The sequence below is a fragment of the Hydra vulgaris genome, chromosome 02 (assembly GCF_038396675.1).
Source record: "Hydra vulgaris chromosome 02, alternate assembly HydraT2T_AEP".
NCBI classification, from domain to species: domain Eukaryota; kingdom Metazoa; phylum Cnidaria; class Hydrozoa; order Anthoathecata; family Hydridae; genus Hydra; species Hydra vulgaris.
In genome coordinates, this window is record NC_088921.1 from 16,684,916 (window position 1) to 16,750,000 (window position 65,085).

Below are 65,085 nucleotides of genomic sequence, written 5' to 3' on the forward strand. Positions count from 1 at the left end.
CCTATTGGCAATCAAACACATCATGGTTATACTCACATAATCGTAATCGAGTGTACACATTATCATAATTGCAGCAAAGAGGTAAAAAAAATTCTTTGCTGCAGTTATGATGATGATAATACATTCCAATCAACAGGATCACAACAAACACGTGCCTATAATCTTTAATTGTCATTATTCAAGATTAGTCAAATTATAATGGATTAAAGTCAATTCACGCAGAATGTATACATTTATAAGATGAGTGTCCAAATCCACTTCTGCAGTTTTTTCTTCAGTTTTCTTTTTCCTTTTTTTTTAAAAAAATTAACAGTTGTTCACAAATATTACCTAACCAAAAAATAAATTTTGCAAGATTTTTCCAACTTTATAATTAAAACTAAAATGCCAATAATAACGAATTAAACAAAAATTTTACCTGCTTTTTATGTTTTTTAATGTTTCAACAAAATATTTAGAGATTATTTAAATCAAATGTTTTGAAAAGATAAACTGTCATGATAATTATAATAAAAGTCACCAAAACAAAAAAAATCATAAACTAAGATACACCAATCATAAATTAAGATACATCAATAAACAACATCAGATAAAATAAAAATATTCTTTGCAATCAGACTAAAAAAAAGTACAAATATAAAAATAAAAAAGAAATAAAAATATTACAAATACTACAAATATTAAAATAAGAAAGTTAATAGTTAAACTAAGTTAACATTTATTTCATAAATTGAGTTTATCAAAAAGAAACACAAAAACAATGAATATATAATGAAATAATTAAAAACTTGAAAATACATACAGCTGTATTAAAGATTATTATTTTAAATTATAGCAGAACTATGAGTTAATAAAAGTACATTACATACATTTATTAATGTTTGAACACTTTTTTCACTTGAACTCTAAAAGTGTAGAAACTTTTTGCATTTGTTCAAAAATAACAAATGTCATTGGAAAAACTAAAAATTACCTTATGTGCAACAGGAAATTTTGGAGTTTTAAGCTTCCTTGACAGTTTATTGCTTTTTAACTATAAGCTTTAAATCTTTATTTTTTGTAAACATGCTATAGATGGATGGTATATTCCTGATAATACAGATTTGACAACTTTTAATGCATAAACATTTTTTCTCTTATGTAAGGTGTTGAGTTTTATTTTTAAAAGGGAAGCAAAAAGGGTGATCCTAGGTTTGTGACAAATAATTTGTACACATTGCAACTGTATTAAATAAAACCTCTTTAGTTGTGACTTGGATTGACCAATACATTTCATTGAAATACAATGCTTTGATTGAAATATATTTATTGAAGATCTTCACATCAGTTACAATGATATTAAACCGAAAAAACCTATCTTTACTGAATAAACTGGAAGATTAAGGTCCTTATTGCTTCTGGACTTCTATTATTATTTAAATCCAGAAGCAACATGAGTACCACTAATAAAAGTGGAGCTATGCTATACCTTAAATATGTTAATACAAAAACTATTACACTATAATATAGTTTATATTACAATAAAAATTATTGTGGGATTTATTGGAGAAAACCATTTTTTTTGGTAGATAACTACAAAAAAAAAATGAAAAATCTAGATTGATTATATTATATTTCAATCTAGATTTTTCAATTGCTTGTGTAGATATCTACCAAAAAAAAAGGTTTTCTCCAATAAATACCCCAATAATTTTATATATTATTTAATAAATTTATTTAATATAAACTTCTAATAGTTAAATTGAGTTAATGGATTGACTATGAGTCAGTTTAAAATAGAGTTAAAAGTATTAAATTCAATATAAAATAAAAATGGAGAAAGTGATGGTACTCGATTTATTTAAAAAAATGTTATTAGTACTTGTAACTTAAATTAAATAAATAAAAATTCTAACATCCCTAGGACTTAGGGACGTAGAGTCCGGTAAAGTTTTGCGACAATATATAAAATAAAAAATTATCCGGTAACCGAAAAATGCGACCTAATTCTGAGAGATGTTAAAGTCTGCTAACCTTTATTTTGTTTGTAGTAATATTATTTTTGATGCGCGCGCAGAATTTATTGTGCTTTCAGATGGGACGAAAAAATGCACCGCAGGGCCTCATTGAACTGGCCCGAAAAGAAAAGAACCATAAAAAACATCACGAATTTTAAAAACTTCATACACCATTTTTAATTCTCGATTTTAAGAGTGAAGAATTTAGTTTAGAAGTTTTGTTGACTCAATAAAGTATAGTAATATTAGGAAACTTTATAACATTAAATGTAAACATTTATTTGTAACAATAATGTAAACACTATACATTTGTTAATATTGGAATTTTACTGTGAATATTAACAGTGTTTATATTGCAATATTATCAGTGTTAGTATTAATTTCTTAAACTGGATATGTGAATAAAAAATTTACCAAGTAGTTATTAGGAGTATAAATTAACAGGAATAAGAACATGGCAAAAATATGATATTTAAAACAATGTAACAGAAATTACTGGTATAAATGTTGGTCTGGCATAAACATTTAAAGATATACAGTTAGGTAAAAGAAATTAGTTTTTAATATTTTTCAGAAACTTGATTTTCTAGGACAAGTCATTTTATTCTATAATTATAAACAGGAGTAATAAAAATTATAAGTTTGGAAGTTTTATAGTTTAGAAAATTGATTTTAAAATATCATAGAAAAGTTCTGCATTTCTTTTATAGTCAACAATCTTGTACATTTTATAATATTTGTTAGTGAACTACATTTTTAAGGCGTATATTGTTTTATTTATTTTTAAAAATTTTAAAGCTTTTTTTTTTTTTCTTACAGAGAAAAAAATTGTGGCTCAGTCATAATAATGATGATCTTGATTTGTGTATTTTTTGGCAAGTTGTGACACGAGAAAGCTTAGTCATTTCTACAAATATAATAAGAGCTACTGCACTTTTGAAATTCTTGTTCTTTTCTCAATGAGGGATTGCTAAAGTTTATTTTTTCCAAATAGCTTATGCATCATATTCTGTGGCATAATGAATCAGCCATTGAAAATTGTTTACATTGTTTGGTGGTAGTTTAGTCATTCTATCTTTTAAGTTGTCAATTAGATTGACGCTGAAACAGAGCCAATATCAACCATGATAATAAGCATTAAACACAAGTTTTAAAGACTGGATTTTCAAATAAAGATTATAATTAGTCAATATTATTATTAGTTAGATACAACAAAGGTACAAACAACAGAAGATATAAAGAACATTTTTTTTCAATCACCAAAACTCTACCACTGGTGGTACTGTTACATTTCATAATACAGCTTCAATAATTGCTACTTCCAAAAAGGCATTAATTAAAAAAATATACAAAGTTTAGATTATTTTAAAATGTTGGATATATATACTGTTGCTATCGAAATAAAAAAATTAGAGTATTTTATTGAAATGTTTTTTTTTTTTTTTTGGGGGGGGGGGGTTAAAGGTAAAGTCAAAGAACTAAAACTATGTAAATATTTATGTATGCTTACAAACAGGTATTAAGTTTTTATCTTCAATTACATAAAATTGTTAAAGAATGTAAAGACAATGTAAATAATCTTAAGAAGTTTACTATTATTTATGACTGACATTCTAAATGTTGTATTTAAGAATTATGGATTTAATTATCTAAAATATGTGATGTATTATGAAAAGATTCTTTAAAAAATTTTTTATGTTGTAAAAGTATCTTTATTGTTTTTGTTGACCCTTTTGTCATCAGAGAGTTAAATGTATATGTAATGTTACATTCTTTATTATTTTATCGATTATTAATTAAGATTAAGTCCTTCTTGACTGAACTACTGTTGATAAAATTTTGAATCATGCCAAAGTCATATTCTAGTTGCAATATAGTTTAAAGTTATCTTATTACAATAATTTAGGTTCATTAATAAGATAATTTAACATGAACAAAATTGATAGTTGATTGGCAAAACGTTTCTCGTCATTGGGCCTTTAAGAAAAACTAGAAATCAAAAATCTTGGGGCATAACAACCAAAAGGTGTTCGTATAACTCAAGTTGATGGTAAAAAAACACGAACATTTTGTCTAACATGGTTTGAAAAAAAATCATGGTTAAGTGTAAGTGATGAAAAAAATTCGTTGTTTTGTTTTTATTGTGTTTTGTTTGGTGGCGAGAGCTAGTGAGCAGAAAATAGCTGTAAAGATATGAAACATCTTTCTGAGCGAATACAAAAACACGAATCCAGTAAAACACATAAGCAATTCGTTGCAGTTTCAAATGCTCGGAAAGACAAACATTTTATCGTCAATTGATGCTGGATACAGTCTTAGCATAAAAAAATATAATGAATTTGTTGACAAAAACAGACATACATTATCGAGGGTTATAGATTATATAAAATTTTGTGGTGTACACGAATTGCCCTTAAGAGGACATGACGAAACTATTGACTCAAATAATCGAGGGGTATTTTTAGGTATGGTTTCATACTTAGCTACATTGGATAGTGTGTTTAGCGATCATCTTAAAGATTCAAAAATAACAAAAAATCTTCGAAAACAAACCAAAATGACATTCTAGAATGTATGTATAAAGTATACATAGAAGAAATTTAACGTGAGATTGATAAAGCAAAATTTGTTTCCTTGCAAGCAGATGAAACAACTGATGTATCATGTCGTTCTCAGTTTGTCATTATTTTGCGTTATTTAAAAGGTCATAAACCAGTTGAAAGATTTATAGCATTTATTGATGTTTAGGATAGAACTGCTATGGGTCTTCAAAATGTGTTTAAAGAAGAATTAAATTGTTTTTGTCAGAAGGAAAAATTAATTGCACAGGCTTATGATGGTGCAGCAATTATGAGACGATCAAGGAATGGAGTACAAAGTCTAATGAAAGAAGTTTACCCAAATGCCCATTATGTTCACTGCTATGCACACCAATTGAATTTAGTTTTGAAAAAAGTTTGTTCGTCGAATAAGCAAGTAAGAACATTTTTTTTCTACTTTAAGTGAATTTGGCGTGTTCTTTACATCCTCGCCAAAACGAAATGATTTACTTCGCGAAATTACTTTTAAACAGATACCAAAAGTTTGCGAAACACGATGGAATTTTCGTTCAAAAATAGTTACTTGCATAAAAGAAAACAAAACAAAGATTGGGGAATGTTTTAATAAAATTATAAACGATGAAGGATGGGATGATACAAGCGTGTGGCAATCTGTGGGGTTCAAAAAATGTTTGGAAGATTTAGAGTTAAAATTTTTTTTATCTTTTTTTTATTCAATTTTAAAACATGTTGATGTACTTTACAATATATTGCAATCAAGTAAAAGCAACACTATTACAATCAAGGAGGCTTTTGAAAAATTTGAGTTATCTATAAATTTTGTACGAAATAGCATCACTGATAATGTTTCTGGATCGATTCTTAACAATTGCGAAGAAATGCATGAAAACCGAATGAATCGAAAAACATCAATCGAACTACTAATAGAAGATGCTAAAGATGCTTGTGATAAAGTTATTTACGAAATTAGCGACAGGTTTAGAAGCATTGAAATATTTAATTCATTTTCATATTTGGATCCGAAAAATTTCAAATTTAATAGACAACATTTTCCTCGGAATCATATAAAAAATATTCTAACCAACTATCCAATGCTGAGTGAAGTTAAGTTGATGTCCGAACTAACCGTTTTATATGAAAATGCTGTTTTTAGTGATATCGGCACTCTATCCCAATTTATGCATGAAAATAACTTGATTGAAACATTTTCTGCAATATCAAAGTTGATAGAGATTGTTTTAGTCACACCTGTGTCTACAGCCGATGCTGAACGGTGTATTAGTACTTTAAAAAGAGTTAAGACACTTTTGAGAAATTCCACAGGTCAAGATCGCTTGAATGCATTAGCTGTACTATCAATGAATAAAGATCATTTACAGGATATTGATCAGTTTAATCAAAAAGTAATCGAAATGTTTTCTCTTAAGAAACAGAGAAGAGCAGTATATTTGTATAAATAATATGCTTAAATCATTGTTTTTAACATCATTCTTTATTTCAAAATATATTACACCTTTATGAAAATTGTAGTGTAAATTGTAATTTTTTATATTTATGACTTACTTCAAACTAACTAAAAGTTTTTACTATAAAATTAAAATAAAAAAAAAAACTAAAGAAGAAATATCAAAATCTGTTCAAATCATAATGCACCAGGGCAGTTTTCAGTCAGTTTTTGCTGCTTTTTACGTAGGTTTAAAAGATTCAATGCCATTACTTATGCTTATTTTGAAAGCATGCTAGCGCTTAACTCTCTCAACCAATCAAAAAATTCCTAACAAACACGTAAGTATCAGTTACGCTGACAGCGAGTCGTTGCGATATTTTTTGGTTAATATTTGCTGGCCCCACCAAAGTTTATTGTCACCGGCCGCCACTGTATACACATATATTTATAAATGTGTACATATTTGTGTGTGTATGTATATATGTATATATATATATATATATATATATATATATATATATATATATATATATATATACATATATATACATATATATGTATATATATATATATATGTATATATGTATATACATACATATATATATGTATATACATATATATATATACATATATATGTATATATGTATATACATATATATATATATATATATATATATATATATATATATATATATATATATATATATATATATATATATATATATATATGTATATATATATATATATATATATATATATATGTATATATATATATATATATATATATATATATGTATATATATATATATATATATATATATATATATATATATATATATATATATATGTATATATATATATATATATATATATATATATGTATATATATATATATATATATATATATATATATATATATATATATATATATATATATGTATATATATATACATATATTTATAAAGCTTACATATTTGTGTGTGTGTGTATATATATATATATATATATATATATATATATATATATATATATATATATATATATATATATATATATATAGTATATATATATATATATATATATATATATATATATATATATATATGTATATATATATATATATATATATATATATATATATATATATATATATATATGTATATATATATACATATATTTATAAAGCTTACATATTTGTGTGTGTGTGTATATATATCTATATATATATATATATATATATATATATATATATATATATATATATATATATATATATATATATAAACACACACAACTCATTATAATTTATTTTTAAATTAGTAGCAGCAAATTTATATATTTGCTAAAACTGTTTAAAAGTTTTAGCAAATATATATAAAAGTTATAATGATTTTTTTAAATATTATTAGCATAATTGTATATAATGATACAACTGTTTATAAGTTTTCTAGAAATTATTGTAATAGTTTATTGATATTTTTGCAATATTTTAATACAAATTTATTAATACAACCAGTTATTTTATACTTTACTTATAAATGGGACTATGTCTAAATTGTTATAAAAACTAATTGTTAGGAAAAGAACAAGATTATTTAATAGTTTTATAATTATGAAGTTCTTATTAGCACATGTTATGTTTTGATCATTTTTGATTTTTGTAAGAAAATAGTTTAATAATTAAGTTACACATTGATTGAATTTAAGATTTATCTGTACTAAAATGTTTAATTGCGTCATATTGCTCAAAGGCATTATGACATGATTTCCATCATGTAAAGTGATGTTTTTTGAAAAAGTTTATTTTTTTCAATTTTTGAATTTTTTTAAATGTTGGGCTTTTTTTTATAAGCCTCACTGATTTTTCTCCGATTTTACATCATCTGAATTGCTAACTGCAGCCAATAAAATGACATCATTAACCACTTGAATTTGATCATCAATATTAAGAATGTCTATTTGAAGATTCCACAACTGCTTTTGTTTATTTATAAAAACGTCATACTCTTCTTAGCATTTTATGCTGCTTTTTAGAGGTTCAGCAGCCATCATTATGTCCAATTGATGAACTTCTTCTTCAAACATGTTAAAAAAATTTAAATAAATACCAAGAGCCATGTGTAGACTAGATAAAAACACCTAAAAAATTTTTTTTTTTCGTACTTAGGGCCAGACTGACAAAATCTTACATTATGCGCAGGGGCGCAGCAAGTGATATAAGCGCCCTAACTATAAAGAAAATGTGTTCCGAGCATGCAAAACGGGGAGATTTCCCCTAATTATCTTGTAGACTACACCACTAAACCCAATGCATTTTTTGAATAGACCAATAAATATAAGTTAAGTAAAATATATAAACTACTTAGAAAAGTTTGTAAATTGTAAAGTTAGTCGGTAATTTTCGCCGTATTATATATATTCGACACCGAAGCCGGTGCGCTATGTCTCTCGACTAAGCAAAGTGAGATACCTATCCACGGCGCATCAAATTTATCACACAGGGTTCCCACCAGATAAAAAAATAACTCAGTTGTTAATTTTGAGTTACAAGCAATGGCGTAGAAACAGGGGGATGGAAAAACGATTGCCCCCAATTAATTCCGAATTTCTATTTTTTTAATTTAATTAATTCTGACTGCCTTAGTTAATGCCTCTGATTTAATTAATTCTGACTGCCTTAGCTCCCCCCCATCCCCCACTCAATTTCTGAGAAGGGTTGCATTATTGTTTGCTCTTAACTTTTACGTGGAAAAATGGTTGCAAAAGCAAACAGGTACTGAATATTGAATATAGTTAACTTAAAAAGACAGTCATCGTTGCTACTGAAGCTAAAAAGACTGCTTTTAAAAAGCTAATTTTATTCATAATATTGAGTTTAAATGGTATAGATATATAATTTTTGAATCGAGAATAAATTTCAAGTAAAATAAAATAAAATAAAAAGTTTTGATTTTTTAAAGTTAAACAATGTGCCAGCTTAAATTTAAATAAATTTAAAAAAAACATGAGCATCTTTTTTGTTTATTTATACACGGTCGCATGTTCTCAGGAGTAGTCTGATAATATTGTAATTTTTTTAAAACTTTTAATTATTTAAAAAATAAACCAACCGCTCTACACTAAAAACGAACGCCGTGGCCCATAAATGCGTAAAAAAAAAAAAATACAATTAGGGTGATATTTATTTACACCCCAGAGCCTAAAACTTATTTTATACTTAGTAATGCTTTTAATATGTTTGTGGCTATGAAAATAGCCGTTTTTAATTGCTCTTCTTTGGAGACTTTCTCAGCGGAGTCAAATGTTAGGTATTTAAGAATTTTTTAAAATAAATTTTCTTTTTTTTACACATGGTTTAGGCTGGATGTTCTCCGGGTTTGTCTTTTGGTAATGGGATTTAAGAATACTTTTTAATTGGATCGTTGGACAAGGAATTGATTGATATATATATTTCAGTTTATTGAACTCCATGTGTATTGACTCACCGCCTTGTTCGCCATAAAATCCAAATCCCGCTCTCCATTTTTCTAAAAACGGAATAGCATGATGTTCCAGCATATGCAACTTTGGCGAAACTGAGGCCTCGGGCCAATTTTCCCGATAAAATTGCATTAATTCGTTTATCTTCTTTTCTGAACAATTTAAATATTATTGTAATATAAGTTATAAAAAAAATCAGGAATAGCACTAAAGCATATTTTACATTATAAAAATAATAAAACTTACTTAAAATACTTAATTTTTCTGTTGAAATAGTATTTTTGGATGAAAATATGTAATAACATTGAGCAAATTTATCAAAGAGCTGCTTGTATTGATTGCTAACTTCAATTGATTTTGTTAGTATTTTTGTCCCTGAATACCCTTTGTCATAAACAAACTTAAAAATAAAGTTGCATAACCGAAGTATCGAAGGTTTCTAAATAGAAATATATTTTAATAGTTAATACTTATTTATTATTAACAAAAAATTATAGTTAATAAAAAGTTTTACCCTGTTTATAATAAAATTTATTAAATAAAAGTTAAAAAGTAACAAAAACTTAAAAAGTAACATATTACTTTTAACATTTTATGCACATGATTTCCAATAAAACTTTTTCCATGATATGCTTGACGTTGAACATTAAGCTGCTGTAATATTGTCTCGATCATTTGTGTGCAAGGTCCCTGACCCTTCTTTAAAAAATATTCTTCAAGAGTATTACATAGATTTGTCTAAAAAGAAACTCGTAAAACACTATGCATATCAGAAATAGAATGACTTTAGGTTTTAGCGCATTGTTAAAAATGATGAAAAGGTTTTAGCGCATGGGTTAAAAATGACTAAAAGGCTTTTTAAAATTTTTATAGAATTTATACCTTTTTAAATTAAAATATATTTTTTGCTGCTTATTTTTTGTGATCGCTCAAAACCCCTCACGTCTGGGGCTATAGCCACTTTTGCTCCCCTCACCACGTCACTATTATTAACAATTGAGGTTCACAAATAACAGCAAACTAAGTATTCCCATAGCTAACATTAGCATTTCAAGTTTGAACTTACTTGAGTGCTTAATAAAATAGGGCATGAGAATTTGAATTTTACGACTTTTAAAGCCCTGATTACACTGAATGTTTTTATTTTATCCATTGGATATATTTTCTGTTAAAATTTAACAAGTGAAATTTATAATACATGGTTTCTTATTTTGAAAAATGTACAGTTTTAAGAATACAAACTTCACTATTAAGAAATTATAACTAATAAACTCTCAATCCAAAAATTACCTTTTTTTCTTTTTCATTGTTAAGTCAATTTCTTTTAAGTAAAGAGATTGAACATCGTCTACATCATCTGAATTGCTAACTGCAGCCAATAAAATGACATCATTAACCACTTGAATTTGACCCTCAATATTAAGAATGTCTATTTGAAGATTCCACAACTGCTTTTGTTTATAAAAACGTCATACTCTTCTGAGCATTTTATGCTGCTTTTTAGAGGTTCAGCAGCCATCATTATGTCCAATTGATGAACTTCTTCTTCAAACATGTTAAAAAAATTTAAATAAATACCAAGAGCCATGTGTAGACTAGGTAAAGACACCTAAAAAATAAAAAATAATTTATATAAAGTATAGTACTTTGATATTATTTTTGAATATCATGCTCATAGTGACTTTTAACTGTCAAAGTAAAAAAATAACCAAAAATCACTTGGTCTAGTGGTATTTTTAAAATTGGTTCGCTTATCACATTATTGAAATTTTTTGCAATACTCTTTAGTCTTTTTTCCTCCGTTTTTCATAAACCTTTTATGATCTAAACATAAATCTTCCAATGTGCGATATTTCATTTCAGGGTCAATACATTTCATATCGTTTGCTGTCGCATAACAGAAAAGACAACAATGCCTCCCTCAAGAATAAAATAAACAATATATTGATAAGTAAAAATTAAATTACATTAATTTATATTATTAAACAGGGCCGTCATTTTGAATTTTAGGTAAGATTATTGATAATTGGTTTTGTGATTCAGTTATCTCTCTGATTTTCTTGATAAAGAAAAACCTATTAATTAAAAACTTTAAATAAAAATACCTGAAGCTCCTGAAATACCATAAAGTGCACAAAGAAACTTATAATCACCAAAAATGAATACTCTAATATTTCTATCCCTATAAATAAAACTAAACATGTTATTCGCAAATGATTGTAATAAATCTATACTCTATAGAAGTGTATAAAGATTATCAAATGAACAATATAAACATTATCAATATATTTTAACTACTATTCATCTTATAAAGATAATCTAAATAAAAATAATCAACAAAATAAATAAAGATCTAAAAAAAAAGGTCTAAATAAAGATAATCAGCTTGTTAAAGTCTTTTTTTTTAAATCTCTGAGTTGCTTTGTAAAAATGCCTTCACTAGTTTTACTAAACATAGCCCAAAAGATACCTAGTTATGTAGCCGATGCAAAACAAAGGGGAAAAAAAAAGATTTTATTATACTTTATCGCAAATCGCATTTTAAGAAAACTTACTTACACTTCATTTTTTGTAGATCTTCTATTTCTTTTTCAAATCTTGAAATGGCAACTTTAATATTGATTTGATAATCCTTTGCCTCAAAAATACTAAAAACAATGGTGTTATCTTTGCTGTTTGGGTTTATGGTATTTGCTACTTGGTAAGTCATTTTGAAACTTCCTCCACCATAATCTCCTCCTATTTTAATCTGTATCTCTTTCTCAGGGAAAAACTCGTGATAATGAAGACTTTTACAACTATAGAAAAGTTATAAAAAAAATATATATATATTAACAATATATAATACATTAATATTAACAAAAATTGGCTAGTGATGATGAATATACACATTTTAACAACCTTAATACAAAACCCTCACGTATTTTACATCACATTTCGCATTAACTTATCATTATGTTGGGGGTCAAATATGTATTAGTGTTAATATGCTATATTGTCGTACTTCTATTTGTATTTGATTAAAAATAATTTTAATATTATTATTTATATTTGATCAAAAATTATTTTCAGTTCATAAAAAATAATTAAAAAAAAAATTGAGATTTATTGAACACAATCAATTTGTATCAGATATAACACACTACAACTGAATTATGGATCTGATATATCAACAATTGTTGATGACTGCTGGTTTAGAGACCAACTGGCAGTTGCTGCATGTTAAAAACATGAAATTATTTTTTTAAATCATTATTTCAATCCAAATCACCTTTCTAATTGATCAAGATGTTTGAAAATATGTGTTTGCAAATTTTCAATATAACCATAAGATGCATCTTTAATTTCAAAGGTTCCTTTAATTTCCTTTTCAAATGTAAACGGGGCATTTTCTATAATAAAGTCACACCCAGACAGTTTTTCACTAACTATTCATTGTGAAGCATTCGTTGTGATGCTGTTTGTATATCAAAACTCTTCAGCCATCTGTAAAAAATTATTTACAATATTCTATAAAAATAAATAACATTTTTAACTAACTTAAAAACATGCAAAAAATAAGAACCTAGATATATTTTTAAGCTTTTCCCAAGGTATGCAGAGATCTGCTTTCATAGCTACCATTTTAGTTGCACTAATTGTGACTTTAATATTAGAATTAGAATATTTTTTCTTAAATTTTACTCTTGGTCCTCCACTTTTAAATGAAATTGATTTCCCACCACTTTGTTTCATATATGCTTAAGAATGTGGAGTGTAGCATCTTTAACTATTCTTGGGATATGACTACTAGCTGTTAGATTAAAAATCTCTGAAATGCTATTGTTAAAAGTATACGATGATGGTGACAAACTTGATGAAGATAATGGTGATGACAACAATATTGTGTTAAAGATTTTTTATTGCAGGCGAGCTTATGATGTAAATACACATCGTATTCTTTTACAACATTGAATTTTGTTTTACATATAATACATTGACTACTATCACTACTATCTATTTCCATATTGTGTATTGTGAAAATATTTTCTTTTAAAATGCTAAACATTGAAAAGGTCCAAACTCTTTCACCTATTCTAGGATGTTTTTTATATACAATTTAACAGGGTACATTAAATACATGTCTACTGACTTCTTTTATAAAAGAAGTCAGTAGACGTGTATTTAATGTACTAATTAAATTCATTTTTACTGACTATAAGGTGGGTTTTAAATACAAAAATATTAGAATGCTAATCAAAAAATAAAATTTAAAGAAAATATAGTAGCTCAATAAAGAAAAAAAATTATATCACAGGTAAAAATTTTAATTTATTACAAACTAATAATAACTCGAAAGATCATGACTTTTTGTAAAACTTCTTATTGTTGACCTGTGAAAATGTTTTATGAATCTTTTATCTTTTTGATGCTTTTTATTCATCTCAGATTACAATTTTTATCAATTGTAATCTGAGATGAATAAAAAGCATCAAAAAGATAAAAGATTCATAAAACTTTTTACAAAATTTCTGTCTAATTTTAACGCTCAAATTTTTCAAAATATCAATTTAAAATGTATAAACAAACGACAGTATGATACCTATAAAAGTAACTTAGTTTTAATCGTAAAATTATATATATCTAGGTACGTGGAAATCGCGATTTACGGAACCGATTTTTATGCTAAAATTTTGGTTCTCGTTTTTTTAACTCTTTTTTAGACAGCGTGAGACAGACGTAGTTTTGTGGAGTTTCTTTTTAGAAACATATATACACATAGATACTTTTTGGAAAGAAGAAAAGCTAATCTTGATTTTTTAAATACTTTTATGCATGGTTACTAACTTTTTAATGGGATATTTTGCTCCTGAATATTAGGTTGATGTTCTCTCATGAATTTGTGGTCGAAGAAATGTAGAGTCCGCCTTTTTTATTATTAAAATAGTTTGCTTCATGCATTTTCTATGCACATGCCAAATTTCAACAAAAAATAATTATAAGCAATTAGTTTAATTAGTGTTATACCAAGTATACCACTTTTTTCAAGTAGCCTTAGGCAAACGGTTTTTTGATGTGGTTCTTTTTAGAAACATATATAAACCTTGACTACTTTTGAAAAGAAGAAAGGTTTGGCTTAATTTTTATATAAATATTGTGTATCGCTACCATACTTTTTTATGGAGTATTTTGCCGAGAATTTTGCATGAAAATTTGGTTGATGTTGTCACTTGGATTTGTGGTCGAAGAAATGTAGAGTCCGCTTTTTTTATTATTAAAATAGTTTGCCTCATGCATTTTCTATAAACATGCCAAATTTCAACGAAAAATAATTATAAGCAATTAGTCTAATTAGTGTTGGACTTTAGGTACCTAATTTCGGTTTTTCTGTTTGTTTATTTTTTGGTAAGCGAAATCCGGGTGGGGCCGAAATCCGGATAAGGGGGCGATTCAAATAAAAATCTTATTTTAAATTATTTTAATTTATATTATTAGATTTAATTTAATATGAACAAGCTTAATAAAACTGTTTTAGATGCACTAACAGATAGTAAGTTCAATTTTTTTTATTCATGATAATAGTATTAATAACTATTTTCAAATCCAAAATATAATGATTAATGTAAAAAGTTTTTTATGTAACATATAAAATAAGAATAATGTTTCAGATTAAAACTGTTGGTATTCAATTGCAACAGTTTTAATATTTTAAAACATTAACATTTAATATTTTAAAAACACTAAGAAGTTTTTTGTTAAGATTAAATTAATGAAGTATGTAATATACTTATTTATATGTGGTTTATAATAGCCTATTAAACTATTGAATTGATTGTTAATTGTTAGTACCAGTTGACAATTTTATTAAGATATCACATATAAATAAAAATATTTCATACTTCATTAGTTTAATCTTAACAAAAAACCTTCTTCGTGTTTTTAAAATATAACAAAAGATATCATTATTATTGTCTTTTATTATTTTTGGATTATATACTTCTTTATCTTTGGGTTATTGTTTAAATCATTATACAAGCATGTCTAATATTTATTTCTTTTTTAGATCCTACCTGGCTTTTTGTAGATTTTTTGAGATTTCATTAGTATAAATTACATAAATTTTGGGTTTATTCATTAAAAAAAACATTAACATAATCACAAAGAGAAAATAGTATACAATAAGTTAATGTTAATAAACATTTATAATATCTTTCTTATATAGAAACACTTAAAAAACTTAAGTTAAAGTTTTTTACTTATTGTATACTATCTTTATCTATGTTTATTGTTTACATAAGTTTATAACTATTCCTAATGTTATCTTGTTGCTTATAAATATATTATCTTTGTATTTTAATAGTTATATTTTCATTGTTTATTTTCATTTCATTAATATAGTTGTTGCACCTTAAGCAGAACAGCTTTGACGATTGTTACATTTGTAACTTACTGTTAATAATTTCAAATTATTTTGTGTACAACTTTTTTTGTTACTTTTAGTCCAATCTACACAGCATATCGCTGGTAAGTTTGTATCAGTTTGTATATGTTAATGATTATAGAATTTGCTAAAACTTTTTATATGGATATGGATATATAATATATCCATATCAATTTTCGTTGATTCTATATAAAAAACGGTACTACTATAAGTATTTTTCCCAAAAATTGTATTATAACAAAGAAACAAAAACAATTTATGCAAATAAATTAGTTGCTAAGAAAAGTTAATTCGGTTTCGAAGGTCCACAGCCATTTTGAAAATTATTCAACTTGCTTTATGCCTACGCGCTTGCGTATAATAACTTGGCGCTTTTTAGTAAAGTTTGAATGACCGTGAAATGTGCAATTGATATATTAAAAATAACTAGATGTCTAACTGCCGTAAATCGGCATAAGAAAAAGTGAAGCAAAAATCGGCCATTATGGGGGGCAAAATCTTTACGCTATTTATCAAAACAAAACAAATACGAAGCTTAAGATTGTTTAATTTAATGTAATCAATAAAAAATCGATACACAGATATCTGAAAAATGTGATGTTATTTTGATTTAAAATTTAATAATTAAGTAAAATATGCTTTTTTTTTTGTTAAACGTTTCAAAATCATACTTATTTCATGTTTTTTTGATTTTAAAATTTAACATTTAACTCAAATCTTAGATTTAGTTGGATTTTAATCTATAATCTATTAACATTTTATGCACCTGTTAGTCATTAATTACCCTCTGCAGTAATGCTAGGAGGTATTATAACATAACTGCAAGGTAAACAGAGTCAAAAATTGTAATGAAACATTTTATAAAACTGTTTTGTCTATTAACTAAGCTCTGTGTGACACAACTTAGAGGTTCCTTCTAGAAATGTTAGAATTTTATTTATGGTTAAAAACTTCTTGTTATCATAAAAATCATTATTACTTTTTTCTATAATTGATTTACCGTCAATAATTAAATAAATTTAGTTCAATGTTATGTTATAATCTAGTAAGGTTTTCAATACAAAAAAAGCTCCATAGGTATTCAGGTATATAAAGAATATCTTTCCTTTGAAATACGAGTCTTTCAATATAAAAAACAAATCAAGAAAATTAACAGTTAATAAAATTTAATTTAATATTTTTTTTTATAATATTTTAACACACACACACACACACACACACACACACACACACACACACACACACACACACACACACACACACACACACACACACACACACACAGATATATATATATATATATATATATATATATATATATATATATATATATATATATATATATATATATATATATATATATATAAATGAATTTTAAAATAATTTATTATCCTTTTATATTGTTTATTTTATATTTATGTTATAAACCTTTGAATGTAATTAATTTATTAGATTGTTGACTTAGACCAATCATTGATTTTTTTATAACTTTTTCTGTATATAATTGGCCATATTTTTGCAGTCTGATTGTAAAAAAGTCATTTGCTAACATTTTTATCAGTTTTGTGGAATGCATGTCTTCAGTGACAGCTTCATGCTCAGCATCGTGTTCATTTAGGTCTTTAAAAAAATGTTTTTCACTAATAATTTTATTAACTGCATAAATCATTTTCAGTTTAAGGTTTCGTTCCACATTCATTTTTGGTTTTTTAAAATTGTCACCGCAGACATAAATTTTGAAAACACTCTCGCATACTATTATAGTTTGTATAACATCATTTCTTGGAGCAATAAGCCCACCCCTATTTTTTATGTTAATCAATGAAAGAACTGATGTTCCATAAGAATGTTCCACAAAATTGTTTTGGGAAATAAGTGAGTTTGCACACACAGAACATGTTATCTTTGATAATAATCTTCTTACAATAAATCCAGATATATATATCCTAGTATTGCTTCCTTATAGATAGAGGTATTATCAAGATAATTTTGAATTGTAACAATATCAATATCAAAGTTTAAAAAATCTGTTTCAGGATTTAAATAAATTGCATATTTTTTACTCCACTTTAATGCAAAAATAGAGCAATTTGCAATATCCTCAAATGTTAAACAATTTGCATGCTTTGAGCCTACAATAGAATTGCGCAAAAGAATTCTTTTTAAAGATGACTTAAGTTGGAGGGCATCTGGATTATTATTAAATCCATTCATTCCACGAATACAAGAGAACAGTAACTCAAGATGATCTTGTGAAAATTTGTATGTTAGGCAAAATTTAAAAGGATGAAGATTTTAAGTCAAAAGCTCATAGGCTAAGTGTTGAAGACTTTTTGCAGCCACAATTAACCCTAATACAAAGGTTTTTCTCCTATGTTTTGATAATGGAGTACCATTAGCATCTGTCAACTTTGATAAATAGTTAATTATTTGATCAAAAGTTGCATTCCAATAAGGATAATCATTCAAAAAAAGAGCTTTCTTATACGATTTTGAAAAAAGATTTTTAGAGTTCAGCATATCAAATAATTTGTCGATGACCCTTATAAAATTTATAGTTCCTTCAGCATGCTTAAAATTTGGATGTTTGGAAAACATCAGAAATTCAATTGCATCTGCAACTGAACTACTAAGTGTTTGTGCAGCAAACTTAACATTTATTTTGTGACGCTGGAAATAAATATGTTTTATTGAGATTTTATTTGCAAATTTTAATCCTTCTTCTTCCTGTATTTCATATAAAGCTTTTATATAACTCCATTTAATGTATTTTCCATCACAATCCTTAAGTACCTCTAAATCACATAATGCATTTCTAGCTAATTTTAGCATATGACTTGGGTCAGGGATTACATACAAGTAGTGATTATAGCCTTCAAAAGTAAATCTTCCATTAATTTTTTCTTGTCTTTTCCCAAATGTACATCCTAGTGATGCAACAGAATTAAAGTTAACATTTACACCATCAAATGTAATGCTACGTACATTAATTTTTTTATCAGAGGAAACTGTTAATGCTTTTTTAATAAGACATGAAAGGTTTTCAGCTGTTATTTTACTACACAGTATATAGCCAATAGGTGTTTTCCAATGACCTCGTAATCCTACCAGCATAAATACCAATGCTTCTGTAGCTGGTGTATCTGGTTCAATTGCAACAATATCTTTTCCATAATCTGTAAATCCAATGAATCGACCTTTCTGTTTATCGTTTAGAATTGATGTTTTGATTGCCATTGCATCTATAATTAATGCAATCTTTATAATTAATGTCAGTCTCTGCTTTTATACTAATATAACTTAAAACATCTTCAAAAAAACCAGGTTCACAATCTACAGAGGAAGTCCAGTTGGCTAGAGAGCTTGAAGCAGGTAAATGGAGTATAGGCGGTAGAAAATTGTATGCTTTAGATGAGTAAAAATGCAGAGTTATTGCAAATTTTTTAATTTCATCAGTATACCTATGCCCTTTTGGAAGTGAGGTATTGTTTTTAAACTGATTTTTTATAATATCAAATGTCAACCCACTAAAGTTTTTACAAAGAATATTAGCAGCATCTTCAGAAACAATTTTTTTTTTGCTAGGATTTTTTAGCATAACCTTTAATGAATTTATTTTTTTTTCTTTTTGTCGCAACTTTTGTTTAAGAATTTTAATTTTTGCCTTTAATTTTGCTTTAGTTGGACTTGCATTTGTCGATAATGTACTTTTAGAAATAATAGTATCATCATTAATAATTTTGTTACTACTTTCGATAATATTAAAGCTACTATCTTTATCCACCTGGCAATCAATACTCTCTGTTGTTTTTAAAATAACACTATTAATATAAATTTCGTTACTATTAGCAGCAACATTATTGTTATCACTTATATCCGAATGGAAATCGATGTGATGGTGACTGCCTGTTTCTGAAACTTTTTTAATGAGTCTCTTTTTATTTTTTTGTGGCGATATAGAACTAAACTTTCTTTTGACTTTTGGTTTTGAATCAATAATAACAGATGGCACAGAAAAAGGTTTTAATTTAGGCTTGTTATTAAAATCAGGTATACTGTAATCTAAAGGTAAAAAGTGATCACTACATATGCGGCTGTGCTCAGTAGGAATAAATGTTTCACGTTTTATAGCAACAATCCACCTTTTACAGAGTTCCCTATTATTAATTGGAAATTTATGAAATGCTCTGTTGTCGTTTTTCATTGCTCTATTTGTGCAACCAGCTGCAGCACAAGAATTAACCATGATTTATAAATTTTGAATATTAAATATCGAATATTATTTGATCCAAACAACCGTGATTTACTATTTTTTAAATTTGCCCCCCATAATGGCCGATTTTTGCTTCAAAAAATACGCGGAAGTTCCGCAATTGTCCCGCAAAGTGTCCAGGACAGATTTAACATAATTAAATTATGCATTTATAATTTAATTTATGATATAATCAATACTCATAACACGTTGTCTTGTTTTATTGATTTAACGTAAAGGATTAAATATTAAAGCTCAAAATGGAAAATAATTTATTATCTTATGATAAGTTATCCGAAGTAAATAATTTAAACTTACTAGAAAAAACATCATTAAGTAGAGGTAAGATTTGCAAGATATTTTAATTAAATATTAAAATCATGATAATATGTTATGTAAGGTTATTTGTACAACTTGTTTAAATATTTAAACAAATATTTACAAATCATTTACCAACGCACTTTTTGAAGTATAAGTTTGTTTATTACTGTCACAAGTTAATTTTTATCACTAATATTTTTCAAGAGGGATGTTGGGTAACTGCAGAAACATATGATGAAGTGCTTCTTTTGATACAAAGATATGAAACTGAGACAGTATCAAAATTTTCGTGTTATACTGCTGCTAAAAACTTTGGAAATATCGGTAAGACAATTTTAAAGAGTTATAGCATTCAGTCTCTTAATTTTCCTGAATAATGAGCTATTATTATTACAAACAGTATTTTGTTACAACTTTTAAAGATTCTTCTGCAAAACACCACAAAATTAGATGGGAAGATGATGCAATATTATTTAATGGTACTCCTTTCATGGTTTTAGGCAGTAAAGTGCTTGATTGCATGCATGGTAAAGATAGGAAAATATCTTTTAAGGAAAAATATAAAATGCACTCAAATGAAGAAAAGGTGATTTTGTTTTTGTTATATCAATTTCTTACACAGATTGGGTGTAACAAATTAAAGAGTGTGTAAATTCACATACAAAACATGAAACAGGTATCTATTTAATATACTATTTATGTATTTAAATATATAGTGTTTTATTTTGTAATAATTTTAATAGAAATCAGATCACAGTTTTTCCAAAAACTATGTAATGGTTCAGGTCACCAAGAAATTTAATTGCAGTTCACAAATTAAAATTAAAGAAATTTATCAGTTTCCAAGTTTTAGTGTAACTTTGTATTTCTTTGTTGTTACTTTTTTTCATATACGAGCTATTAAATAGTCAAAGAATAAAAAATATATTTTGTTATAATAAAATTTAAATAATATAACTTTGTTATTTTTAAAATTAACTTTGCTTTAGATTACTGAGGATACTCAATGGAAAAGAGCGCAATCCTCTAAATGTATAAAAGACGCTATAAAAAGAAGCGGGAATGTGGAAATAGGGAAAAGAATGTTTTCCATTTTCTTTCCTTTAAAATGTTCTCATAACAGTCACTTTACTGGAGATGTAAGCTTAAGCTTGATTTTAAGTTTATTACTTTTTAAAACAGTTTAAAATTTAGTTCAAATAGCTATACATAAAGTTATTATGATTAAATTTGCTTTTTACATGTTTTAAATGTACTCTAATAATATACAGTTTATGTGTTCTTAGTGAAGCTTTTCATATGTCAAGACCTTTTGATATATGTCTCCCTGCCTCCATCTAATGCATAGTAGAATCTTTCTCTAATGAAATTTAAAAGATATGTTTTTAGACTCAAGATGAAATATTAGAAGTTTGTTAATTAAAGATCAAAAGACCTTGCTAATAATAGAAAATACTGATTGGACAGTAGTTAGAGGGGTCAGAGTTTTCTCCAGAGTTTTTAAAGATTGGAACCACGGATGCTATTTTCTAGCAGGCAGGAAAATCAGGTTCAGTTAAGTACTTGTTTAATGGAGAGAGTTCTGGAGAACACTTTGGTATGACTAGAATATTGTCTCAAGCTATAAAAGAGTTTAAGCAGCAAATAACTTTTGTAATGGATGCAGGAGTAATTATGTCTACTAATGGATTCACCTGTTTCTCTGGAATGACAGTGTGATCATTAGACTCAAGAGATGTATTAGACGAAAAGTATTTTTGCAAATAGTTCTGCCTTATCTTTGATAGAGGTAATTAAAACAGTATCACACCTGATTTGCCTTTATTGATGACACTGTTAAAGATTTTCTAAAAGTCACTTCTGAGATAAAATATAAGGTTAAGTAATCTGGGTCTAATGGAGCTTAGTGTCAGGCTTTTTGCATTGATTATTTAAAATATGAGGTTTTTATTTCATTTTTTCAAATGATAGGTGCCCAAAGAAGTCCTAATCTTCTTATCTTAAAGCACCACGCAATATCATTTAACAAGCAGTTATTGCTTCCTTTCTTACTGATGTTTGCAAAATTTGCCTAGAGATGGCTTTGAACCACGGATCTCTAGCTTTTTTGGCAAGCACGCTACCTCTGTGTCAGGGCTGCCAAATTAGCATGTACTAAAACATTTAGATTAGCCTGATAGCAACAATCTGGAAAATAGTATAGTATATGACAAATAATGTGTTATACAATTAATAATAAGGGTTTCGTATGTTAAATAGAGTCAATTGAGTTATAATTATTTTTGAGTTTGATAAGTTTAGCAAATTTTTTTTTGCATGCCTAGCATGAATTCATCATGATGATGAAAGCCATCATCATCAATGCGGTAGAATCTAAATTTAATTCTCTTCATAATTATAAATTTATAATAAATGATATAAACATTTCTTTTATGTTTATTTTTTTATGTTTTAATTTTATGTTGTCAGGTTGCTGGTATATCCCAGCCAATAGATAAAAGATTAAAAGATGAAATATTTGCATCTGCTGGCTTTATTAAAAGTATAGATGAAATGCGAAGAAGATTGGAAGTTACTGTGACCAAAGAGATATTCCAAAATAGTGTTTGTCCAACCAGATCAAATAAAAGGTTTTTTCCATCAAATAAAATTATTCGGAATTATATGCTTGATGCAATACAAAAGAAAAGGCATTCAAGTATTGACCAAGAGTGTCTTCTAAAAAAAATAGAACAGTGGAAAATTTAAAATCCTAGACAAAGATTTTTTCTTCGTCCTAAAGGAATAATATTAAAAAGTATGTCATAATTTTATATTATATGTATTAGAAATAATTGCTCAATTTCTTTACCAACACAGATATATTAATATAATCAAACAATTTTATATTTAAAAAATCAACATTTTTAGTTACCAATCATACCAAAATTTAATTCAGTTCTCAAATTAAATTATATTAGCAGTTTGAGGGAAAAAAAATAAGGCATTTTTTCAATGGCAAATATTTAATGAAAAATTAAAATGTTATTGAAAGCCATATTGTTTATTTTTTACTATTGCACTGTGATCTTGAACAGGGATGGATATATATACTCCTCTATTATAATATGGGGCCCTAGGCTGCAGCCTAGTTAGCCTATTGATAAAGCTGGCCCTAATCTAAAACACCTAAAATATAGCTAATTACTATTTATTTATATATATAGATGAAAAGAAAGACAATGACATAGAAACTGTCAAAAATTGTGATAGTGATGATGCAAATGAAGTTTTTGTAGAGGCCTCATCTGATAGCTTTCTGTTTGTTTATCAAAGTGAAGAAATGCAAAGGTTATTGAAAAAGTACGGCAACGAAATTACCCTTTTGGATGCTACTTATAAAACCACAAAATATTCTTTGCCTCTATTTTTCCTTGTTGTAAAAACAAATGTGGACTACCAAACAGTGGGTACCTTTGTTTGTGAAGGAGAGTCATCACTAAATATTCAAAATGCTCTTGGTAAACTAAAAGAGTGGAATCCCAATTGGAATCCTGCCTACTTTATGGTTGACTGTTGTGCAGAAGAAATTAATGCAATTGAATTTTTACATCCAGGTTAGCTATGATTTTTACTACAACTGATTATATTGTAATGGGTTTATATTTAAATATTTTCTCTTCATTATTATTGCTATTGTCATCATTAGAGTGGGTCATACCTTTCAAATTTTGAATATGAGAGCACACATAATTTTTATTTATTAGGTTTTAGAAAAGACATGAATAATTTTTAACAACATTTGAAAAATGACAGTTTTACTAAAAATATTTTTATATCTTTATATCACTGTTTTATATATATTATTTATATATTAAATTTTTATTTTTATTGTGTATTGATAATTAAACTGGAGTGTGATATAAAAAAGGGTTAAGTGCTAATTTGATTAGTTTTTAGTAAAACTGGCATTTTTCAAATGCCTTTTGAAATTATTCACATCTCTTCTAGTATCCTAATACATAAAAAATATTAAAAAGTATGGCCTATCCTTGTCAGTATCTTAATAAATTTGAATTTTTCAGAGTGCCAAGTTCTCATATGTGACTTTCATCGGGAACAGGCTTGGGAGCGATGGTTTAACAAAGTTAACAATGGTGGCAGTGAAATTAAAGTAGCAATGCTGTGCAAGTTAAGAAAGATTGCTAGGGCTCGATCTTATGAAGATTTAAATTCAGCATTGGTAAATTTAAGAGCTAGTAATCATTATCAAAATCCAATTCACAAAAATATGGTTAATTGGCTAGAAAAACAGTGGTTGCCACAAATTGAGGTTTTAATTTTTTTGCATTAAATTATTATCAGTTTAGCTATTCTTAAAGTATGTAAGTTTTTTTAACGTATGTAATTATAACATACCTAAACATTAGGTAACATCAAATAAAGATGGCATCTTGATATGTAATAGTTAGAGTTGCAAGAAAGCGCGTTTTTTTCCCCTTGTGTTTTGGGTGGGAAAAACTTAAAACAGGTTTTTTGGTATACTTTATTGATTATAAATTTACTTAATTATAAAATAATTTACTAAAAGGTGCTGTTTGTTGAAAAAACAACTTTGTAGAGTAAAAATAAATTTTGTGTATATATGTATATATATATATATATATATATATATATATATATATATATATATATATATATATATATATATATATATATATATATATATATATATATATATATATATATATATATATATATATATATAGAAGGAAACAAAATTCAATAGTTTTAACATTTATATAATATATTACAATCACATTGAGTCTTTTTGATATAATTTATTATAGAATATTTGATTATTTTTATATGATTATAAGTTATAGTAAAAAATTATGTTATTTAGTAAGTTATAGTAAAAGTAGCAGCTAGTCTAAAAATTTTTATTTTAAATAACTTTTTAAATAAATAAATTACTCTGAAACTTAAAATTTTTGGTACACACTTTTCTTTATACTGTCTTATCTGACATTTAATTTCCTTAACCAGCATATTGGTTGAGAAAAATAAAAGTAAATATTTTGAAGCTAAGATCTCGATTAGTTTTAATACCAGCACATGAATATTACTAAATGAAAATTATTACATCGTGATTTCTACTTTTTTTTTCCCCTATAATTTCACCTTTTTTTTTTTATTTTTTTTTTTTTTTTTTTTTCATTTCGCCAAACATTTCACCCTACTAACTTTACATATATGTTATATATTTGTTGTAAAGATTAATTGTAAGTAATAATAGAAGCTGGGGGTTGAAAGGGAAAGTAAGATTTTTTTATAAATATATACATGTATAACAATCTATAAACTATAAAACATTTACTTGGATTTACATGTGTTATTAGAGATGGGCATATTTTTATCGTAAAGATAGATTAATGGTAAGTATTAATACGAACAATGGGGTTGAACGGCAAAATGAAATGTTTAAACATACCTACTTAAAAAAGTACCAAAATTCATCCTTATCTTCAATGCTAACAGTACTTATCGAAGAATATTTTCCAGATTTATGCAATAGGTACTTTTTGAATATTCTTTTTATTTTATCCTTTTATTCTTTTAATACATGACTTTTGAATCAAAAAATTTTATTAATATTTCATTGTTTACTATTTTATTGGTACCATTTTTACTTATATATTTTATAATTCATAGAATAATTAGGAGGATCACTGTTTTATATACATACTTTATTTTTAATATATAATAATAATATTTAATCCATCTGTTGATATAGGAGTTGATTTTGTGACTGTAATGACTAATAAAGTTGTATTAGCAGAAATTACAATATTTATCTATCTAGATACTGTGAAACTAATACAAGATCTAGTGGAAACTATTGTCAGTATAGTTCTTACCTGCCATCTTTTTTGCATAATAGACCACGGCAATTTGTAAAGCATTGCTTGCAAAAAATCTCTCTAGCACAACATATTGACTTGTCTGGAGTTTCAGTTAGAGAACCTGGTAAGTTTACATGTGCGTCTTTTACAAACTCAGGCGAGTTTTATCATTTATTTTTTGGTGATTCTGTTTCTATGCCCAATTGCACTTGTGAAGATTGGAAAACAACTGGTTATCTTTGCAAGCATTTCTTTGCCATTTTTAATAAATATCCATCGTGGAATTGGTATACTTTATCAAAACTGTACATAAACTCACCATTTTTGAACTTGGATGATGAAATTTTATTTGCTGAAAAAACAACATCTGCCACTATAAATCAGCAACTTATAACAGATAAAGAAATAGAAAATAAAGAATTGAATGATAGGGAAATAAAATTAGAGGAACTACCAAAACAAAAAACATGGTTTAACAGTAAGGCTGCAGTGTTTAGAGATCTTTCCAAACAATTAAGTAATGACTCATTTCTTATTGATAATGAGGAGGTATTGGAAAAAAGTATAAGCATTTTAAAGACAATCAAAAACCTATTTGACAAATGTATTCCAAATGAACAAGGTATTCACTGACAACCAGTTCTTAAGAAAAATAAGCGTAAGCTTCAAAGTATATATATTCCCATACGTAAAAAACGTAAAATCTTTTTAGGGCGGCATGGGGTAGGTGCAGAAAAGCTAAGATCGTTAGGAAATTTTGCATTAAATACCGATAAAAAACAACAATTACCCTTTGAAACAGTACAAGAAGAAACATGTGAAAGTGTTGATACAGAGAAAGAAGAATATAGTGTTTCTTGGAGTACATTTACCAACAATAACAACCTGTTAAATTTGCCACATGAGTTAAACATGGAAACAGTGAAAGAAGAATGTAGCGTTGAATGGATTACACTTGATAACTACAACCGCTCAAATTTGCCACAAGCTGAAATTAATGTTATTGAAAACAACGAAATGCTAACAGACTTAAGCATAAATGCTGCCCAATCAATTCTCCAAAATCAATTTAATTTTAAATCAGGATTTCAGGATACAATCTTAGGGGAAAAATATTTGTTTAAAGAGGAGAAGGGTAATTTTATTCAAGTTTTATATGCTGGTCAACATCATTGGATCACTGTTTCAAATGTGAATTGTCCAGTGGACACCATCTGCTACTATGATAGCCTCTTTCATGGACAAGTAAAAGATCATGTAAAACAACAAATATGCAATATTTATAAAACAAAAGGCAAAGTATTAACGATTCACGTACGCAAATGTCAGCAACAAACTAATGGGGTAGATTGTGGTGTTTTTGCAATAGCCAATGCATTCAACATCCTAAGTAAAATTGACATTGGAACATTGTCCTTAGACAGCAAAAAGATTAGGAACCACTTTCTTAAATCTATAAAAAACAAAACTTTTGCTGCTTTTCCACTTAGCCCATCAGTAGTACCTTTTAATAAAGAAAAAATAATTACTTTAGAAATTTTCTGTTCGTGCCGATCGCATTGGTTATGGTATCATGCAAAGAACCCGGCTCTTTACATGGTGCAGTGTGATGTGTGTACTGAATGGTTTCATAGAAAGTGTGAAAATATTTCTGATGAAATATTCAAAACAATTAATGCTGAAAAGTCTTGGGTTTGTTTTGCTTGCAAGTAATTGGTTGTGTTCTGCATTTTTAGTTGCTCAAAAACATAAGAAAAAGGCTTTATTTTTTTTCATAAGGTGTGTAAGCAATGTATTAAAAAAGAAAATCAAGAGAATAAAGTTTTGAATATTTTGCACCATTTTGTCAAACCTTGTAATCTGTAAAGGTTACAAGGTTTGACGAAAAGGTCAAAATATAGATGATATAGAACCACCATAGATGATCTTAAAGTCATGATAACTAAAAATTAGACAAAGTCTTTTGTGTGTATTAGCTGTTGTTTTTTGAAACTTTAACCATTGACACTGGAACTCTTGAAGTAATACTTTATAATAATTTTTGCAAAAGAAAACTTATTTTTCTTAAAGAGTTTTGACTTCTAACACCAAGAGATACATTTAATAAATTACAGGCAAGTTAGACACTAAATACATCTATTTTTTTTAAAAATACAAAAAACATTCAACATGTTGGCAAGTAATCACTTTTCAAATTATAAGTCTATAAAATAGTAAAAAAGTAAATTGAAAGCAAAGAATAGAGTTATAAAACAAGAAAATAGAAGATTTAAAAAACTTACAGAGATGAAAAGAATGCAGGAGGTTAAACAAACTTACAGAGATGAGAAGAAGACAGGTTTCAAATCTAACAGAGATAAGAACATTTAAAAATTTACAAACATAAGAAGACAGAAGGTTTCAAAACTTATAGTGATAAGAAGATGATTTTAAAACATACAGAGATTAGAAGAATAAGGTTTTGAAATTTACAAAGACAAGAAGACAACAGAAGGTTTTTAAAATTTACAGATAACAGATTACTGATAAATAGATTAGAGATTTTTGTAAGTTTTAAAAACTTGCAGATGACGAGAGAAGGTTTAAAAACTTACAGATATAAGACAAAGAGAGAAAGTTTAAAAAACTATCATATATAATACACAGATGAAAAGAAGGCAGCAGGTTTAAGAAACTTACAGAGATGCGAAGAAGACAGAAGCTTTAAAAAACTAACACAGATGAAAGGAAGGCAGAAGGTTTAAAAAACTTACAGAGATGCAAAGAAGACAGATTTCAAAATCTTACAGAGATAAGAATGAGGCACAAGCTTGGCAGTTAGCGATCTATGATTTTAAAAGGTATATCATTTGCTTTTAAAAACCTTTTTAAAAAGTTAATCTATTTAACACTATATATTTTTTTTATTAATCAATCTTTGATTGTCATATTTTTGTTATACGGTTATATAAATAAGTTGAATTTAATAAAAAGGCAGCGTATAAACTTTTTAATAATATACATGTCAATACCTCATGAAGCTGATCACAATAGGTTAGCGAAATATCGCTAATATAAGATAGATCAAAGTATATTATTAAAAAGTTTATTAAATTCAACTTATATATATCTATCTATATCTATATATATCTATATATCTATATATATATATATATATATATATATATATATATATATATATATATATATATATATATATATATATATATATATATATATATATATATATATATATATATAACTTTTTATTATCGATCTTTCAACATCGAAATGTGCTTCAACGAGAACAAATCTGTCAAAAATCAAAAACAAGAGTTAAAAATTTTCGCTGTGTAAAATGTTAAAGTATTTACAAATAAAGTTCAGCGTCAATAAAAAGTTTTTCGTATATTCAATGGTTCTTACAAAGAGAAGTTAAAGCAGATGAATAATGACAAGCTAAAAGCTGATGTTTGTTGTCCTATTTATAAAAAAATTAGTTAAGTTTTTACAATACGTTTTTAAAAAAGTGTTAAGTTTTTTATAAGTTTTGTATTTTAATTTTTTATTGTTGGATTTTTATTATGGAATTCATTTTTTATTACAACTGTATTTTATCTATTTATGTGCGTTTAAGCCTGATAAAAATTGAAACTCTTGAGGGATTACTTTCTATTGAGTAACTTCTTGAGGGACACTTTCTACTGAGTAACTAAGTTGTTTTATCGCTTGCAATTTTTTTACGTGAAAATTTTACTTGAAATGATTTTTGTTTTAAGAATTTTCTTTTTTAATTTACTTTTAGTATTTTTGAGGTCCACAATATATCTAATAAAAATTGTTCAATAAGATTTTCAGTTCTCAGACATAATTTCAATCATTAATCAAAATAACAATATTACAATAAAAAGAAATTAATTATAAACATAACTAATATTAATATACTAGAAGAAAGAAACCGTAAAACGGGTTATTAGTTTAAAACATTAAGGAAAAACCGGATAAGACTGCTAGATTAAAGAGGCTCTAGCGCCAGGCAATGCACTTTTAGAGGCCCAAAAATGTAAAGAGAACATTTTTTTAATTTTTAGGCATATAAAGAAGCCTCCAAAAAAAAAAAAAGCCTGAGCCCCAAATAGTATTAATCCACCACTGGATAACACGTAGGTAAGGTTATAAACATCCGACCATAAAGAAGACAGGTCAGGTACTTAAAACTGGATTAGCAAACACATTTACTTAAAAATAGGCAACTAAAAAGCAGGTAATGTGTTAACATATTGATAACATAAACATCACAAATGCGTAACATAAACATAAAAACATAACTTTATGTAACACATAACATTATAAACTTTAATATATAACACAGTTTATACAATTGTTAACAAAATATACAAGAACATTGCGCAAAATATTATTAAAAAACATAATTTGTTTCCAGAATAAGACTAGACAACAGCTAAGAAGCTAAGCAACTTTTTAATAACTTCGGACTAAATTGTTTTTGTTTCCGAAATTTTTTTCTGACTGTTACAACTAAAGTTGAAACTTCAAAATCGGTTTAATTTCTTACTACTTTTTTATTATTATTGTGGATCATTTCTAGTTTGTCTGGAGGATCCACCAACTCTGTCTTTTCTAAATACCCAGTGGAAGCAATGCCAAACTTTTTTTTTCTTTCTAAGTTTTCGACATCTTTTTTAAAATAGAATTTCTTCGAATCATCTTTGATATCGTAAAAGATTTAAGCATCCAACATCTAACGAGTCAACTTTAGTAAAGTTCAATCGAATTTCATTTTTTTCATCAAGTCACCATTGCGTACGGTGACTTGTTTCCAAAACACTTTTGGATGCGGCAAATGAATCTGTTAAGAAGATGGATTTAGACTAACTTGCGAAGGACGAAAAAATTAAATTAGATGGCCAACAATAAATTTAAATCAACTGAAACCACTTGTCATTTAAAAACAGTGGAAGAGTTTTTAATCGAATCTAGTAGCACTGAACGCTTTATCGAATACATTAAAAGTTTCGAAAATGGCAACTTTCCTTATTACCAAAGACTGCAGCTTCACCGGGACCTTTTTATTGATAAAGCTAAGAGAAAAAAAAGGTCATTTGTAGTCTGGCTAGACTAGAAACATTTCTTCAATCAAAAATGAGCCAGGAGAGACAGAAGGTGGTTTCTCTAATTTTGATTAAATTCTAAAGTTTGATATAAAATGCCAAATTTCCTATGTTTGACTTTGTTTTGTTTTGCAACATATTCGCCTTTTTCAAACCGCGTCAGAGATCTGGTAACTAATATTTACTTGAGGGGACATTTTTTTCAAGCGCAGTTTATGTTCAAACATTGAACATAAACTGCGCTTGAAAAAAATGTCCCCTCAAGTAAATATTAGTTACCAGGTCTCTGACGCGGTTTGAAAAAGGCTAATTAAAGTAATTTTTCTTAGTTGTATTTCTAACTTATCACCACTCACAAATACTTATCTATAGCTAGATGTTTTTTAATAAATAACTAGATATTTTTGAATATAATAATAAATAAATAATTTTTTTTAAATAATAAATTTTTTTGTCAAATTTGGTTAGTCACGCATTAGTTTAGAAGGCCAGCATGGTTTGACAAAAGTTTAGAATATAACAGTGTATGGAAGTTGTTATTTTTGTTTGATTCATCAGATACTATCTCCTGATAATTTATTGTTGTAATTTAAAAGCTTTGTATTTTTTTTTATTACTTAGTATAACTCATCAGTTTTATATTATATTTTTAAATATTAGAATATTATATATAATGGAAGCAACAAAAAAAAAAGTTTAAAAAGAAAAAGAGCATTTCACGGCAACCAGTGGACCAAAACACCTACCCTAAAAGAAGACGAAAATGCTTAGCTTGTTTCAGTTAGTGCCAGCAAGAAAGAAAACTCTTCAAGTTACAGCATTTACAAACCTATAGTTAATTTGCCAGTATGGATATATCATATCATTAAGCAAGAGTTTAAAGAATTGAGTGATGACAACCTTTTGAAAAAATGCACTCAAGGTCAAACACAGAATTCTCATGAGGATCTTAAAAGTATTATATGGTCTAGATGCCCAAAAACATTTTTATTCACAAAGCTTCATTTGAGTTGGAAGTGAACTCAGCTGTATTGTATTTTAATGAGGAAACTGCTGGTGTTCAGAGAGTAATGAGTCACCTCAACCTTGAAAATGGTGTAAAATCCACTGTGTCCACATTTTGTAGGGATCAAAAACGCGTTACAAGTATGAATAAAAAAGACTCTTTTGAAATAAAAAGTAGAAGGATGCATTTAAAAGCCATAAATAAGGGTTGGCAAGATGAAGAACAACAACTGGAAACTTTTAAACCATACTTATCTGAAAGTTTTTGATATTTTTTTTAGTTGTAAAATGTTTATTTTTGTTTTTCTGCATTCACTTTTTTGTGAAATTTTTAATTTTTGAAATGTCATAACTTTTGAATGACTTAATTTTTTTGCTTCAAATTTTCAAGACATGTTCTACATATAGTGATGGAGGGCCTGAACCAAAATATATGCTAAAAACAAAGTAGTTAATGAACTATTTACATTTTACTATTTTCTTTCATTAGCCAACCCTCCAAAATTTGATGTTTTTGCCAAAAAAATCAAAAATTTCAACTTTTACTAAGAATATAGCAGTGATTTTGGTTCAGGCCCTTCATTTTATGTGCATTAAACTGTTTGCCAAATATGAAGCTCTAATTTCTAATTGTTTCCTAATTATCGTTTTTCAAAATTTTGTTCAAAATTGACTGATTTTGCAACCTTTTTAACATATTTTTGCAATTTTAGGAATAAATTGTTGTAAAATGACACTTATGTTGATTTTTATTTTCTTATGTTATGCTCTCATACACTTTTTAATTTGAAATTATGAAATTTGGGGATTTTTTTTTAGTGGTGAACCACCTTAAAGAAGATCTAATTACAATTTAATTTTGGAAACTTTAAAGTTCTTTTTACCAAAGGAACTTGAAAATTAGTAAAATTTGTTTAAATTTAACAATTAAAACGTAATAAGTTTTAATGGGTCTGGTAAAAATGTTGTGGGTTTTTAGTTTCAAATAAACAGGCAGGAACGTTTAAGTGGCACCTCATAGTTACGTTTGAAGCGTTTTATAAATGTAACATCTCACATACTTGGTTACGTTTATTAGTTATTTAGGAATAGGGAAAATTTTAATGATAATCCACAATTATTGTATTTTCTTGCAATATTCAAAAAGATTTGCTTGCGACGGTCAAAACAATTGTTTTGACTATATCCAGCCTGGATAGTTTTTTCACAGTTTTTTGCATACCCTCCACCTATGTTGTTGTATCGCAATTAAAGTATGAGATTAATTACCGCGAGGAAAACAAATTTGTGCTCAATCTTATATAAATACGAAAATTTTTTGTGTATGAGAACATAGTTATTATTTCTTAAATATAAAAAATGTCACGTTACAAAATTGCATCATCTTATCTAGGGTAATTTTTTTGATAAATATAATAAACAAAGAAGCTTGAGAAAACTGGAGATTATAAATTTTTGAAAAGTATTTGAGCTAAAAAAATGAAAGCAATCAATTTAGTGTTTGAAAATTTGAACATCAAGGTGACAGTGAGTGTATTACTTTGCAATCATTTAAAAGATCGTTTACACAAAATGAAACAAAAAACTTGTTGAAAAATTTGTGCAGTTGATCTTTAAGCACTTTTGCTGGCAAACAGGAAACTTTTAAATCAACAAACTGGCAAGAGTGTTTGTTTGGTACCTTTAAAGTATAGATTGTGGTTAAGGGCAGGGTGATAAAAATTTTTTAAGTAATCACAAACTAAAAAAAAAACTGTTATCTTTATAGGTTTCAAAACATCGTTTTAATATTGTATAAACAAAATTAATAATATAGTCTTCATCAATCAATTAATTTAAATTGTTGGTGATCTAAATCAAAGGGTGATTTCACCCAATCAAATATGTTTTCGATGACATGAATTTGATCAGAATTACTTTCATTTATTGTTAACTGAGTATCATTGTATTCATCGTCTTCTTTAATATTTTCCTCAGAGGTAGTGTTGATTATGTTTCTAAACACGCATTTGTGACGCTTAACACTTGCTTTAGAAGCGTGATAAATTTTGCAGGTTTTGCAAGTTCTTTGATCAATTTTTTGTTGTGAAATTGATGGGCAGTACAAATCAAAGGAAGCTTCCATCGAAATTTTTGAACCTATATATCCCAAGCGCTGCGCTAGAGAAGAAAAGTAAGGTTTAGGAATACTTCGTGCTACCTTTGGCTCAGGAATAAAAATTCCTTCAGCAGCATGAGACATTACGACTGGACCTGGTAAAAAACGTTGAGGAAAATATTTTTTCCAGGAACTTCGCCAAGATTTACAGCAACTCGGAACATCACACTTAACGATCATTAAAAAATACTGACTTTGTCTTACGTGATTTTCAATCCATTTTGAATGTTGCTCTGTTATTGGTGACAGTTAGGAAGGTTCAACATATTCAGCACAAACAGAATAGTTACCAATTACTATATCAGACCATACCTCAGCTAGAGTTTCTGCAGCTTTAGCAAAATTTTTTTTTTCTAAATCAACGTCAATTGTTTTTCCAGATGCATTTAGATGTGTCCCAAAATGATCATGTGGCAATACCAATCCTGCTAACTCTCGACTCAGTGGAGCCATACGCCGTTCAACCCTGTTATATGCTGAATAATGAGGTGCATGAGTTCCTGTTAGATAGACATCCAAATCCCATTTTATAAATCTTGGTTTGGGAAACCTTAGATTTTCATCAGGGCCTCCATCACATGCAACAACAAATATAGGTTTTACCTGACCTTCTGGAGTACAAATGTGAAGCTTAAAATTTTCAATTGAAACAAGACGCTCCAAATCACGGCCATGAGTAAAAGCAGTGCTGCTATCATGCTTCATAGATCTAATAGCAATATCCGTTGGTCCAGAATATGACATTGCGTCAGCAAATTTGTTTGGATCAATAATACAAGCTGCATAAACAGACGGTATAAGTTTATGTCTGGAAGCCACTAAAAAATCATGATCTGGCAAACGTACTTGATAATCAAGATGCATCAAAATTGGTGATTGTTTTGTTGCAGCTGCTAATCCTAATGGTACTTTGGCTTTGTCGTCTAGACTTAAATAAAAGCATGAATCTGGACCAAACATTGAACAAATTTCATCCATGTATTGCATGCACGCAAATGTAAATCCAGCATCGACATGCCTATCACGGGCTGTATTAGCAGTCCAGATCAATTTCACAGGAACTGTCTTAATGTGACGTATTCCCTCAAGAGTGTTTGATCGCTTAGACATCAGTCTTAAATAAGTTGCAGATCGCGATAAACAATAACCCAGTTTTAGTAGACTTTTATTTAAGTCATCAAGTGTCTTACATGAACGTAACTCCTGCGATCTTCGTCTATCGCTAGCAGCGGCTCCTATTGATGCAATGTTAACGATGGCATTAAGAAGATCTGGCTGATCTTCAATTACGGCTGGTCTACCATTTTTTTCTCTGTTGAATTTAGAAAGTTTTGATTTTAAGTGGGGCGTGTCATCAACAATATCATTAAGTGTTCGTTTCAAACTTGCTCTCCGTTGTCTTTGACGGATTGCCTCGCGTTTCATTTTTTTAAGACGGGTTTGTTTTATTTTTATTTGCTTTTCAACAAAAATTGATTTTATTTTAAGTTCGTCAGTTATCAACCCTGCACGGCGCACATTTTCCAATGTTAACAGCTGCTCTTTTAACTGCAAAATTTCAGTTTGAATTTTCTCTTGTTGGGGAGTATGAGGTTTTTGCGACTGATCAATTGGTACTTTTGTTTGTGGTTTTTCACTTTTTTGAATATCAAATTTAGAATAAGTAGCTAGTGTTTCATCGATTATAAAATCTATTTTGTCTGCTTCATCGGATGTTAACAAAGCTTCTGGTCCCTCATCTGATATTTCGTTTATGAGAGGAAGCTTCACTGCAATAGATTGATTCTTTGATGTTTTAACATTAGACCAAACATCATCAACTGACTTTTGCTTTCCATTGTTTTTCGTGTGAGTTCTTTTAAAACTGATTCATACGTCAATTCTTTATGCTTAACTTTATACCACAATCGATTAGCTTCTTTCTGTTGTTCCTGTTTACTTTTTTGTGGCATAGCTTTTGCTACTTGTTGGTAAATAATTTTGTACTTTTCATTATTATTCATTTTAATAATTCCGCCTTCAAACTAATTTTTAACTAACTATTTAAAGCACAACTTAAATTTACAAGGTACAATAAATGCAAACGGGGGTTGTTTGTTTAGTTTTGAAATAATTTATAGTATCTTATTTTCATTATAAAATATTTTTTACAAAATAAAATTTATAAAATTGTAAAAAATACTTTTTAAATAACAATTTCAAAAATTAATATTTAAAGTTTAACAATACTTTAAAACTTTAGCTTTTAAAGTTGTTACCCTTAACAACACAGTCATCGCGCTAACTAATTAAAAATTAAAATATGAAGAAATTCCAAAATTCTTTTTATACTTCATATTGTTTTTGAAAAGTATTGAGCAATTATTTTAATCAAATGGAACGTTTCGAAATATAAAGAATATCACCACTTTTTGATGACTTATTATTTTTATTCATTCCCGGCGTATTATATGGACGATTCCTAATATTTAAATTTCTAAAATAATGTTGTGTTTAACTCATGAAGTGAAAAGAGGGGGGGGGGGGGTATTTCAAAAGCGTACGTACTTTTCAACGGGGGAGGGGCTAAAAAGTACGCATGGCAACAGGGGGTGGGGGAGGGGGTCAATTTTTCGAAATTTTTGGCGTACGTACTTTATGGACGACCCCTTAACTACTTACTGCTAAAATCGATAGTATTAAACAGAAAGCCGCAAAACTGAGAATGTAGAGGGTTTGTCGTGTGAAAAAGAATAGGCCTTATTTAATGTTTAAAATATCCAAGAAATATCGAATATTTTTTAACTACTAAAAGATGACGCAACATGAAAATCACAAGAGATATTAAACTAAGTTTAAAATATCCCTTGTGAAAAATCAGAAACAACTTTTTCACAAAGAGAATATCTTATGATTGAAGAATCTTTCCACAAGATGCAATATATTCATATTCAAACTCCATCTATCAAAAACAAGACAAAAATATTCAAAAAATTGTAAATATTATTTTAAAAACAAGATGTACCAATAAAAATGCAAATAAAAATAATAATTTATAAAATTTATTGAAGATATTTCTATCAATGATATCGAAGAATTGATATTTGCAATACTGATATAAAAATTTCAAAAAACTATTTAAAACAAAACTATATTAAAAAAATCTTTACCTTCTCTAATCTTTAAAACTATTTAAATTACTAAGAATAACCCCTTAACAAGTATTGTTTATTTCGAATTTCATTTAGTAAATATTTATATATATCAAAAGTTCTTATATCAAATTAGTAACTACATTGCCTACGCCTAATAATAAAAACCAAAACAAAACTATATAACAGTTACATATTTTATACAGCAGATAAAGAAAAATATTTTAAAAACAATTAATAAAAAAACTTGATTCGCAGCCCCATGTAATTTCATCATTTTCAGGTATAAAAATTAAAACAAAATTTTGTCCTGGTGCACAACCTGTAACACAAAATATTTTTCATAATTCCATTCTTCGTTGCTTAAAATAAGTAACATAATAAATTTCGTTAAAGTATAGCCACAACGGAACTGCACAAGAGTTGCGGATGAAGAATCATCTATAATTAAACAATGAAATGATTATATAACCAGGGCTTCAGAGCCTCAATGTGACAATAATAATTAAAACATTGTAAAAATTTGAACTTGCTGTAAAGCTTTTAGTATTAATAAACTAAGGCCAATATTCAACTGGAGTCTGCTTTGATAAAACAAAATTGGAGCCTAGGATAAGTGATGTATAATAGAATACAAATTATTAAGAAAATATTAGTTACATACTTACCAATGTTGCAGAGGAAAGATGAGTATAACATGAATATTTAAATATCTTTTATATCAGATGAATCTTTTGATAGTGTAGATCACCTATATTTCTGACAGTCAATCACCATATTAAAGTCTGGTTGAAGTTTGTTGAAAGTTACAGTTTCATTACCCTCTGAGACTTTTTCTAAAATAAATGTAATATTTACACTTTTATTTTTAACAACCATTATATCTTATTATTATATAATACCAGGTATGCAAAGTCCCAAAAAGGGCTCCAACTTTGAAAGTTACAAAACCAAAACCTATTCTTGGTTTTTGGTGTCCACAAGCTTCAAATATGTTGAGAAGCTAATAGACTACTATGGTAAAATTTAGGGTACATTTAGGGTACAGGAACTAACATTTTTAGGTCCTTATTTAAAATAATGGCAAAGGATTCTAGGACTCCTGGCTGGAAAATATAAGGTTCCCATTTATGAAATCTCATGAAATTTTTCCTCAAAGTTGTCTGCAAGGATCTTAACAATATTAGAACTTCTTGTCATCAGAGATCAAGAAAAAGTAGTGGTTCTGTGACTTTTAAAATTGGAGTCCTTTATGAGTCATCCCTGCAGACTATTTTTCTAGAACAATGAGTATTATAATAATATTCATTGTTCAAGAAAAATAGTTCAAAAAAATTAATTTAGCATGCTAAAAGACGTACCACAAGCTAGGTAATTTTCAAAACAATCTTCTTTGTTCTTACATCCCGTTCCTGGTTCCCCTAATTTGCTTTTACAAATGCCAACAATTTCCACTATTTTATATAACAAATTTGTATGGCAACATATTCTGCCTTCCAATTCATGCATTCTGACTTTTAACCAATGTATCAAAAAACCACCTGTAGAGAATCTTCAAAGAGCAAGGGTTCTTATAAGGAGCTTTAAAGTTTGGCTCTTAGAAGAACGTAAAATAGTTCCTAAGAATCCTTTAAAGGTTCTTTAAGCTAGTGCTTTAGGAGTACCTATAGAGATTCTTTATTGAGCCTCCAAGACAGTAATATGTATCAGAGATTACTTTATAAAACTCACCAATTTTGCATAGGAGAGCTATGCCTACTTTATTATCTTTTATATCATCTGTGCAGATGGCTTGATGATGAATTTTTAGTCTAGATCAAGTATGTTGCTGACAATTAACGGCTATATTAAAGTCTGCACAATGTTTGCTGAATTCATTTTTAATACCGTGGTAATGTTTAGCTACAGTTATGTCATCCTCAGAGACTTTCTAAAAATAATACACCATTAAACTTTACTTTTTAATAACCATCGTATGTTGTTATTATATAATAACACACACACACATATATAAAAATATATATCAGGGTGTTAGCTAGCCCAATGGTGCCGCATCAGGCCTTGTTACGAGATTTCACTGCATAACAAAAATGCATTTCAAAGTGACTCAACTCAGCAAATATATTTTGTATTGTTAGAAGTTATATTGCTAAGTACCACATTGAAAATAAAGTTATCTTCTTTACGCGTTAAAAATCATGGAGACAGTTTTAGCAAATAAAATCTAAGTTCCTATTTGAAAAATCATTTTTATCACTTTTTTTCAAATAAGAACTAAACTTTATTAAAAAAAAAATTATTTTTTCATAAAACGTAACATAATATTTGTTTATTTTCTTATAGTTTGGTTACTTCTTACAGTTGGTTTTTGGTTGTTTTAATAACTGTTAATAAATTTTTTCTTATTTATTTTATGAACTTTAATAATGTTTTTAAACAATAAAGAGTTTTATCAGATACTGATAACATATTCGTGATTATAATTTATATTCATAAATTAAAGAACATCATTAAAACTTTATGTTATATTGAATTGAATTGACAATAAACAAAATATCTTATTAATAAATTATTTACATCAATAAAAGTTTATAAACTAATGAAACTAAAACTTAAAATTAAATATAACGAAAAGTTTAAACTTAAAACACTTTATTTTCTTTAACTAATTTGTTTCTAAAAATCTATTAGTTTACAATTGCGGTTAACTGCTTTTACAGCAGAGTTCCTAATGGGTAAAGAATTCCCAAAATTCAATCTTTCCAAAAAAATCGTAATAAAAATAGTAATAGGGAAATTTTAATAAAAATTATCAATTACTATTTTAATACATTGATTTTAAAAATTTTGTACAACAATAAAAATAAGTATTCCCAATATTGCAAAACTGTGGTACAAAATATATTCCTAGCTAACACCCTGCATATATATATATATATATATATATATATATATATATATATATATATATATATATATATATATATATATATATATATATATATATATATATATATATTGATATTTGAGGCTGTTTTGTATTATAATAATAAAACAAAACTCATAGTCGTAAAAGAGTGCTCAATATTAAAAAGATACTTCAAATAGAGCGATATACATATATATTAATGAAGAAAAAACAACTTTTTCTATGGTACTTTAAGTTTCATGCCTATACGGCAATCATCAGCCATTGAATACAAATTCAAAAACAAAAAAAACCCGCTAAAATTATAAAATACTGTGTAGTGGGATCTTAACATCGCTAAGAAAAAAAAAACATATATATATATATATGTATATATATATATTTTTATATATTTATATATATTTATATATAATATTATAGCAGAAGATAAATAGTTGAAAATATCAATTGTTTTTTAGGATTTTCAATAAAAAATCTATGAATTATTGTGTCCATATTGTTGGGGAGTATTCGGATGCAGTTAACCAATTTTACTAAATCTTCTTTATTTCAGGCTTATTTTAGTATAAAAATTCAGCAAGATATATATTTGCTGTTCAAAACTACTTTTTTTTTTTTTAAACGAACCCCTTCCCTAAATAATTTCACAATACTTAATTGATTGCAAAAAAGAAAGAGAAAATATGTCACACATATTTCTCAAAATATGACTTATTTTCTCAAAATACAACATATTTTCTCAAAATATATCCCATATTTTATGTCAACAGAAATTAATTCAGACAAAAAATTATGTATAAATATGTTGATAGAGAATAAACGTAGTAAATAACTTACAGCCACTGTAAGTTATTTACTACGTTTATATTTTTGTTTTTCATTTTCATTTTAAGAACCTTTAAGTCTTTTTATAAAATATATGCTTGTCAAGGAGTGATTTCTTGGTTTGGCACCTAAGCCATCCTGGGTCTAAATCAAAAGGGGCCTACTGTATATGGGCAGTTTATCATTTTAAATATAAACTTCCTGGCAGGGGAATCAGGGATGTAATTATCAATAACTATACATATACTTAATAATAAGCGTATGTTGATTCACTTATTAGTGAATCTGTATACACCTATTAATAGGTATATGTAAATATGTATGTATATATTTATGAAGTTGTATATATGTATATGTGTATATATGTATGTATATATGTGTATATATGTATATATATATATATATATATATATATATATATATATATATATATATATATATATATATATATATATATATATATATATATATATTAAGGTGGTTCTAAAAACAACTTTTTTGAAAAAAATCTGCTCCCACCCTTTAAATGTGTTCTATATAATACAAAAACACTAGGTTTAAAATTTTGTTGAATAAAAAATATTTTTAGAGGTCCCCCAAAACCCTTTAATATTTAACGGGTCCCTAATATTTAAAAAAAAAAAGTTTCTCGAAAATAGGTTAACCTGGTACTCAAATGAAGCGAAATTATATAAAAATTTCAAAAATAACATTCATTTTAAAATAATATAGTTATTTTAGGTTTTACTACGTAAAAATCTTGTTTTTTAGCAAAAAATGAAATAAGTGAATTTTTCATGATAATTGTGATAAATAAGTTTAAACTTCAAATTTATTTTTCAAAATGAATATTATTTTTGAAATTTTTATATAATTGCGCTTCATTTGAGTACCAGGTTGACCTATTTTTGAGAAACTTTTTTTTTGAAAATATTAGGGACCCGTTAAATATTAAAGGGTCTTGGGGGACCTCTATAAATATGTTTTTTTCAAAAAAAATTTAAACCTAGTGTTTTCGTATTATATAGAACACATTTAAGGGGTGGGAGCAGATTTTTTTCAAAAAAGTTGTTTTTAGGGACACCCTAATATATATACAACCCTCAGAATTAGGGAAAATGAGGTTGGCAATAATTTTCCGACCTCAATCTTTTTGAGGTCGGTATCAGGTCAGCAAAAATTATATGACACAAAGGTCTAACCATAAAACACAGAAACGAGGTCGGCAATTTTTTGCTGATCTCAAATACTTTCAGGTCGGCAGTTAGGTCGGCATTGCCGAATGCTGACCCTAATTCCGAGGGTTGTATATATATATGCATATATATATATATATATGCATATATATATATATATATATATATATATATATATATATATATATATTTGTATGTATATTTGTGAAGTTGATATTTGTATATAGTCTTTTTGCATATAGTTAAGAGTTTGTTTTTTGTATGTAAAATTTGTGTTTTATTTCAATGTTCTTTTTTTTTATAAAAATCATATTTAAGCTCTCCACCACTCACACATAGGCCAAGTGTGAGTGGTGGAAAGCTGCCAAGTATTACACTCTTGTGCTTTCTTAACATGTTTATCATGGAAATCTTTCTATTGATGCTAAATTGCATGCATTTAAATATGAAGATAATGATCTTTAATTTGAATAATGATCTTAAAAGATTTTCTAGCCTATCAACCTATGTGTCCTAATGAATCCAAATCATATTTGATGGTAATGCTAGAACATATATAAAAATACGAATAAAAAATTTAAATTATTGTAATATAATATTATAATATAACTATATATAATATAATATATAAATATAATATAATAAAAATATATTTTCTTTAAAAAAATCTACATTTTTCAACATATTAAAGGGTTTTGTAAGCATCCCTATATGCAAAGGGTGTAGAAAGGGCGCACCTTTCTACACCCTTTGCATATATACATTGCCCTTTGTGAGACCTTTCTTTTAATACCAAGTTGTATATATTTCGATAAAAATTTACAAAGTTATGACATTTTAAGTAAAAAAAAAACTCAAAATTTGATTACAGTTTCTTCAATAAAAATTCGAGGCTCAAAATAATGGTATACCTTTTAGTAGAATTGCTCAATTTTTACAATTTTTTCACCATTAAAATACTTAATTAAAGACCTTTCTATATATAACAATCTAAGGTTTGATCAATTTAAAATCTCACGCACTAACTATCAAAACAATTCGTTTTTTAAATACCAATAAAATTGAATAATGAATTTACCAATAAATTTGAATAATGAAAACTCTGCAGATATTTTATGGATGATACACACTAAAAATTCAGTTTAGTAATAAATCTTATGCCATCCTATGGTAAATAAACAAAAAATAATAAACAAAAATACTTTTTTACAAGATGGTTTACTCATTTCATTCCTCCACATTCTTGATAAATTTCTTTAAATCGCAAATTCCATTTTAGCATCATAATCTATATATAAATTGTATAAATATTATCAAATTCATGTTTCCCAAACTTTCAACACTAAATTTGTAATAAATTTGGTATGGCTATAATTAAATATTCGCATAATAAAAATAATTTAACAATGCTTTTCGCATCTGAAATATTTAATTATTCATTAGAAAAAAAACATTACGTCACCTAATTTTACGCTATGGAAACATGTTTCGACCGTAACGTGATGCGTAAAGTTGTTATTATTATTGTAAAGTTGCGTAAGTTGTCATTATTATTGTAATATGCTAGTTATGTAATTGTTATTATATGTGTAAGGTTGTTATTATTATTGTAAATTATGCGTAAAGTTGTTATTATTATTGTTATTACGTTCACGTAACTTCTATTTACTTCAAGAATTCTATCTATATAAGAAATCTATTTTATTTAAAATAATTGCCCAAACTTAAAATCAAACTAAACTACATTAACGTCAACGGTGATGAACATGTAAAAACACTTCGTGCAACGAAACCTTGCCATCCTATCAGGAGTATACAAATATTGGTTTTCTTGCATTCGTGTCGTACGGTTTAATAATAGCAACAGGCAATTGCTTTTTATATTGTTGTAAAGGTTTTTTTATAATCTTGTCTTTCACTAGACATCAATTGGTATTGTGGTTTATAGCCTCCGGCTAATTGCCATACAGAGGCCGCGAAAACGAATTCAGGTCACTAAAGTGCATCATAACTCGCTTCGCATACCAAGAGGTGATTTTAAGAAGAATGAAGGATAATAGTGTGAAAATTTAAAAACTTTTACTCTATTCTGTTTCACTCTATTCAGTTCACTTGACATGAATTGAATAATATAAAATTTTTGATAAAATATTTATTTAAATCATTTATAAAAAGTTAATTAAATGCAACGTTTTAAGAACAAAGATAAAAACCAGACTGTACTATTAAAGAAAAAAAGAACAAAGATAAAAACCAGACTGTACTATTGAAGAAAAAAGAACAAAGGAAAATTTTGCTTTATCAATTTTTCGCATATAAACTTTTAAATAACATAAATTTATTATACACCTTGTTGTTGACTAATTATATTATAAATTGTAATATTATTTGATTTTGCTTTTAAACAACCAAGTTGCTTTATCTATAAATACTATTAAACATGACAGCCTTTTGCTCGGCCATTAGTTGTGTAAACAAGCTCGGAAAGAATGTTGTAAATGATATATCTTTTTTTCAGTTTCCAAAAGATAAGTAACAAAATTATGAATCGAATCAAATTTATTAAATAACTAGTATATCAAGAATTTAAAGAAACTTTCAAAACAATGTTTTAATTCAAATTTTGTAAAATAAAAAAAAATTTATACACAGTATGATGTAAATAATTCCACTAAATTAATTAGGTTTAACCTTTTATCTAGATGCAAGGTTTGGTTTCATAATTGTCGTCGTCAAGATCTCCATACAAAATTATGTGAAAAACTTAATCTTAACTATTTGTAGTGAACATCTTGATTCTTCCCAATACTATCTTGCCAATAATGGTGATAAAAGAGCACTTGTAACTGCTGTACCAACAATTTTTAACTTTCCAAATCAACCTTCTACGTTGAATTTAAAGAGAAAACAGCCAACAAGCTGACTTCATTTACAGTAAAAAATGAAGTCTGCTTGACTTCATTTTATCCTGTAAATGAAAGTTTACTTCTACAAAAAAATGAAATCAATTATAAAGTTGAATTAAATGAAATAAATAATGTTAAAATTTGTAGTACAAATAATACAACTGTCAAAACATTTAAAAATAAGTATTTCTTATCTCAAGTTGAGATTTGTTGACTTAAAAAAACTCAAGAACCTAAAGATAAAGCACGAGATGTTAAAAAAATGCGATGAATCAATAAAACATATTATTAATTTATTTAACAATTTTGAACATATTATAATTTATATAAAAAGTCAATTAAGTAAGAATAGTCGCGTTAAACAAGGAAAGCCTTGGACTGTTAAAGATAAAATTTTAGCTTTGAGAAACATGTATTGCAGTCCACAAGCTTTTAAAATATTTAGAAAAGTTTTTTTATTACCTTCTAAAAAAGCGTTATTTTAATGTTTCTTGAAAAATCTTTTAAGATTTTTCAAGAAACATTAAATTAACGTTTTTTCAATAAAGTTATGGCTATACTAAAAATGCGAGTAGATACCATGAAAAAATTGAAACGAAACTGTAGCCTTGTTTTTGATTGAATTTTTTTAAAGCAACATCTTGATTGTGACAAAAACAATGGCAAGATCATTGAAATTCAATCTAATAGCTAACCAGTAAACCAAGTACTTGTATTGATGGTCAGCGGGTTATCAACAAAATGAAAACTACTAATTACATATTTTTACAGTAATACTACTATGTGTTCAACCAATTTAGCAAAGATAGTAAATAATGCTATGATTCATCTACATAAAACAGGTTCAGTTGTAAGATGTCTTGTTTATGATTGAAGCACAAGTAATATTAGAGCTCTTTTAATATTAGAGAATTTTTTAATAATCGAGATCTAGCACCACGAAACTAGACATGTAAAAAAAAGTTAGCTTACATTATTTTTGCTTAATTATATTTTAGAGATAATTCTTGAAACAAGATGTTTCTTGTTTATAACTGTTGTTTTTTCTCTCGGTATTATTAACTACATATTTAGCATCTAATTAAGAAGTATATATTTAAACTAATATGAAACGAATACTGTGATAACATGATTAAAAGACTGACAAAATAATCTATACCGGTTTGTACCGGCCGATACCGATGCATCGTCATCGGCCCTAAATTTGTGCTTGTACTTTTTTTTTGTTATTAACTTTTTACTAATAGGTAAATTAGGATTTTTTTATTATTATTTTTATTATTATTTTAGGTGCTCCAAGAAGTCCTTACAATCTTATCACAGAGCACCGCGGAAGAGCATTTGAAAGGAAGTTCACGCCTCATTCCTTTCTTACAAGATATATCTTACATACAAGATTTTTCTTATTTATAGTTGTTGTTTTTACTCTCGGTATCATTAACTACATATTTAGCACCTAACTAAGAAGTATATATTTAAACTAATATGAAACGAATACTGCGATAACATGATTAAAAGACATACGCAAAAACCTAGTTTTTTAAAAATCTAATGTTAATGATCAATTTTATTGCTCACTTGTTTGCCTAATGCTATGCTTGTTTACTGATTATTGATTTATTTTTTTATATAATTTTATTTCTAAAGTCTAAGATTCAAACTATGTTTTAGGAAAAATAGTTAGAAATTATATAAAATGAAAGAAGTAGTAAATCAACAATGAGCGAAGCGACTTATTGTCTAATAAACTGTTTTGATTTAGATAATACATAAACGTTTAAAGCAATTTGTAAGTTTTGCAAAATAAAAATATCAAGAAGAGGAACATCTGGAAGAAAATTTTTTTTAACATTTTACATTACATTTACATTTCTTGATTATAAACATATCTCCTTGTATAGCTTAAATATAAAATTTATATAGTTTCTCTCCTAAATTATAAAAAGAGACAAAATGCAGGGAGCTCCTGATAAAAAATCAGTTTAAAATAATTAACGGTTTAGTGGTTGCAGATATGTCTATATATGATGTAGTTCAGAAAAGTTATTTTTTTACTGGCTATTCATCTGACCTGTAGATTTGCAATAACTGCAAATTGCTTACCTAGCAGCTGAACCCTGGTGTCACAAAACATCATTTATGAAATGAAAGTCCTTTATATATATTTATATTAGTTTCTATTAGCAATTTTGCATAACTACCACGAACATTTTTGCATAACTACCACGAACAGATGCAAATTTACGTTGCCCTGTTATTAAATTTTATTTTTTTTAAAAGAAACTACTTTTCATCTTTTAGACTTCTACTTACTTTTTCTAATTATAATAAAAATAATAAAAAATTAAAATAAAATAATAAAAATAATAAAAAATTAAATTAAAATGGATATTAAGATGATTTCAGATTTACTAGAGAAACAAAAAAAAGATATTTTAGAAGAAACGAGGAAGCTTTTGAAAGATCACGAAAAAGTATTCGCATCTATAACTGCAGCAAATATGAAAATTCTTACTGAGCGGCTAGATATGAATGAAAAAGTCGTAAGCAAAAACTCATATAAAATTAATAACATTGCAATGGATTTAGATGAAACGAATAAAAAAGTTATATCACTTGTATCTGATTGCAGTGATATTATGAAATCTATCCAAACTAACGATGAGATTATTTCGAATAAATTTGAAGTTGTAAAGAAAAAAACAAAAGAGTTAAGCAATAAAATTAAAGACAATAGCGAAATACTGAAAATAAAGAATAAGCTTAGAGAAATCGAAGATCGTTCACGAAGGAACAACCTCAGATTAGAAGGCCTGAAAGAAAGCGAAAACGAAAATTGGAATGTAAGCGAATCTAAGAAACAAAAGATGTTTGAAGATACACTTGGTTTAAAAAGTATACAAATCGAGAGGGCTCACAGGACAGGATTTAGAAACACACACAAAACTCGCCCAATAGTTGTTAAGCTACTAAACTATAAAGACAAAGTAGAAATTTTAAAACAGGCGAAAAATTTAAAAGGAAAAAATATTTACATAAACGAAGACTACTGCGCCGAAACTACAATTATAAGAAACGAGCTTCGAGAACAACTGAAAAAAGAACGAGAATGCGGAAAATATGCGGTTATATCGTACGATAAACTAATCATTCGCGAATGGACCAAAGAAAAGTAAATGTTTTTTATTTGTTATTTTATTGTTTAAATTCTTATTTTAATATGGAAACTAATTTATTATCTAATTTTAATGCAAAAAATTACACATCCAATAATAATGGCAATAATAATGACATAAATAAACTTAAAGCTTTCCTAAGAAACAAAAATATACTTTTCGAAAATAACCCTGAATTAAACATTAGTTTTTTAAAGGATGGGGATGGAGAGGAAAATATAAGCCCTTATTATTACAACTCGAACATTTCAACGCTCATTGGCAACATTGATGTTAATGCACTATCCATTCTGCATCTAAATATAAGGAGTATACAAAAAAACTTTGATAAATTTAAAGAATTTTTGTTTAGCGTTAAAATAAAATTTCAAATTATATGTCTAACAAAAACATGGTGCAGGAATAAAGAAATCGAAAATAACTCTAACTTTCAACTTAATAATTATAAAGATATTCATCAAATAAGAGGATCTGAAAAAATAGGAGGTGGAGTGTGCATTTTCATACATAACTCTTTAGATTTTAAACTGCGTAAAGAAATGTGCTCAATAACAAAGGATTTTGAGTTACTAACCGTTGAGGTCTTAAACGATGCCAGCAAAAACGTAATTCTGCACGTCATATATAGACCGCCTTCAGGTAATATAAAAGCATTTAGCAAACACTTTAAAGGTTTAATTACAAAAAAAGATACTTATGGCAAGCTAATTTATTGTGTAGGCGATCTCAATTTAGATTTTCTCGATTATGAAAATAATAAAAACGTCAGAAATCTTACTAATATTATATTTCAAAATGGTTTTATTCCAACAATTAATAAACCAACTCGCATAACAAAAAATAGTGCTACACTGATCAATCAAATCATAATAAACAATTTCAAAAACATAAAAGTTAAGACCGTAATTTTGTCACTAATATATCAGACCACTTTCCGGTTTTTATAATTTCACAAAAAAGCATCAATAAAATATCAGAAAAAAAAGAAATTAAAAAGCGAATAATTAATGACACATCCACTATGACTTTTATGAATCTGTTATCCAAAACAAACTGGGAAACTATTTTAAAAACTAAAAATGCTCAGGAAGCTTATAATATTTTTCATTGCATATTTCAAGACTACCATAATGAAGCTTTCCCAATTATTAGTAAATTAATCAAAACCAAAACCCATCAGAATCCCTGGATAACGGCGGGAATAATAAAGTCATCACAAAAAAAAAAACGTTTGTACGAAAAATTTATAAAAAAAAGAACTTATAAAAATGAAACAAAATATAAAAATTACAAACATCTTTTCGAGACAGTTATAAAGTATTCGAAAAGACAGTATTATACCAACCAATTACATAACTGCAAAAATGATGCACAAAAAATGTGGCGCATAATGAAAGAGGTGATAGGAAAAAAAAACATAAGCGCTACTGAACTTCCCAAAAAACTCATTATAAATAATTGTGAAATTACTAATGAAACGTTAATTTCTAATTCTTTCAATCATGAGTTTGTTAATACAGGCCCGAGTTTGGCTTCCAAAGTAAAAAACAGCAAAACTAGCTTCGAGTCATATTTGACCTCTAATAATGATCTCATGGAAAATAATAAGTTATCTGAACAAGAACTACTTGAAGCTGTAAATTTATTAAAATCAAATAAAGGTAATGGAGTTGATGATGTAAGTAGCAATATAATAATTAAATCAATATTTTATTTAAAAACTCCGCTTTTGCACATTTTCAGTCTTTCTTTAGAACAAGGTATCTTTCCTGACAAACTAAAAGTGGCCAGGGTGACACCAGTTCTAAAATCTGGAGATGCAACTTGTGTCGCAAATTACAGACCTATTTCAATACTACCATGTTTTTCAAAAATACTAGAACATATTATGTATAAAAGATTGTACCATTTCTTAGATATTAATAACATCCTTTATAATAAACAATTCGGACTCAAAAACGGTCACTCCACTGATCAGGCAATTGCCTATCTTGTTCACGATATTCTGAAATCTTTTGATGAAAATAAATATACTTTAGGCCTGTTTATTGATCTCAGTAAGGCTTTTGACACTGTAAATCATAATATTTTATTAACCAAACTTAAAAACTATGGTATTAAACACTCGAACTTTAAATGGTTTAAAAGCTACCTGTCAAATAGACAGCAATACATTTCTCATAATTGCAGTAAAACTAACAATATGAATATAACTTGTGGAGTACCTCAAGGCTCTATATTAGGACCGCTCTTATTTCTAATATATATCAACGACTTAAGTAAATCTTGTAATATATTAGACTCAATCTTGTTTGCAGATAATACTAATCTATTTTATGCTCACAATGACATAAAAATCTTATTTAAAACTGTAAACATAAAACTTCAATATCTTTCTAAATGGTTTAGAGCAAACAAATTATCTCTAAATGTAATAAAAACAAAATATACTTTTTTCCATCGCTATCATGAAAGAGACAAAATTCCATTAAAACTTCCAAATCTTTGTATTAACAATTATGAAATAAAAAGAGAGGTATCATTAAAATTTCTAGGCGTACTCCTGGACGAAAATGTAACTTGGAGATGTCAGATAAAATATATTGAAGGTAAAATATCAAGGAACATCGGCATGCTATATAGGGCAAAACCACTTTTAAATCTAAGTTGTTTAAAACTCTTATATTTCTCCTTTATTCATTCCTATCTTAATTACGCTAGCATTGCATGGTGTAGTACCAATAAAAATAAATTGAAAAAACTCTTTAATATGCAAAAACATGCTATTAGAATTATATCCAATAAAAGCCGCTATACACCCTCTCGACCCTTATTTATTAACTTAAATATACTAAATATCTACCAAATAAATATTTATCATCTCCTAATTTTTATGTTCAAAATTAAAAAAGTATCATTCCAAAAGTATTTAACCCGTTATTCAAAATAAAGGAAAACAAATATCTAACTAGATATTCAAATAACAGATATATACAGCCCAAAAGTTATTATGCAGCAACTGATTTTTCAATTTCAATAAGAGGACCAAAGGCATGGAATAAAATACTTTCAACTGAACTTAAAACTCTAACAATGCTTAATGAGTTTAAGACAAAACTAAGACAGCTATTAATAAAGAATGATTTACCACAAAACTATTTCTGAAATTACATTATGATTTATCTATCAAATACATGAAAAGTATATTAATTTTAGAAAAAGACTGAGTTAAATTTATTTATATCCTAATATATATATTTTTATTGTTTTTGTTTTTTGCTAAGCCTATAGCGCTTCTACCTAATTTTTCACTTTTTATTTTTTTTTATTTTTTTATTAATAGATGTTTTATTTATTATTTTACCACTTTTGTACATTTGTTTATTTTATAAATTTAACGAAGTTTCTTATTTTAAAATTAAACTTTATATTTACGGAATTTATAAAGGGGCTTGGTGATAAGACATATTTGTCTTCTTCTCGCCCCTGCTATATTTATATTATGTTAGTAAATTACGGAATGTATATTTTTAAACAGCAAAAAAAAAAAAAAAAAAAAAAAATTTTTTAAATTTTTTTTTTTTTTTTTTTTTTTTCTTTAAATTTTCACAACTACATATTAATTACAAATTTTTTACACTGCAATATTATAAAGAAACTGTACTTCCTAAACAAAAAAAAAATACATTTTACAAAATACCGTTAAGTATAGGAAGCAATAATTAGGTATGCTCTGACTTGATAAGAAGGGTTTTGTTGTTGTAGGGAACTCGTAGAAGACTGAGATTAGTCTTATCATCGAGAACCTTGAGGTATTGCGTAAAGCACACATATAAACAATGTGATTCTCATTAAAGAAATGTTTTACATGTTATTATTGCAAACTTTTTTTTCTTTTCTTTTTAATTGAACTATGTTTTGTGTTAGTGTTGAGGTTTATAATAATAATACAAGCTTTATTTGTTAAACAAAAATTTACATTTTCCATATGTATTTGATTGCTGATTATTTTAATTTGAGCGTAAATTTTGATTTACCATCAGAACTAGAACATTTCTAGGTAATTATCCATATTAAGAACATGATTTTTGAGTTTCGACTTTAAAGAAGTTATATTGCCTGGGAGAGAAATCGAGGTATAATTCGGAATTAATTTGTTGAATAAATATGGGCCACGATAAGAAATAGAAAATTGAGAACTTTTTTTTTTTTTCAGGGGTAAAATAAAGTTACCAGTTGCTCTTGTGTTAAATTTGTTGATATTAGATTGAAAGAAGTTTCCTGTGAATCGGCTTGGAACTAATCCTAGTTTGTATTTAAGCATGAACAAAATGTTAGCGTAGATATTAAATTGGTAAATGTTTAGTGCTTTCATTTCTTTTAATAGGGGTTTAGCGTGTGTCAGTTTGTTTTTATGATGTATTATTCTAGAAGCATGTTTTTGTCGTCGATAAAGAGGTATTAATTTTGTCTTGTGTGTGCTTCCCCAGGCTATGTTGGCATATGTGAGATAACTATGTATAAAGGAAAAGTAAAGAAGTTTTAGATTTTTTTGCGATAAAAATGGTCTAGCTTTAAAAAGTATACCAATACTTTTAGATATTTTAGTGTTGATGGCATTTATATGAGCTGTCCATAAAACATTTTCGTCAATAATCACACCAAGAAATTTAATTGTTTGGGTTCTTTCAATTTTTTTGTAGTCAATACTTAGTGCCGGTAGAATTGATGGTAGTTTGTTCTTCTGTTTCTTTGAGTGAAATAAAATATATTTAGTTTTTTGCGCGTTTAATGATAACTTGTTAGCACTGAACCATGTTTTAAGATGTTGAAGTTCAAAGTTGACTTTATCAAAGAGGTCATTGATAGAGGTAGATGAATAGAACAGATTGGTATCATCTGCAAACATTATACAATCGAGATTTGTAGAGGCTTTAGGAAGATCGTTAATGTAGATAAGGAATAATAAAGGTGCAAGAATAGATCCCTGGGGGACACCGCATTTGATTTTTAATAACTCCGTATTAGTGATACCGTTTATAATAACACATTGTTGCCTGTTATTTAAATAATTAGTATTAATAACTTAATATGTTTAAATGCGTTTTGAAAGCTTTGTTTTAAAACTTTATTTTAAAATGAAAAACCAACATTTTTTTTTTTTTTTTGTGGAGGTTGCATTTTAAAAAACGATAAGTTTTTCGAAGCCTCGAAAGTTTTTTTAGCATGTTTACTTTAGACACACTTTATTAAACTTATCAATACTATACAAATCAAATCCTATTGTCAAAGTAATGTATATCATATTGATACAGTTATGTTCGTAGTACATTTATTATTGTGAAAAAAAAAGAAAAAAGAAAATATATATACAAAATTATTACGTATCAGATTGATAAAAATAGAGAAGATGATAGAAAACATAATACTCCAATCAGAAATGAAAGTTGTTTGTCAGAAGAAAAGAAAACCCTAAAACAAACCAAAGAACAAAAGAAACTTATCACAAAAGATTAAAAAAGGGGAGAATTTAAAATTTACTTGCTTAGGAATAAAAAACAATGTCAAGTAAAAGCAGCACAACTTGACTTTGACAAATGATGATAATAAAAAAAGATGATCTTGTAAACTTTTGTTTAAATAAAAGTTTTGTATGAATCTTATAAATACGAGGTGTGTTCAAAAAACACCGGAAATTTTCGTTTTTTCGAAAAAATATTTATTTATTCGTCTGCATTAATGTTGGCTCCTTTAAAGTAGTCCCCATTTAATACTATGCACTTTTGCAAGTGCTTCTGCCAATCCTTGAAACACTTATCAAACTCAATATTTGGGATAGCCTTTAATTCATTTAGCAATGCGCTTTTAATGTCATCTAGGCTTGTGAAAGGTCAGTCTTATAAGGTTTTCTTCATTTTTGTGAGTAAGAAAAAGTCACACGGAGCCAAATCTAGTGAATATGGAGGTTAATGAATGACTACGGTGTTGTTTTTGGTCAAAAAATTACGAACAAGTAACGACGAGTGAGCAGGTGCATTATCGTTGTGCAAAAGCCATGAATTGTATTGCTATAAATCTGGACGTTTTTTTCGGATTGCTTCACGAAAACGTCGCGTAACTTCAAGGTAATACTCCTTATTAACCGTACGACCTTGTGATAAGAACTCCTGATGAATTACGCCATTATAGTCGAAGAAAACAGTAAGCAATACTTTTACCATTTGATCAAACTTGACTTGCTTTTTTTCGGTCTTGGTGATTCAGGGTGCTTCCATTGCAATAATTATGCTTTGATTTCGACGTCATAACCGTACACCTATGTTTCATCACCAGTTATGACCCTTTTAAGCAAACTTGGATCGTCGTTGACGTCATTTAGCAGCTCCTTAGCGATGTTCATGTAATTGCTTTTTTGGTCGAAGTTCATCAGTTTTGGAATGAATTTTGCTACCACTCGTTTTATGCCCAAAACATTTGAAAAAATGTTATGAAATGAGCCAATTGATATGCCAACTTCATCAGCAACTTCTCTTATTGTGACTCGGAAACGCTTATACCACTCGCAAACACGTGTTTTTTTATAGCAGACTCAACATAGGCTTTTTGTAACATTTCCCACACTTTGTTACCCTTTATTTCATTTTTTACACAAAATTTAATACAAATTCTTAGACACTTCAATTCTTCCATTTTTTAAAATCGTCGAGTTCATAAAAACTGTCCTACCGTCTAACTTCAAGTTTTGTAAAACTATACACATATTTATGTTAATAGTATGTAACAGGCTTAATTTCATGGATAGAATTTTGGTCATTCTTCTGATGAAAATTTATCCTAATAAAAACTTTATACACTAGTGTGTATTTGGTTGTCATGATATATACTTTTTTTATAATTTTACTTTTTTTAGATGTATTATATAATATACACTAATACCCTTCAGCTAAAGCATTTGTAGCCCTTAGGTATAGCAGTATTAAACATGTAAATAATGTTACTCATGTAAGATCAAAGCGCCTCAAGTCGGAAATCATAGTACCCCATTGAATGGGGTGCATTGATCTATTGCAAGGGTTGTTGTAATGTTGAAATATATCATGTTCATCAACTTTTTTTATTAAAACATTTGTTTTTACTTAAGGACAGATTGTTCTAGTTAAGTTTAGTAGTTAATAAGTTTTCATATCTACATCGGGTTGTTTGCAGTTTACAAAATACTGCTACGGCTATCGATGCGCCCGCATCTCCCCAACATTAAAATAATATTGATACATTAATATAATATTGATATAAACTTTAATACAAATTTTGGTATAATAACTTTTATATATATTTACTTTTCCAAACTATAATACCTAAAAAAAAAAAAATCAAACAAGATTTAGCATTTTTGGGTATAAAACTGCAAAAAAATTTTTTTTTCGCAGATTCCCTAAATTATTATTATTCTTATTATTATTCAGTGATCAAATACAAATACAATAATCTATTTATAATTTGATGAAGAGGTGCTACACCAGGCCCCTCTATGCTGACGAACATGGAGATACAGAAGCTACAGACAAAGCAGCAATTGTATCTATAAAGTTACTTTCTTATGTTGTTTTTGAAAGCGTTGATGGATTGAGCGTTCAACGCTTCTTGTGAAAGCGCATTCCATGGGGCGACAATTCTATTTGAAATAAAGTTATACCGCTCCTCGCAGTTTTTTACCATCTGACGTTCTAGTTTATGGTTATGACCTCTTAGAATATACTTATCTTTACTTTTTGAAATTTTTTGCGGTACGACAAAACTAACAAGCTCGAGTTTACGAGTGATTTTGAATTGCTAGATAAGATCTGCTCTTTTGCGGCGTTCTTCAAGAGTTGTTAAACCGAGCCGTTGGAGTCGATCTTCATAAGTCATGAGTTTAATAGTCGATATTGTTTTTGTTGCTCGATGTTGGACTTGCTCGAGAATGGCAATGTCTGATTTTAAATGCGGTGACCAGGCTTGTACAGCAAACTCAAGATGGGGGCGAATGTAAGTGAGATACAGAGTGCGCCATAAATAATATATATATATATATATATATATATATTTTTTTTTTTTTTTTTTTTTTTTTTTTTTTTTTTGCCGTTAAATAATACATGCAGTTTCGAAGCACATAAATAAAAATAAATATTGGCAGGGCAAGTAGAAGACTAATTTAGCCTTATCACCGAGCCCTATTCTCACGTGTTTACAAAAACCGTAATATTTAAATATCTATAGTTAACAAACTATTTATAAAAAAAAACAAAAATAAAAAAGTAAAATAGATCACACTTCCTTGTCATTTAAAGAAAAACTTAAAGAATAAAACTTTAAGGAAAGAGTAAGATCATTTTTTCAGAATAAGAAAAAATAAGATATAATCATTTATTTAAAAATTAAAAATTTAAAGTAAGATTTAAAAATAAAAAGTAAATAAATTAATATACACCATAGAAATAAAAAAAATAAATTAGTCAACTTCATAGAAATAACGTAAATAAATTAGCAAACGTCATAGAGGTAATACCATAATTAAGATAATAATAAAAAAAATGTTGATACACTCAGTGACATAATTTTGTATTAATTATTTTATGTATTTGAGTTTTAATTAAAAAAAACATTTAAAATCGGATATATTAAAATCCATAAGTAAGAATGCCTGTTTTGATTCATTTTTAAACTGCTCTATACTAGTTTTATGTGTATTTACAATTTTGGGAAACATTTTCCACAAGTAGGGTCCACGATAAAGAACTGAATATGAAGTTAGTTTTGAATTATATTTTGGGACAACAAAGTTGTTACTTGAAAATTTTGTTGGATATTTATGAACTATTTTGTCAAAATAGGATTGAAATATTTTAGGAGATAATCCTAAATTTGTTTTATACATGAACATTAAAACTTGGTGTAAGTTGATTTTATATATATTTAATGCTCCAAGTATACGCAGAAGAGGCTCACAAGGTAGCGTTCTATTAGCTCCAAAAATTATTCTGCACGCGTGTTTTTGTTTACAGTACAATTTTTTTAATTTTGTATGGTTTGTACTTGCCCATGCAATATTGCAGTAAGTTAAATAACAATGAATAAAAGAGAAATATAAACTTTTCAAAGAACTACTGCTTAAAAATGGTTTAGCCCTATATATCATTGCTAAACTTTTTGATATTTTATTTTCAATACTTTTTATATGTAAACTCCAACGAAAATGTTCATCTAAGATTACGCCTAGAAAGTTTACTGGGTTTTCTCTTTTAATGTTAGTGTTATTGATTATTAGATTAGGCAATTTGATGGGAATATTTTTTGATTTATTAACTTTGTGGAACAAAATAAATTTGGTTTTATCCACATTTAGAGAAAGTTTATTACTTTTGAACCACTCATTAACTTTCAATAATTGTTCGTTTGTTGTTTCAAATAGTGTATTAATATCACTCTGGGAGTAAAAAAGATTGGAGTCATCTGCAAAAAGAATACAATTTAATGGGTCTGTTGCTAAATTTAAATCATTAATATACACTAGGAACAACAGTGGTCCTAAAATAGAGCCCTGGGGAACCCCACAAGTTACGGCAGTCGGAAATGTTTTCTATCGGCCAAATAACTTTTGAACCAAAGTAAATTGTTATTTTTTATACCATAGTGTTCAAGTTTTTTTATTAGTATATTATGATTAACGGTATCGAAAGCTTTTGACAGATCAATGAAAACTCCCAAGGAAACGTAACGTATGAATGAAAACTCCTAAGGTAACGTAACGTAACGTAAGGTAACTGTAACGCCCACTAAACAAACGCAGTAGTGGTGTAGTGGTAGAGCGCTCGTTTCATAAGCGAGAGGTTCCGAGTTCGATTCCCACCACATCCCTGGTGGTACCGCGCTCAACTTGTTTCTCCGCGCAGCGGCCTTGTTCGTCAAGGTTCGTGTTTCGGAGTTATAGAGTTGAGAGAGGGTTATAACCACTATTAAGTAGCCTCCTCATCTGTAGTGGTCTTCTCGGCGTTGGGGAGGTGAATTACAAAAAAAAAAAAAAAAAAAGGTAAAGTAGTTACAACTGAATGCACTTGATATTTGATTTACTAGTTCAATCACTGCATGCTCCGTTGAATTTTTTTTTTTGAAACCAAATTGTTTTGAATACAGCATGTCGTTTTCTGATAAGTGATTAAAAAGTCAATTGTACATTATCCTCTCAAGTAATTTTGAAAAACAAGGTAAAATAGATATTGGCCTATAATTAGAAATATTTGAGTCATCTCCGGACTTAAATATCGGCGTGATTCGTGCAATTTTTAGCTTTTCAGGGACTATACCTGTTTTAAGTGAAAGATTAAATATGTGAAATAACGAGGGTTCTATTATATTATATACTGATTTTACAACATTAACGTTAATTTTATCAAATCCAGCACTTTTGTTAGTTTTAAGGCAAAAAAAGGCGGTTTGCAATTCAATTAGTTTTAAATTAGGTTCATCCATGACTTTATCGTAATTTTTTAAATAAGATTCAAATGGTGTTGAATTCAAAGGAATTTGTAATGCCAAATTCGGACCAGTATTAGTAAAGAAGCTGTTTAGTTTATCAGCAATAATTGATTTATCATAAATTGTGTTTTTATCAATTGTTATTTTTTTTGGCAGAATGTTTCTCGCATAAATATTTTTTCCTATTATTTCTTTAATTACACTCCATGTTTGTTTAGTGTTTCCGGTGGCTTTGCTCAATAGCTTTGCATAATAAAGCTTTTTTGAGTTCCTTTTTGTTTTTTCAAATATATTTTTATAATTTTTATATGTCATTTCGTTTTTATAAGTTTTTTTTTTCAAGTACTTATCATATAACTTTTGTTTTCTTTTTGAAGATTTTAGTAACCCGTTAGACATCCATGGAGTTAAAACAGTTTTGGTTTTTACAGTTATTTTTTTTTCAGGAAATGCTTTATCATATTGCTTGCAGAATTGATTTAAAAATAAATCATATGCGTTGTTAACGTCATGTGACTGCAATACCAAATTCCAATCAACGTTGTCTTTTAAAAGATTTTGAAATTTTTTTACCGAGTTTTCATTGATCTGTCGCCTAAATATAATGGATTGAGAAGGAATACTGTTAAATAATATATTGCTAGTAACTAGAAATGTTGGGAAATGATCTGATAAGTCAGTTTTGATTATGCCTGTGTAAAGACGGTTATTAAGATGGTTATTAGTTATTATATTATCAAGAAGTGTAGAAGAGTTGTTAGTCACTCTCATTGGCTTGTTTATTGACGGAATTAAATTATTTTGAAGAAGAGTATTAATAAAATTGTTAACATTATTATTTGAAGCATGGTTTATTAGGTCTATGTTAAAATCCCCAACTAAGTAGGCATGACTTCGGGTTTTGTTAATATTTGTTAAGAATGGTTTAAGATGAGTTTTAAATTTTTTTAAGCTAGAAGATGGAGGTCTATATGTGGCATTCATAATTATTTTTTTTGTGGTTTTATTTATTATTTCAATGCATAATGACTCACAATCTTTTTCATTTACACAGAGATCGTGACGTAAACTATAACTAATTGAGTTGTGAACAAAAATACATACACCCCCACCAACACCAAAACCACGTGGTTGATGAACTGATGAGTAATTAATTAGTTCAAATTGGGCATTTTTTTCACCACGCTTACACCAAGTTTCCGTTAGACAAATAATATATATATATATATATATATATATATATATATATATATATATATATATATATATATCTGTATAAAAATTTAATTTAAGTAAGTTTATTTAAAAAATTTTGCGATTAACTTTGCAATGAAATTTTTCTGCTATTATTATTATTTTTTTATAAATATCTTTCTTTTTTTCTTTTTAATTTATTGCAATCATTTTTACAAACCAAGAATATGCAGCTTTGCATAAAAGATCAATATAAAAAAATTCCTCTATGAAAAAACGTAAACATTATATCCTCTAGAGACTTTTTAACAAAGTGAAAACTTTAAAAAAAAAAACATGAATTTAATATAATAAACTTCTTAAAAAAAGAAACAACAAAATATTATATATATATCATAATGACATTATTCAGCTAGGTGTGCCTTCTTTATTGGTGTCTGATAAAGACATGCATTTTTCGCTTGGTCTTTATCCAAATTCTGCATTCCATGCAGGAGAACATTTGCCAAACGCCTGAAAAGGCTTTTTGAAGATAAACCTAAATCATAGTATGCGTCCATTACAGAAAGAATGTTTGTTAGTCTTTTTCTACAACATGCTCTGTGTTTTTTTCTTTTACAAAGCATAAACCAATTTTAACTAGCTGATAGGTACACTCATGTGGGACTGTCAAATATCCCCTTGAAACTTCCTCAATAAAGTCTTTAGCTTCATTTGTTAGTTTAGGTTCATCATCTGGATAAACTAGTTCACCTTCACATTTTTTCTCAAGCCACCCTGCCACATTGGCAGCAGAGTTCTCTTCAGTTTCAGAAAGACTCACGTCATAAATGCATGTTTCATGTTTGAGGTTGCATCTTCAATACTAATTGGACCCTCGCATATGTAACCTTTTCTATTGGGTTGCCCTACTTCCACTGATTCTAAAAATGATGCAGCAAATCGAGCTAAGCGCTTTTTAAAAGCAGAGAAAACATCACCAGCTGCCATAAAAGCATCTGCCCCTGTTGATTGTCTATAGACAGAAAATTCTCCTTCTTTTCTGTCACTTTGTAGCTCACGAAGCAAAACATAATCAAAACCAACTGAAAAAATGCTTGCAGATAGCTATCAACCCTTAAGTGGTTTGCCCAAGGGCTTTTTTGGTATCATGGGTAACGCACTGAACTCGTTTAGGTCCATGTCCTGATTTCATACATTTAAATATGTCTAAAAACAATTGAAGATAATTTGAATCTTTATCTTGCACAGATCGGTTGTGATCTCTCAGCCTAACATCTTGCCCTTTTGCAGAAACATTAACAATGTTCCACCAATCTAAAATATTCTGAATAAAAGGGGAGGTTTCATAAGCTCTTTTTAGTTTTAGGGCAGCTACTACTTTCTCATTAAATACTCTTAAAACATGTTGCACATTCTGTAGTTGAAGTCTCGAAGGATAAACAGTGGCATAGGATAAAGGAACTAATTTTAAAATGTTCTCTTTCTCATTTTGATATAGACCTTTCACATCTGAAAATGAAGCTATGGTTTTATTATCTAAAGATATCTTTTGACACTTTTCAAAAATCCAGTTATTTCGTAAGCATTTAAGTAGATGAACTGTGTCAAACAAAAGAAACCAAACACGATGATCGTCTAATGGATGAATGGCCTGATAGTCAGTAATTCTGTTAAATATTTTGTAGTGTTGCTGATTGATTTTATGATTATCAGTTACAGATCCTAAAACTATTCCACCGTGTTTTTCAATTATAATAGCAGCTTCTTTCACAACAATGAACTGATACAATGATGTTAGTTTGTGAACAGGAGTAACAGAAATCATTAAACTAGGTCCGCCATGTAAGCATTTCATCATAACACATAGCATAGAGGTTGCTTTGGATTCTGGATCATTTTTTGCCATCTCATTTAAAACTCCACATGAATAAGCAACTGTTGGTCTAATCTTTACCTCGTCAACTATCAAAATAACATTTTTCTGGGAATTATTATTTACTCTTTCAAATGTTTTTTGTAAAACCTGATCAATGTTAGTGGCAGAAATTATAGACTGCAGCTTTCTTTTACTTGGAAGGACTAAAAAATCACGAAGTTGACGGTAGTTGCAGTTATAAAAAGACTCGGTTGCAAAGCAATAATCAGCTATAGAGAAACTTTTATTACGCAAGAGTCTAAGTTGTCTTGTAATGAAATTCAATTTCTTTTGCTTAATATCGTCATCTAATTCAAACTCATTTTCTGAAAGAGTATTTGACATCTTTTCAATAACATCATTAACATGGAGTTTATAATTATTAACTAAATTAATTGCTTCAAAAAATTGTGAGTAGAAGATTAAGCCATTGTTTGGATTCAATATATTTCCTAATGAAACACTAATTCCATGTTTAAAAGCAGAAAAAGTTAGTGGTGAACACAAGATACACTTATCATAAACAATAATTGTCATAAAACTCTCTTTGAAATCTTTTGATATAAAAATGCATAAGAATTTATCCTCTTGTCAAGATATAACTATATTTTCATACTTTTTGTGTAATTCGGTGTCAGGATAAAAATCAGAAAAGTAATTTATTCTATCTTTTTTGATGAAATACTTCAATTGCTGATCCTCAGGCTTAGATTGGCGAAGCACAGGCTTTGGTGTTGGTAAACAAGAAAAAGGAACATTAAAAATACTTGGTGCACATGCTGGTCGAGTATAGTCACCAGGCACCTTTATCATTTCTGTATTTTCAGGCCAATGTTTTTCACATATAAAGAATTTAGATGTCTCCATAATAAAATTTTTACGTGAAGGAAGCACGTTAATCCATCTCTGTTTCTTAACTTCACCTTTAGGTAATTTAAAAACACGACACTTATTAAATTTATTATAATTCCCTTTACAATTTACAACGCCACATTTGTTCACCATAATAAAAGTAAAATATTTTCAAAAATTATTACTGAAACGTTGCATGGCCGTCTAGAAAAAGGACTTTGTTAATTTATTAAAATGATTGTAATGTAAATAGGAAAATTAATATCAAAAGCTCTAATAGTGTTTTTTTACCATGTATCAACATACATATATTATGCTAGGCACTTCAACATTTAAAAAAAAAATTTAAAATGAAAACAAAACAAACTCCATAAACTAGAGCTTAAAAAATTAAAAAAAAACAGTTAAAAAATAACAACCTTGTCGTTATGTTATTATTATTCGAAAATTTATGCAACTTTTAAATCACAAAATTAAAGATTTTCTTTGTATGACTTTTGAGGTTTTTAGCGATTTTATGTTTTTAAGAATCGCATTAACGTTTCCGTTCGTTTACAGAAGTAACATTAAACAAGACCGTTATTATTCGAAACTAAGAATATAATACTAATAAAAATTATATCTAATGGAATTTTAATGATTAGGAAACAACCCACCTTTGACATAATAAATCTGTGATCGTTTTTTTTTAAATTTTATTAATTGGTAATACAAAAAGGGTTTTCCAGAACAATAAACTAATTTTAAAAACTAAATTTCTGTCTTGAAAATTGACGAGTTAAGTCTTGAAAATTGACAAGTGCTAAATAAAAAAATTTTTTTAAGTTAACTTTATGGTGGTAGGCATATTTTTTGTGTGATCAACACTTATTATTTAAAAATATGCACACTATTAGGGTAATGTAATGGTATAATTGGTTTTGTTATTAATTCAAAATAACATTACTTTCAAAACATTTAGGATATAAAATGACCTTATTTTTTGAATCAAATTATCTTTAAAAAAAAAAATCTCAAAATAATATTTATGGTACTGTTGTTAAGCTGTGGTTCTACTTTTTGCAACAAACAAATAAAAAGTAATTGTATTTTAAGTCATCGATTGAACGATGGAAAAACATACACCTTAAACTATTTTGTCGGCATAAAACCTCAGATCTTTTTTCCTTAGCCGTGTTTTATCGATAATCGATATTGCGCGCTCAGATGTTGAAGTGCCCAACTATGTATCATTTTTTTTTAACTTTATTTAGGTGCCCCAAGAAGTCCTTACGGTCTTATTACAGAGCACCTGTGATGAGAATTTAATTAGAAGTTCACGCCTCCTTCCTAACCAATGTCGCGAAACTTGCCCGGAGGTGGGCTTTAAACCACGGATCCATTGTTTCCAAGGCAAGTGCGCTACGCCTGAGTCACCGCTGCTATCAACATACAGAATCTTTAAATCATTTCTATGCCAATAGTTAACCCAACCGGCACAATTCCGAATTTCTGGCTTCTGTTGCCTATTAATAATCTTTTAAAACAAAAAGAATAACACGAGCAAAGAATGGTTTTAAATCCATGAAGATAACTATTACTATTTATCATAAACACCAATTAAAATAATATTAGTTTCAACGTTACAGAAACACAGTATTATATTAAATTTCCGTGAGGAATGTGGAAAAAAACACGTGTTAAACTCAAGTAAAATTGACTGTAATATACACGTGCTTTTGATCAAAACGGTTGTGTCAAGTTCAATAACCTCTAAGATAACAGTAAAGCGCATCTCCTTAGAAAATTCCTAATTTTTTGAAGCCATA

At 27.5% G+C, this 65,085-nt stretch overlaps 4 protein-coding genes and 1 long non-coding RNA gene across 6 annotated transcripts; 3 read left to right on the forward strand and 2 right to left on the reverse strand.

Annotated features, from left to right (window-relative positions):
• Positions 1–4,263: 4,263 nt before the first annotated feature.
• On the forward strand, positions 4,264–6,018 carry LOC136075892 (uncharacterized). Its single transcript, XM_065789334.1, has 3 exons — positions 4,264–4,452; positions 4,746–4,973; positions 5,071–6,018. The coding sequence occupies exons 1-3, from the start codon at positions 4,264–4,266 to the stop codon at positions 6,016–6,018; spliced, it is 1,365 nt and encodes a 454-aa protein (XP_065645406.1).
• A 17,613-nt stretch (positions 6,019–23,631) lies between these two features.
• LOC136076410 (uncharacterized) lies at positions 23,632–25,032 on the forward strand. Its single transcript, XM_065789822.1, has 2 exons — positions 23,632–24,075; positions 24,544–25,032. Exons 1-2 carry the CDS (start codon positions 23,802–23,804, stop codon positions 24,810–24,812), a joined length of 543 nt encoding a protein of 180 aa, XP_065645894.1. The 5' UTR covers positions 23,632–23,801; the 3' UTR covers positions 24,813–25,032.
• A 12,802-nt stretch (positions 25,033–37,834) lies between these two features.
• On the reverse strand, positions 37,835–44,106 carry LOC136076411 (uncharacterized). Of its 2 annotated transcripts, none has more exons than XR_010636248.1 (4): positions 43,922–44,106; positions 39,131–39,699; positions 38,438–38,605; positions 37,835–38,210 (listed from the first exon to the last, which is right to left on the reverse strand). It is a non-coding gene; the product is annotated as an uncharacterized LOC136076411 (long non-coding RNA). The 2 variants fall into 2 exon arrangements; XR_010636249.1 differs by lacking the exon at positions 43,922–44,106 and adding an exon at positions 43,798–43,886.
• A 4,739-nt stretch (positions 44,107–48,845) lies between these two features.
• On the forward strand, positions 48,846–49,748 carry LOC136075893 (uncharacterized). Its single transcript, XM_065789335.1, has one exon. The coding sequence runs from the start codon at positions 48,846–48,848 to the stop codon at positions 49,746–49,748; it is 903 nt and encodes a 300-aa protein (XP_065645407.1).
• A 9,253-nt stretch (positions 49,749–59,001) lies between these two features.
• LOC136075894 (uncharacterized) lies at positions 59,002–60,297 on the reverse strand. The gene has a single exon (XM_065789336.1). It carries the CDS (start codon positions 60,295–60,297, stop codon positions 59,002–59,004), a length of 1,296 nt encoding a protein of 431 aa, XP_065645408.1.
• Between the last annotated feature and the right edge of the window lie 4,788 nt (positions 60,298–65,085).

What these genes read in the sequence shown, in the direction of transcription:
- LOC136075892 (XM_065789334.1), top strand. Translation starts at nt 4,264, where the DNA reads ATGCTCGGAAAGACAAACATTTTATCGTCAATTGATGCTGGATACAGT. An exon ending in TTGACTCAAATAATCGAGGG is followed by an intron (nt 4,453 to 4,745) that starts GTATTTTTAGGT and finishes ATTGATGTTTAG; the next exon opens with GATAGAACTGCTATGGGTCT. An exon ending in TTTGTTCGTCGAATAAGCAA is followed by an intron (nt 4,974 to 5,070) that starts GTAAGAACATTT and finishes ACTTTTAAACAG; the next exon opens with ATACCAAAAGTTTGCGAAAC.
- LOC136076410 (XM_065789822.1), top strand. Translation starts at nt 23,802, where the DNA reads ATGCAAAGGTTATTGAAAAAGTACGGCAACGAAATTACCCTTTTGGAT. An exon ending in AATTGAATTTTTACATCCAG is followed by an intron (nt 24,076 to 24,543) that starts GTTAGCTATGAT and finishes TGAATTTTTCAG; the next exon opens with AGTGCCAAGTTCTCATATGT.
- LOC136075893 (XM_065789335.1), top strand. Translation starts at nt 48,846, where the DNA reads ATGGAAACTAATTTATTATCTAATTTTAATGCAAAAAATTACACATCC.
- LOC136075894 (XM_065789336.1), bottom strand. Translation starts at nt 60,297, where the DNA reads ATGAATGCCACATATAGACCTCCATCTTCTAGCTTAAAAAAATTTAAA.